A 72,089-nucleotide genomic window follows, 5' to 3' on the forward strand; every position below is an offset into this window, starting at 1 on the left:
CTTATTAAGCTTTTCTGGAGTCACATACGTCCTCATTAGCCAATTATATTGCAATACTTTGAGACGAGTACTGGTAGTTTGTGTTTGTGCTTCAGCACATGCCTCCTCCCAGTCTTCGGAGGATAAGTCCTCCTGTAAATCTTCCCTCCAGGCATTAAGTTTTCCTAAAGAAGATTCAGGGGAACCCTCTACTAACATATTATATAATTTGGAGATTATTCCCTTTCCAAAGCAATCTCTTTTCATTTCTGTTTCCAAAGTGGAAAACGGAGGGATTGACAAACACTGATTTTGAGATGATCTAATAAAGTTTCTCACTTGTAGATATTTAAATCGATGTTTGCATGGGATATCATACTTGGAAATCAACTCCTCAAATGACATCAAAATCTCACCCTCTGATCCCACGAGATCCCCTATTGTCTTTAAGCCTTTGTCAGCCCACTTCCTAAAACCAGGGTCTGCTCTGCCTGGAGGGAAAAATTGATTACCCCATATTGGGCTAAAGCGTGCGAAAGAGGTGGGTTCACCCAGGTATTTTTTAACCTGATACCAGATCATAATCATATTTCTGACTATAGGATTTTTTGTCTTTTTTTTTCAACATTTTGACTTTTGCTGAGTATAGGTACTGGGGAAGGGGAAGAGGTACTGAACTGTTTTCCATATTTGTCCAAGGCGGGGGGGATTTATCTGTAAAATAATACATCATAGTCCTCAATTGGGCTGCCCAATAGTACCAAAGTGGATTGGGACATTTGAGGCCTCCTCTTTCATACGGTAAGTACAAGAGTGATAAACGGAGCCTTGGTCGTCTATCATTCCACAAAAAACGTACAAAAATTGTCTTCAGGTGTGAAAATAAGTGTGAATTTATTTAATATTAATTTCTAATATCAGCTGAAGTTTGCTGGAGCCACAGCTGTAAAGCTGCTGGTCACGATATCGGTTTGGTTATCTGGTGAGACGGAAACATGAAGATGAAACCAGGAGATGTCCTTACTAAATCATCAGAGCTGAACAGGTGATGGAGAAACAGGTTTACCTTTTAGGTGACATGAATGAGTTGAAGGGAAGTTATGAACTGTTTCTGAGAGACAAATAACACCAGGATCCTTTTCTAAATAGCTGACAGCTGGTAACTGTGCAGGGGCGGGTCTAGGAAAGTTTTGCCAGGGGGCCAGGTAGGGCATTAACAGGGAAAGGTGGGGCACAAAGAAATACTTTTCTTTCTTATTCTCATTTAAAATATCTAGCTTTTATTAAATAATTATCTAAATCTTACAACCAAAGTTTTTATCTGATGTAAAATGTATAGAAATCATACATATACCAACAAGACAGTGTACATCACTGTCACAACAGCATTTGTTTTCATTCAAAGGCTTTATGGCTTTAATACCTGGTGGGCCGGTCTCTAGTCAAAATGCCCGATTTTCTGTCCCAGTCCAGCCCTGCAGGTTAATACTGGCAGTGTCACCATGCCAGCTGACTGTATTTCATCATCAGCCAGTGTTGTTCTTTATCAATATTACCAAAGTTTACCATAAGGCAGCATAGAAAGTATTTACTTGCTTTCAGGTTTTATTCAAATGTTAGTCTTTTCAGTTGTTTCCCCACTTTTTTCGTGTTTCAAAATCAAACACCAGTTTGTGAGAAGATTATCTTCTTTTTTTAATAGGCAGATAAAGTTTTACATTGGAATTGGCTAATTTGTCAATTGTTTGTTACAAATGTTCGTATTTTAATATTCAAAAATGTTTTTGCCCAAAACATATGTGCACTATATGTCAGTAAAAATACTATGCAAATATTGCTGTCCTTGAATGCTGAGTAAACACTGACAAAGCACTGATTGTATCTCTTGTACTTTATCAACACAGTATCTAAAAACTTTGCACCGTAGTGGTTAAAATCTCATTCTAATAAGAGTTAAAAGCGCATTCGGTTATTAGGTTTATAGGGTTATTGAATTATGGTTAACGGTTGGTAGAATTTTTTTTAAACATTATCTGCCAATTACATCTGCCACCCTTCTCCAAATCTGTGCCCCTACCTGGCCCCCCCAACAAAAATTTTCTAGACACGCCACTGCAAATATCTGTCCGCGTCAGGTCCCAAACGAACACTGTGTAAATTCTTTCACCTTTTTTTTTTTTTTTTTGCTTGTCCCATTTGGTTCTTTAGCCGTCAGAATTGTTGTCTGAAGGCCAACAAGGATACCCAATGGATTTACCTTACCAAGTGGATCATCACGGCCTTGCCGTATTGGTCCATTTGATCGACCTTTGTTGTTATTATTTATTTTATTTTGTTTTCAGTTGTTACAGACGGGACAGAGGGGGAAGAGGGACAATGAGAAAAGAAGCAAAGTCTGGAACCATTTCAATCTTATTGACAAAACAAAGGCAGAGTGTAAGAAAAGGATATCATATAGGGCTCCACAAACAACATGCACAGGCACCTGAGAACTGTCCACCCATCAGTGCAATGGGAAGATAAAACGCAGTCAGTTGAGTGTGATATTAACATTTCTAGATGCCAACTTTTCCCTTAATTAAAGATCTGGGCGCCCCCCCCCCCATATTTTAATTTATATTTTATTGTGTTGTGGTTTGCAGTGTTTTGTGTTGTTTCACTTTAATTTGTTTAAAAGGAAAAAGCTGAAAATTTAAGTACTTAAAAGTTGAAATGTAAATAGTTGGTTTTTGTATTTTATAATTTATTTATTACATTTTATGTGGAGTGAATAAACAAAAGTATATTTACATGTTTTGTTTTTGGTTACTGATTAAAGGTGTTGGCCTCCAAATCTGCTGCTTACCAATTTAAATGCGATGATGATAACAGCATTTTTTTTCTCATTAAATTCCTTGAATTTCCTCTAATAGTGACTGACCTTTTTTTTTTCTAGCTCAAGTGCTGAAATAACTGGCCTTTTGTGAATCCTTCAATTTAAAAAATTGCTTTGTTGTTTTAGTGCTTTTGAGCCACTCCTGTGTCCTGTTAAAGTTACCTCAATACACTGCAAACTCAGTGTGGTGAGAAGAACAACACACAAGGGTGGTGATAGAGAGCTGAAATGAGTACCAATCAGCAAAATGGCATTCAGGTTGGTTATACTTAATAGACTGAAATGTGGTTCAAATCATTAAAAAGCTGGTTTATTAATATGTATTAACCCAAGAAGTTGCCACAGAACATCATCTGCCTCCATTTCACCCACCTCCTTCTTCCACATTAACCTTCTGCATGTCCTCCTTCACTACATCGATGAATCTTCTCTGTGGTCTTTCCATTTTCATCCCACCTGGGAGCTCCAATTTTAACATCTTTTGTTCAGTGCATCATCTGTCCTTTGTCTGTACAGGTCCTGATCATTACACTCGAGCTGTACTGAGCTGATGTACTAATTTCTAGTTGTGTCTCTCCAGGCCACTCCCAGCAAACTTGTTAACATCTTCAATTCTGCCACCTCCAAAGCAACCTCCTGTCGTGACATTCAACAAACATGATTTCCTGCACGATCTGGGTGTCTTTTAATACCTGACAGTGAGAGCACAGGGAAAAATGTAACTTACATCTGAAAACTGCCAGGCCATACTTGTCCTCAAGAAACCTCAAGGGTTCAGTTATAGCTACCTGGAGCTTTAATTTAACATATTCAATTCATAATTTTTATTCTGTTTCTGCATACGTCACTTTTTGTCATAGGCTTTCTTTGTTACAGGAAAGATGTTAGCAAACAGTGAATTCAATATAGTTTTAGTCTGCTGAAATTACAATTTAAACTTTGGAGCTAATAAGCAGACACACACAGGCTCTAATCATTCATTTGTCTCACTACATCTCCCAAGTGAATACGACATCGATAGAGACCCTCCATTGCTGCATGTGCTATGTGCAAATGCATTTGTGTATGTGGACGCACGTGCTGTATGTGTGTGCTTATGCATTCCCAGTGTCACATCTATGTTAACAACACATTTATTCTGACTGTACACAATAATGACTGATTAATTATTCCCATCTCCAATTACCATTCCATTACTGCCACACATGCACACACACAAATGTAGAAAACACTTTCATGTCATGATGACTAAGTGCCAGCAGTGGTTCTATGCCACTTTCTGGGGCTAATTGAGGTTAATGAATGTAAATGGTAAGTAAAAACACATTAACTAGAATAATTAAGAGTACCATAAGTTTGCTGGAAACACCACAGGAAATTACACAACCTATCAAACATGATTTCCTCCCGCTCTGTCAGAGACTGAAATATGTGTCTTGATTGAAAATTTATTTTGGCCATAAAAATGTAGTGCCGCTGAATTTGTTTCCTTGTTTTTACACCTCACAGATAACCCTGGAAGAGATGAACAGACTGTATGAGAGTGAGAGATAAAGAGATGTATGAAGAAAGTATCACAAAATGGGGGGGGGGGGATCAAGACAGAGAAAGAGCCTGTAAGTTAGGTAAACAGACAGGAGGTGAAAGGAGGCAGGGGAGACACATGTTAGTCAGGGGGAATCCTGCACATCACCCTGCATAAGGAGTGCAAACCTGACACTCACAAGCTGCACACCAGGCCTGGAGACAGCCTGAGAAAAAAAGATAGAAGAGGCCGAGATCACAATCATTCAGATGCTCGGGGAGACAATCAGGCAAGCCAACTGGACTACTCAGGTGAACCACTGAAAAGAGAACTGGAGAGAGGATTGTAATTTTCTATTAATGTGTGAATGTCACCAATTAAGCTTGATTTGATGTAATCTAAAATAGCGTGACTCCTGGAGAGATTGTATTTGAAAGTATCAAAACAGCAAAAAAGGTAAAATAGTAAACAAAAGATGGAGTAGTTGTAGTTTCCTATGGAATGCAATTAACAACAAAAAAGCAGTCTTTCTATCAAAAAGACATATACATTGCAAGTTATAAGAATGAGCATTGCACAATATGTAAGCTTACTTCATTTGGTACAGTGAAACTAAATTTTGGCTGCACAGATCCCTTTTTTACAGCTCTGTTTTTCTGTGCCAAAAGACTTACAGTGGGGCAAAAAAGTATTTAGTCAGCCACCGATTGTGCAAGTTCCCCCACCTAAAATGATGACAGAGGTCAGTAATTTGCACCAGAGGTACACTTCAACTGTGAGAGACAGAATGTGAAAAAAAATCCATGAATCCACATGGTAGGATTTGTAAAGAATTTATACGTAAATTAGGGTGGAAAATAAGTATTTGGTCACCTCAAACAAGGAAAATCTCTGGCTCTCACAGACCTGTAACGTCTTCTGTAAGAAGCTTTTCTGTCCCCCACTCGTTACCTGTATGAATGGCACCTGTTTGAACTCATCATCTGTATAAAAGACACCTGTCCACAGCCTCAAACAGTCAGACTCCAAACTCCGCCATGGCCAAGACCAAAGAGCTTTCGAAGGACACCAGGAAAAGTATTGTAGACCTGCACCAGACTGGGAAGAGTGAATCTACAATAGGCAAGCAGCTTGGTGTGAAAAAATCAACTGTGGGAGCAATCATCAGAAAATGGAAGACATACAAGACCACTGATAATCTCCCTCGATCTGGGGCTCCACGCAAGATCTCATCCCGTGGGGTCAAAATGATCATGAGAACGGTGAGCAAAGATCCCAGAACCACACGGGGGGACCTGGTGAATGACCTGCAGGGAGCTGGGACCAAAGTAACAAAGGTCACCATCAGTAACACACTACAACGGCAGGAAATCAAATCCCGCAGTGCCAGACGTGTTCCGCTGCTGAAGCCAGTGCATGTCCAGGCCCGTCTGAAGTTTGCCAGAGAGCACATGGATGATACAGCAGAGGATTGGGAGAATGTCATGTGGTCAGATGAAACCAAAGTAGAACTTTTTGGTATAAACTCAACTCGTCGTGTTTGGAGGAAGAAGAATACTGAGTTGCATTCCAAGAACACCATACCTACTGTGAAGCATGGGGGTGGAAACATCATGCTATGGGGCTGTTTTTCTGCCAAGGGGACAGGACGACTGATCCGTGTTAAGGACAGAATGAATGGGGCCATGTATCGTGAGATTTTGAGCCAAAACCTCCTTCCATCAGTGAGAACTTTGAAGATGAAACGAGGCTGGGTCTTCCAACATGACAATGATCCAAAACACACCGCCCGGGCAACAAAGGAGTGGCTCCGTAAGAAGCATTTGAAAGTCCTGGAGTGGCCTAGCCAGTCTCCAGACCTCAACCCCATAGAAAATCTGTGGCGGGAGTTGAAAGTCCGTGTTGCTCGGCGACAGCCCCAAAACATCACTGCTCTCGAGAAGATCTGCATGGAGGAATGGGCCAAAATACCAGCTACTGTGTGTGCAAACCTGGTAAAGACCTATAGTAAACGTTTGACCTCTGTTATTGCCAACAAAGGTTATGTTACAAAGTATTGAGTTGTATTTTTGTTATTGACCAAATACTCATTTTCCACCCTGATTTACGAATAAATTCTTTACAAATCCTACCATGTGGATTCATGGATTTTTTTTTCACATTCTGTCTCTCACAGTTGAAGTGTACCTCTGGTGCAAATTACTGACCTCTGTCATCATTTTAGGTGGGGGAACTTGCACAATCGGTGGCTGACTAAATACTTTTTTGCCCCACTGTATCTGCTTTTTCTTCCAATAGAAGCTGGATTTATGTGTAAAATGTAGGACTGAGAGAATGACCCTGAATTGGACAAGCTGTTAAGAAAATGATGTATATTTTATATATAATAACATGCTGTATACTGCTGTTTGAGCCAAGTCTTATAGATCAGCTGCTGCGACTGATTATTTATTAATATTACTGCCCCATCTATCATGGCAAAAAGGACTAAAAAGCGTTCTTAAAAACCTCTCAGCCAGGAAAATTCACAGAGTTGTCTGTCCAGCTGTCCAAAGTTCTCATGGAATCAGAGCTCTCCAAGCACAAGGTTATCAGACTTTCACAGGACAAAAACAGCGGATCCCACTGATTTATTCACGGCTTTTACTTTTGTAAATAGGCCATTATGCACTACTGTCTTCACACCTGCTCCACCACTTGTCATTACTGAGCAAGCAAAGCGACCCAAAAGCAGACTCTAAAGATTAAATAGAAAATCCCCTTTAATAGTGGGTGGTGAGCAGTTCAAAATACAAAATCTGATAAAGAGGAAACACAAACTAAACTGCCAGGTAATACAAAGGGAAGACATATATCACCAAAAGGACAAAGTAAAAAGGGAAAATACACAAACACAGAGGGTAATCAATTGGAAACAGCTGGGAAACAAGACAAAGGCAAGCATAATCAGACAATTGGCTAGAAGGGAAGTAGAACCAAAGAAAAAACAACTTTTACCAAAATAAAACAGGAACTAACAGATGCCAGCCATACCCGGATAAAAGCATACCTGAGGCAAGCTTTCCGGAGTGCACTAGTCTTTGCCTTGGTGGCACCAGCCATTTTAGCCAACCTGGTTTTCCATTTTAGGATGAAACCTCTTCTCACCCACACTCTGTTATTCATCTCTGTTTTTATGTTGCGGCCTTTGAGCCGGGTCGTAACATAAGTGGGGGCTCGTCCGGGATCTTTGGACATTTTAGTGGAGACTGAATGTCAGTTTGTTTTGCTTTTAAGTGGGTGAGTGATGGTGGTCACTGTAATTGTGCAAACTCCCTTTAGTAAGTGTGTTTCAGCTGGGTGGCTGTGCTGCCCTTCCATCGAAGCACTTGTTTGTTGTTTTGCTTTATTGTTTTAGTTTATTGTGTTTGGTGGCTATCCTGGGTGGGGGTACGCTTCAGAGTTTGGTAGGAGACTATATCTCTGGTCTGCTGCCTGCTCTCGAGTTCGCGTTTAAAGTTGCCTCGAGCCTGGTACACCACTGAAGACTAGGGTAGGAAAAGTAAGGGTTTTGTTGTTTTTAGTGTTTTAGGCTGGGAGTTGCACATAGTAAATCAGTGGCACCAAACTCGGTAGGAGGTTTGAGACCATTCATGATTATGGTCTGTAGCTGTGGCGGGTAGGCTGTTTTTAAGTTGGCATTGTGTGTACGCCATGTGTGTGCATATGTCAGTGTTGATGGATGCTAATGAGATCCTTGTGAGGTGAGTGTTTTTTTGATGTGACCTTTTAGTGTTGTGGGGAATATGGCTATTTTGTTGGATCACTTGTGAGTGTTGTTGGCCAGGTGATGGCAATAACACTGTGGGGTGCTGAGCCACCCTTGATGTGATCATTGTGTGGCCATAGCTCTCCAGTTTGTGGTTGGTCACTAGTGTGCTTGATTTACTGAACTTTTTGGATTAAAGTAACTTGTTGTGGTATAGGGCCACTTGTATGTGACTGTTTGTGTGGTGGAGACAACAGATCACTTGTGATTATTTGTTGCTACATTTGGTTTTGTGTTGTAGCAGATCAGGTAATCATTTTGGGTTTGTGACTGTTGTGCTCCTTTGTGTTGGTCACATGTTACTTTTTGTCTGTTCAGTGTGGCAACTTCAAATCCTCATGCCCATCCATGCTTAGAGATGCCAACTATAACGTGAATACTGTGCTTCTGTTAGCTTTAACTTTTATTCCAGGTTTGTGGGTCAAGGAACTGAAGGCTTCAGAGGGGCTTTTAATAAATTTAAGGGTCCTAGAGGAACCCTTTTAAGGGAGGAGGTGTTACGTCCCTCTGCAGCTTCTAATCGTCTCAGTGTTTTCAGCTGGTGCTAATTGGCCACACCTAGTCAGGTGTGGATAAAAGCATACCTGAGGCAAGCTTTCCGGAGTGCACTAGTCTTTGCCTTGGTGGCACCAGCCATTTTAGCCAACCTGGTTTTCCATTTTAGGATGAAACCTCTTCTCACCCACACTCTGTTATTCATCTCTGTTTTTATGTTGCGGCCTTTGAGCCGGGTCGTAACACCCATACACACACCAACTTTACACTAAAGGAAACACAAAGGAGGCCAGGAAATTAACACGAAACCTCTGCCTCAGGATCTCTTACCCGGACACTTATGAAAGAACATGAAACATACAACATAGTTCATACAACACCAGCTAAGTCAGCGGTTCCCAAACTTTTTTTGTTTTACAGGAAAACTGTTGCCTCCCCCCCCAAACATCCTCCAACCACACACACCCATATTTTGCTCCACTGTGGTTTATTTCACACCTCAAACATTTAGTAAACAATTAAGCAAATACAAGTAATCTGCAATAAATTACAGGTAGGAAGAAAGTAAACTACTAACTCTTTTACGCTACGTCCACACTTACGCGGGTATTTTTGAGAACGCAGCAGTTTCGTCCACACGTAAACAAGGTTTTGAATCACCGGAAACGGAGATTTTTTAAAACTCCTTTTTTGCGTTTACGTGTGGACGAGGAATACAGAGTTTGTCACGCAACGTCAAAGGTATGTGCCTTTTTTTTCACGTCATGCTGTTATTGTTATTGTTATTGTTTGCATGAGATGAATTGCAGAATAGCAGACAGACACAAAATACTGTTAATCTGACTATCTTCCGGTTTTACACGCTTACACACACACACGCCGTTACTGTCCCTCCATTTAGAAAGGCAGAGGCGTCACGGTATAATTATTTTACGTGTAGTTGTTTTTTTCCTGTGTAATAATATTCAACATTGCTATCAATACATTTTTCAAAAAAATGCCTCTCTGTGCAAAATGGGTTCAAAAACATAAACAACTGTGGGATACTGTTTGTCCGTGATTTGAACCGGGGGAACAAATCGTGGCAGGATCAGCCTGATATTATTTGTATCCCACTGTAACGTTACTGTATAAAGAGCAAACGTCTCCAGGAGCAGTTAGTCATTACAAGTGTTTGTGAACTAAAAATCAAGAATGTGGGATACTGTTTGTCCATGATTTGAAGAGCCCAGCGCGTCCTCCCGACCAGTGTTGGGACTAACGCGTTATTAAGCAGTAACTACGTTATTATTGTGGTAACGAGCACGGTAACTAGTTATTATGCCAAAATCAGGAACGCGTTAGTCGTTACTGGGATTTAGATAGGGTCGTTACTCGTTACTTCGTGTGGTGGCTATCACGGAGCTTCCACAGATTCAGTAACATTAGCAAGGGGTGGAGGCCATCAGGTGGATGAGAGAAAGGGGAGGCAGAAGGAAGAGAGGCCCGAGGCGGCCGCCTGTCCCAGTGTGAACTGAAGTTCAGGTAAGAAGTTATGACCTGCAGTCTCTCTGGGTCAGATATAAACCAAGTTTAGGTGGAGTTTATTTTTGTTATTCTGACTTTTTACGTACTGCGTACTAGCTAGCATGACGGAGTTTCTATACAGCTGGGTGGGTGCAGTGTTGCCAACTTAGCGACTTTGTCGCTATATTTAGCGAGTTTTCAGACCCCTTAGCGACTTTTTTCCTAAAAAAAGTCGCTAAAAAAACGACGTGAAAGCACGTATTGCTTTTACTCTCAACAACCAGCGGGTGCTGTAACGCAGTCAGTTCTTCTTTTACTCTTTTACTCTTATGCTGTTTTGTGGATCACAAGGTTTAAAACTACTTATAAACACACACACAAAGTAACTCTACCAGAGTGCCTATTTCGGGTCACCTTTGCCGGTCCAAGCCCGGGTAAAGGAGCAGGGTTGGAATTGTGACATTAAAAAAAACAATAATTGCTAAAAGAAATTTAATTTGTAGTTCTAAATAAACTCTAAATGCATTTAGGACGTTTTTTACTCATTTTATGTCTCTTCCACGATGTTATTTCTCTCTCCAGCAACATAGGTTACAATTAGATTAGCATGACCAATTATGCAAATTAGGCAATGACGTCATTTAAATGACCTGTATTTATATAGCGCTTTACTAGTCCCTAAGGACCCCAACGCGCAGTCATCCACCCATTCACACACACATTCACACACTGGTGTCATTTAGCGACTTCTAGCGACTTTTAGGACAACCAATAGCGATTTTCCTTACTGTGGAGTTGGCAACACTGGGTGGGTGCTATGATGTTAATGATGTTGAACTTTATTTTGTTCATAAGGTTAATTATTAGTTGCCAACCGTCCCGTAAAAAACAGAATCGTCTCGTATTTAGAGAAAATATCACACGTTTCATATTGAGGTGAAAAGGAATAGTTTGTCCCGGACTTCAGCTACAATGAAAAAGACACAAAGCTGGAGTCAAAGGAGCTTGCAAAGAAAAGCGTCTGGACTTCTTTAAGTTGCTTGAAGACGTTTCACCTCTCATCCGAGAAGCTTCTTCAGTTCTAATGTCAAATGGTGGAGAGTCCCAGATATAAACCTAGTGGGAGTGACCCCCCACAGAGGGACAAAAGGACCCCCTGATGTCCAAAATTTGAACATTGGCATCCTCGAAAGAGTGTCCTTTATCCTTAAGATGCAGATGGACTGCTGAGTCTTGTCCTGTGGAGGTGGCTCTTCTGTGTTGTGCCATGCGCTTGTGAAGTGGCTGTTTGGTCTCTCCAATGTAGAGGTCTGGGCATTCCTCGCTGCACTGTACAGCATACACCACCGTCTTCAAGCAACTTAAAGAAGTCCAGACGCTTTTCTTTGCAAGCTCCTTTGACTACGATGACCTGGATGACTGAGAACCTTCACAGACACACAAAGCTGGAGTTATTCTGTGTTTGCTGCACAGCTGCCTCTTCTTCTCTCATTCTCTCCCCTTCCTCTCCTGTTTCTACTTCAATCATGAAACTGATCAATGATCAGCTGATCGGCTTTTCTTTTTCTATTTCTATTTTTTTTTCTATTGGTAGGTGGCACAGTGCACTTGTGGCAAGTAAGCAAGCTAGAAGACTGGCAAAGTTATGGAAGCAACACATTAACAAGAGAATTCTGAGTAAAACCAAAGTTACTTTCCCTAATAACTAGTTACTTTGAAAATAACTTGAAGTAACTCAGTTAGTTTTGATAGAAGTAAGTAGTAATGTAACTAAGTTACTAATTTAAGTAACTTACCCAACACTGCTCCCGACGCAGGGAAAAGCAGTAATGCAGGGGAGACCTACCTCGGCCTTGTGCAGGTGAAGCCAAAAAGAAGATATGCTTCACCATATTTTCTAGTCTTTGGCTTAGAGTGAAGTTGGTTTCGAAACATATTCAGCGATGTTTCATCTCCTGCTTTGCGTTTGTGTGGACGTCCCGTGTCCAAGCTTTTTTTTTTTCTCCCCTTTTCACACCACGCCCTCGGTGCAATGGTTCAACAAGGTTGATAACTAACTTTGCCCTTAGAATTAAAACACAGTATATTTAAACTGCTTTTCACCTGTCAGATATAAACCCTACTGTCTACTGGGTTAGCAGACTGAACAGCAACCATTACCTCTATTGATCAACATATTTGTGCCTATAGGCACGTGTGTTTTCAACTGTATTTGTGAATTTGTGTGTGTGTGCATGCAGCAATGTTTGTGAGACCTCCCGCCTGCTCTTCCATTGACTTTCACTTTGGCCGATACAGGATGTCAATTTATCAGTCGATTGAATATCTACCAGTCCTTTATTTATGACAACACTGGATGAAGTGTTGCTGCTCCTTTTTCTTCTTCTCTGAAGAGGTGTGGAGAGAGACAAGTGTGTGCATGTGTGGGGAGAAGGGGGGAGGGGAGGACAAGAGAGAAGCAAAAATCAATGTATTTTTACTGAAAGCTCTTGTGTAGCAGGAACACAGACAGGAAGGAAAGGGGCAGGACAGAGAAAGGGGAAGGGGTTCAGGGTAAGAAAAGCAGTCTGAAAGGAAAGGACAGAGGGTAGGAGCTTTTTTTATGTCTCCACTCGCTTTCGTACTACTCAGAAAAATGTCATACTGGTGTCTGCATTGGACTGGAGTATTTTTGCTGTAGTCCTACAAAGTGAAGCTTCGGCTACGTTCACACTGCAGGCAAAAGCGCATCAAATCTGACTTTTTCTGACCCTATGTGACCCATATCCAATCATGGTATGACAGTGTGAACAGCACAAATCCGATATTTTCAAATCCAATCTGGGTCACTTTCATATGTGGTACTGAATCCGATACATATCTGATGTTTTAGAAAGCAACTGCTGTTTGAACGGTCATGTTGCATTAAATCCGTCTTTACGTCACTGACACAAGACAGACGCCAATTATCAGCGCCGGAGAAGACATCGTGAACGCTTCCTGGCCATCCAGTGTAGATGTTAGTGAAAATGTTGGGAAGACAACGTTGGAGAAACGTGAACATTGTATTTGTACTGTATAATCTGCAGATTCTGACAGAAATCTGCAACTATCCTTTGAAGCACCACTCCTCTTTAAAACAGCAATAATGCAAACCTTCTGTAGATTTTCTGTATTTTTTTAGTTGTTATAAACATCTATAGATATTTTGCTTTTGTTTGTTTTTTTATTAACCATATGAATACTGATGGGGCTCATTGTACTTCAGCTTAAGAAAAACAAGTAATTAAAAAGATTTTATCATTTTAATTGCTTGCACCCTAAATGCTTACAGCATAGGAAATAGATAAACACAATGTAAATAACCAGTCCATTCATTATTAGGCATCTTTTTGTATTTGGTTTTGTTTTGTGTACTTACAGTGGTGTACAAATGGAGGAAGAGTGAAACAGCAGAAGAATTAAGAAAGGAACATAAGATGATATCTCAATTCATGTGTGTCTATTCAGAGTTGTGTGCAAGTAATCACATTTGTAAATATTTAAAAAAAAAAGTAAGGATGCATAGCTAAAAAGCAAGTTTTGTTTGAAGCACTGAAAATACACATAAGTCATCAGTCAACTCAACCAACTTTTCAATTGGCTGCCTTTTTTTGCTTTACTTCTGCCATGGCCAATATGCAAATGAGTGTGGACAATAATCCACAAGTGAGTTTGTTGGTAAATTGTGGGTTTTGTTATCTCCGAGCTGAGGCTCAAAGGTTGAGGTTATACCGTGTTACCTAGAACCAGGGTTGCAGAAGTTAGCGATATAAGCGTGATAATGGACAGCTGCTAGTGGTGGCTGGCACATGCAAGGCAGGCATATGTGGGCATACTACATCCATTTAAAGGATCTGCTATATTTATATTTTTCAGTAGTTGTCATAACCAGTGTTGGGTAAGTTACTTTAAATTAGTAACTTAGTTACATTACTAGTTACTTCAAAACAAAAACTGCAGTCGTGGTGCTTTCGATTGTACTCAGAACTCGGAAATTCTGCCTTCTGAATAGGAAGATGTAGGTAACACCAGACTGAAGATGAGCTGCATACAGAGCTGGACTGGGACAAATAAATCGCCCGGGCATTTTGACTAGAGACCGGCCCACCATTACAGGAAAAATCATAAAGCCTTTGAATGAAAATACCGTAATTGTCGGGCTATAAGCCGCTACTTTTTGCACAAGCTTTGAACCCTGCGGCTTTTAGTCAGGTGCGGCTTTTCTATGGATTGTCCATGATTTTTGTCATATCATAAGACGATTTGTTTTGTTTGTTCCGCTGTTGTACGGCACTACATTGCCTGGCGGAAGGATCGGGGTTCAAGAGTGGTATGTTAGTCACATGTCCGTCCGCCAGGCAACGTAGTGCTGTACGAAGTAGCGCGAAAAACAAACTTCAAAGTAGCGCTACGCGTTCAGCTGGAGTCGTGGATGATGAGCGGCGATAAACTTGCGAAAAGCAAGTTATGCCCAACTCCACCGGTGGATTCTGACAGCGTGGAAAAGTGTGAAAACATCCACGATCACCAACGGATTTTGAAGGGCTGGACTGCTGCATGATGGAGAGGAGGACACCGCCACGGCCCTTCTGAGGGTGTTCAACTCTGACACTGACAATGAGGATTTCTTTGGTTTTGAAAGTGACAACGAAGGAGAGAAGCGGAGAGTGGATGACGAAGCCATCCTGAGCCTGTTTGTATCCGACACTGGAGGAGAGGACTTTGGTGGTTTTAATGCGCAGGAAGAAGAGAAAGATGGTGGTGAATGACTGACTTTTCTTCTTGTTAAAGCTGTGTCACTGCACCTGAGCCTAAAAGGTAGTCCAAATCTATTTTTCTGGTGTGCTATAGGTTACTGTTATGTACTACATGTGCAAATATGTACCCATAACTTGTTTTTCAAAATATTAATAAAAGGGGTGTGTCTCCAAACAGCCATCTCTTTCCTGACAATTCCCTTTGTGCATATTCTCTTACATATGATAAGTCAACATTGAAACACCTGCGGCTTTTAGTCAGGTGCGGCTAGGATTTTCCCCTGATTTTAGCTTGTGCGGCTAATATTCAGGTGCGCTTTGTAGTCCGGGAAATACGGTAAACACTCTTGTGACAGTGATGTTCACTGTTTTGATGGTATATATGTATCAATCTATCAATTGTTTGTTGCAAGACTCAGATAATTATTTTTTTTAAAAGTGAGACATTTTAAATGAGAATAAGAAAGTATTTCCTTGTGCCCCCCTTTCCCTTTTAATGCCCTACATGGACCCCTGGCAACACTTTGCTAGACCCGCCCCTGCATAGTTACCAGCTGTCAGCTACTTAGAAAAGGATCCTGGTGTTATTTGTCTCTCAGAAACAGTTCATAACTTCCTCATAACTCATTCATATCACCTAAAAGGTAAACCTGTTTCTCCATCACAGCTCTGATGATTCAGTAAGGACATCTCCTGGTTTCATCTTCATGTTTCCCTCTCATCACATAACCAAACCGACATCATGACCAGCAGGTTTACAGCTGTGGCTCCAGCAAACATCAGCTGATATTAGAAATTAATATTAAATAAATTCTAACAACAGCTGATCAAGCTTAAAAGTGCTGCTGTTTTTTACCGCGACATCCGTTGGTTTCCTCTTTCTGGCGCAAAGTGAGCGATAAACAAACAAGAGAGAAAAGCCGATCAGCTGATCATTGATTAGTTTCATGATTGAAGTAGCAACAGGAGAGGGAGGGTGAGAGGATGAGAGAAGAAGAGGCAGCTGTGCAGCGTAAACACAGAATAACTCCAGCTTTGTGTCTTTTTCATTGTAGCTGAAGTCCGGGACAAACTGTTCCTTTTCACCTCAATACGAAACGCGCAATATTTTCTCTGAATACGAGATGATTCCGTTTTTTACGGGACGGTTGGCAACTCTAATAATTAACCTTATGAACAAAATTAAGTTCAACATCAGTAACATAGCACCCACCCAGCTGTATAGAAACCCTGTCATGCTAGCTAGCACGCAGTACGAAAAAGTCAGCATAACGAAAATAAACTCCACCTAAACTTGGTTCATATCTGACCCAGAGAGACTGCAGGTCATAATTTCCTACCTGAAGTTCAGTTCACCTGACACTCTCGGACCAGCCCATATGGAAAAGATATATATAAATCTTATAAAGTTTGTATCTGTCTTGTGTGAAACTTGTATGAAAAGCATATAAGAGTGAAAACAGATATAAGATCCCTTGAAAAATTATATAATGAAACTTGTATGTTTTGGATACTTACTAAAACAATGTATGAAAGTAATGCGAAAGTGGCCACTTTCATGAGTAAATCATGTAAGCCTTATATGATTTCCCACAGGCATTCCACAGAATGCCTGTGGGATGCAGAAACCGGCAAGAACCTTTCCATGCATCAATGTTTCTGGAAAACTTCAACAAAATTTCCAGGATTATCCGTTTTGATAACCGAGACGACAGACCAGCTCGACGGCAGAGAGACAAGCTACCTGCCATCAGGACAGTGTGGGATAAGTGTGTGCACCACCTCCCCTGTTTTACAACCCTGGGCCTAATGTCACCATTGATGAGCAGCTGATCCCATTTAGTTGTGAAACACATTGCTTCACGTGTAAATGTGTTGTGTCTTTCCACTCACTCCACTTGATTATAACTGATTTTTTTTATAACATTTTATATAAAAGAAAAACGAGAAGCACATTAATTCATAAATGTGATCTAATAAAGGTAAAGGGAAAAAATTAACCATGTTTGCTGTTCATATGGCTTGTAATTGGGATGAAGTAAACATCTGTTGAGTAATTTAACATAAAATTGTTTGATAGTGTTAATTTGGAAAGCCAAAACTCTAGCGGGTCCACCAGACCCATGAACACTGGCTGAGTAACAAAAATACGAACACCACACAAGGGTTAAAGGAAGAAAGGACTAAAGTCACACTGTGAAAGAGAGCCAGAGATCATATTTCATTTTCATTTTCAAGTTTCACAGGTGTAGTTTCATAGTAGTGAGTGAGCCTTTGCAGACAAGTCAGCATCTTCCATGCAAACTGTGAGAACTGTTAAGTTCTCTGGGTCACCATATAGTTCTTATTTTGGAAGATCAAAGCTATTACACTGACCATAATCATTTAACATTTTTAAACACCTCCATCTTTTATGATCCTGTGAAATATCCTGAGCTCACAATTTGACTTGGCTTCTGCGATATTTGCAGCCCTACATACCTAAGTAAAACCTGCCTTTTTTCCTATAGTAAATGTAATGAATAATAATTATTGTTGTTGTTATTATTATTAATAATAATAAGCAAATCATCCAATCACATGGCAGCATGTAGACATGGTCAAGACAATCTGCTGAAGTTCACTCCAAGTATCAGATTAGGGAAGAAAGGTGAATTAATTGACATGTGCCATAGCATGGCTGTTGGTGCCAGACAGTCTGACCTGAGTATTTCAAAAACTGCTGATCTATTGGGATTTTCGCACACAATCATCTCTAGGGTATGCATAAAATGTTTATTAAAAAAAAGAAGCTATGACATGAGCTATGCCATTTACAAGTAGCTCTTGTAAATGGCAGAGGTCAGACGGGAACTGCCAGAAATCAATACGCAGCCCTAGTAAATACTCTAAAATAATACAGAGAAAACCCCAATAACAAATGATTCCTTTTCAGCAAGCCCTTTGCAAAAGAAAAACTGGGAAGGAAAACCTCCCTTTTAACAGGAAGAAACCTTCAGCAGCCACCTGCCACGACCGGTTGATTTTTCTACCAATGTTCCCTCTAAGCTGTGCACGTACGCACTGATGGCACGGTCTCTGCACACAGAAAATCTGCGTTGTGCACAGAAAAAAAATCTAACCTGAATTGAAATTAAAATTAATACTTTAACAATTCTTTTTTGCAGTGTTAGTGTTAGTCGGTAAGTGACTGGCTGCTCCCATATGGGATTAGAACGATGCCACCTTATCCCATAGTCCAGCCAATAATGCGATCCACATTTGTATATACGCAGCTAATCAACGTCGTTGACAGGCTATGAAAGCGTCCTTATGTGCTGACACCAGTGTTTTAGCTAGCGAAGCAGCGTGGCTGATGTGGAGTGAAGCCACGTTAATGACAACGTGTACAACTATTGGAGATGTGAGCAGGACAGACGGAACAATTGACGGAAAAAGTGTGGACTTTATACCAGTTTTTAAATTGTGTTGATAGGCCACGTAAAACCAGAGTTATGATAAAAATATCTGCAATGTTTGGTTTTCTTCCTGAATATTATCGTTGCTTATATTTACTCATCAAATTTGATGCAGAACAGCTGATTGTTCTGTAAACAGTTTGAAATGTTTATTTTAAAAAAACGCCCTGGCTGCATTTTTAGGTAAACAGCTGCAAAAAACTTTGTTGTTTGCATAACTCAGTTACTTTTTTGAAGAAGTAACTATATAATTAATTGCCCAACATTGGTCATTATATACTGTATTTTGCAGACAGAGAGTTACGGGACTCTCTCCCAGACCACAGACTCATACTCATAATACAAGTCAGAGCTTTATTTAAAAAAAAGAAAAAAAAAGAAGAAGGAAAGTTTTGTTTTCAAAATTAGAGTTCAAGTTATTTTTATTTTTTTATTTTTACAAAATGTTAACATACTACACAGGTCAACAAGATTCTTTTTGAAATTTTCATCGTAAGTGGGCTAAAGCAGTTAATTAAAAGTAGTCTAACATAAATGTAAATGCTGTAATTTGATTATTTTAGTAAACCATGTAACTTGGATGGATTCGATGCTGCCGTGACCACAGTGCACACATCTGCTGTTGCTCACGGTGGTCCAAGGGACCGCTCAGGGAGTTTGTGTGTTCACTCAGACACATGAAAAATTAGAGGGAACATTGTTTCCTACAGTCAAAATTTAAAAGAAGAACTAAATGTGTTTTGTTACAGCAGTATCTAAAAGTAGAAAGAGTTCATGGACAAATAGTTTGTGCACTGCAGGATCTTATTCAAGTGTGAAAACTATTAGATTTCCTTGATTAAATGTTGATCACACATGTGATTTTACAACATAATGTGTGGGGTGTAGGCTTATTACTCTGAAATTAACTTATTAATCTCAGACGCAGTCATGATTTTAGCACTGTCTGTAGCACTGTTTAGCTTACGCGAGTGTTATTTAGACCCAGAGTTTCTGTGTTGATCGACAACTGCTCTCACAAACTCACGTGCACACATATACACACTGAATACTCACTTCAACTTGTGCTTCTTCCAGTAATTCACACTAAACTGCATTACTGAATTCTCTTCTATTATTGAATGAAAACATATTACTGTCATTTTTCATTTACAGGGAAATGCAGTTCACAGTAAAAAGTTCCTTTCCCATTAATTTCCTTTGCAGAATATGCTCTTCTTCCCCCCGGAGAAATGGGAAAATAAGGCTGATAAACAATTTAGACAGATGCTCGATCAGAGCATAGCTGAGGATGTCCCGCTCCTTATTCAGATCAGCTTTTTACTTGCAACGCTAAGGTGGATGTGGAGGCATTTGATGACAGCATATTGTGCAGATGGTTATAAATCCTCCAGCTTTTGTCCATGATGGTGATTCTTACCAAAGAGAGGTCTTTCAAACTAAATGAAGGTCAACTTGTGACATAAGGTTTGCTGCAAATAAGCTGCTAATGTAATTTTACATTTAATGAATATTTCCCCATGAAAGCAAATTGCAATTGCTAGAGAAGTGATGATACTGAGAATAAAGAGTGACAAGCTGTTAAATCACTAAAATAGGTTATGGAAATGTGAAAATGTACAAAGTAAATGTGTTTCACCACATTTTAAAAATTAAGAGCAAATTCCCTCTCTATTTTTAATTGAATTATATATTATCCACTTTAAATTTTACTGTGTTGTGTTGAAAATATATGAAAACAACTCAACATACCATCTAATTAAATTCTGCCCTTGGTGATGAAGGTTTTTTTATTTTATTTTATTTTTTTACTATTTTTAAAAAGCGTACACTGCCTCAGGTGTAAACAGAATTCACAATTCTATCAGTTACGTTCTGTGTACACTCTGGCTGGCAAAACAAGTGAAAGAAAAGCAACAGCATCTGTAAATATGTATGTATATTAACCATATGTATGTATGTAAAAGACAATGTTTTGTGCCATTGATCTAGAAATATTAAAAAAGGTGGCCTTTATTTTTATACAGTTTCATTCATTCTTCGAAGCAAATCACTAGTTGTCATGGTATTCAGTTTAAGTTCAGTTTCATTTCCTATTTAGCACATATTCACGATGACAATAATCTCTAGATTTCAAAGTAAAGACCCTAGAATATGAGAAAGAAAAGCAGCATCTATCACACAATAGCAAGCAAGCTATGATATGGTTTGGTCCAGGTGTCAGCTTCCACTTGGCGCTATACATCAGAACCTGTAGGAAAGAGACAGCAGTATGTATTCATTAAAAGTAAAGTTCAGGTTCCAAAAAAGAAAAGAAAGCAAAGCAGAGAAAGGACAAAGCACACAATTTATTTTGACACAATTTTTTTCAAAATGTGATGGGTCTCATTCTGGAAAGGTGAACATTAAATAAACTGCCTGACTTTTCTAGTATTAGTCAGCTAACTTCATTCCTAACAGAAAATAATGTGTTTGTGTGTCATTAACATTTGATCAGTGACTGCAGAGCCTTTATACATATTTCTGCTTAATCAATTTTTTCTGTACCTGTAAACCTGCTTCCAGGCCAAAGAGATTAGCTGTCCCACTCTCATCTCCATGTAGTCCCTCACTCCTCACACTGAATTCCCCTGCAGATCTAGGAAGAAGCTGGTGATTTCTTTTATTTCAAAAATGTGTCTAGTTGCAGGAAGCTCCTGGTAACGTTTATTTTCATTCCACACGTTATTTTGTAATAATATATTATGAACATATCCCACATAAACAAATCATTTTTGCAGAAGTGTACATCACTGCATACATTTTGTACACTGCCAGTCACTGTTCTAGGTTCTGAGAGCTTTCAGTAAGCTAAAGTGGGTTAAAAACTATTTGAAGTGCACTAGGTCTCAGGATTGAGAGATTTTTTTTAATTATTATTATTAAAATGATTATTAAAGCTATATTTTCCATTTTAAAGATAAGAATTTAAATTTACTTCCATCTAAACTGTTAATGTATATTTTGTTTGTATTTATATTTGGTGTAAGGTGTCAATCAGCATAAAAATAATTTAAAACAATACAATAATTTTATTATAAAAATAGTATTAAGATGCAAAAAATGCCCTGCACATTTGCCATCATTTGCACAAAATTGTAAATCTATCGTAACCAGAATACCAATACATGTCTGCACAGTGTTATGTTTTTGGGGTTGGCATTGCCTGTGGTGCTGAAATGGTTGAGTTCAAAGTGATATTTTTTTTTCAATATCCTCAAGTCCCTAGTGACGCTAGGTGACAGTGGGAAGGAAGAACTCACTTTTAGCAGGAAAAAACATGAAGCAGATGAAGGTTCAGTGAAGGGTAGCCATCTGCTATTACTTGCTGGGAAAGGCTGGACTGGTAACCTGGCCCACCAGTCGTTTGCACAAGATGCGCTCATGCACCTTGTACAACAGAGTTTAGTGTGGGAAAAACAGGGAAAAGGTTTAACTAAAAATCTAAGAGAGAAAAAGAAAAAAACAACTTTAAAAAAATGTGTCAAATTAAAGAACATGTTTGCTGTTGGGGCTGCTGCGGGAGCGTCAACAGTAGTACCGGCAAAAATTAATAACAAGCCTTCAAAGTCACAGTGTGCTGCTGCTGCTGCTAGCATAAGCAGGGAATAAGTGCAGGAGGAGGGATAGCAGTCCCAACAAGAGATTGAGGAAGAAAGAGGAAGGTGAAAGACAATAGACAGAAAGGCATAATTAGGAAGGGAAAGATTCAAGAATTCAGGTAAAATGATGCTGATTGAAAGTGTGGCTTTTAATTGTCACATGCTATAATACACTATTTAACACATAAAATTTATTGGCACCACTTTAACTCATGGTGCCTGGATTCGAGTCCAACCTGCATCCCTTTTCTGCTTGTTAAAATGCCATTAAGCTATTTGTTTTCAAATGAAAAATAACTTTATTTTGCTTATTCTTGATATTTCATATGGGCATATTTCACATTTGATAATATCTTCATAATATTACTGGTAATATTAGTAGCAGATAATAAGTATATTCAAGGTTAAGATTATTTTGGGGTCAGTTGAGGTCAATGTTCCCTCTAAGCTGTGCGCACTGTTGTCAGGCCTGTAGGTATCAGGCTTGTGATGTTCTCCTTTATCTCATAGTGGACAGAAATTATTTTTTGGAGTGGCACAAATAATTTGTGTGGCATCAAATTTGATGCAGAACAGCTGATTTTTTAAATGTTTATTTAAAAAATCGTCTTGGCTGCATTTTTAGGTAAACAGCTGCAAAAACTTTGTTGTTTGCATAACTCAGCTACTTTTTTGAAGAACTAACTATATAATTAATTGCCCAACATTGGTCATTATATACTGTATTTTGCAGACAGAGAGTTACGGGACTCTCTCCCAGACCACAGACTCATACTCATAATGTAAGTCAGAGCAAAATAAATAAAAAAAGAAAGTTTTGTGAAAAATTAGAGGGAACATTGGTTGGGGTGGAGTTATAGTATTAGAAATGCACAGAAACACATTATGCTGCAACTGAGAACCATTTCTTTTCAGCTTTGGCTGGCACACACACACACTTGGGAATAACAAGGATAAAGAAGGAAAAAAAATCTGTCAGGGTAAAAAACTCAGGAGACAATAACTGAAAACAGAAAGTCAACAAGAGGGAGAGGAAGAGGATAAAAGTTGAGAAAAGGAACCCTCCCTCCCTTTGAGAGTCATGTCAGCCACTACTGATGAATGTGGTCAAACATCAATACGGTGAGAATGATGACATCTGGCACACACACACACAAGGTTACAACACGCAGTTAAATGTGCTTTGGTAAAGTACCTGCTTTCTTCTTCATCCCTTTAACCTCCATTTCAATTTCCATATTAAAATGTCTCCCATTGTTTTATGTGACTTGGCACATTGCTCCTTGATCTTCAATGACATCAGGCTGATAAATAAATCGATGTACAGTAAAGGGCAAAGTTATCATATGCCACGATGGGCCCATGTGTTCGGCAGCAGCTCAATCTCTTATTCTAAATTTCAGTTTTCCTTTCTGCGAGTGTAAGGCTGGCCTAGTCCACGCCCTGCTTTGTGACATGTTGTCTGATATGAACTTTTTCAGTCTCCTCATTTTGCATTTCTCTGAACACACTTTAGGTGTCAAAATTGAAGGAAAAATTCCTTAACCCTGGAGATAAAAATGTATAATATTCAAAAACATATTAAATCAAATGCAGTTTTGCAGATAACTGAAAAGAAAATGTCCTTAGAAGCCATCATTTTGCTGTAACTTGCATCCTATATGTCTGCTACAGTTGAACTAAACTAATCATTTTTGTATTAGCCCATTTAAATGCTACATATGTGTAGAAAGAGACATTTTGAAATCCTAACAAAAAGTCATCATTTTAATTGTTATGCCATGTTTGTTTATCTTACCTTTCAGTCTCAATCATTAATGAGGAAGCATTTCTGGCTATATACCAGTGAAATTTCAAATATTTGTCTCTATGCCAATTAAAGAAAATGATTGCCATTGTGGAAGCGGACAAAGACTGTAAACCTTTCCCTTAAGGGTCTTGACTATTCCAAAATGCTGACTTTAATGCTTTTTAGCCATTCTTTACTAGAACAATGATATTGATTCCCCAACCATCCAATGTTTTTAACTGTTCATCCAGGTCAGGATCTTACAATGTACACTGGAACAACTGTTTGCTGACAATTTATGCCAGAAAACCGAAAGAACCAAAATGAATTTCATTTATTTAGCCTGATGTTCTCTACTAGTTTTGAACTGTAATTTCCCTAAATATGTACTTAAACATACTGAGAGCTATAATTTGGGTTGGTGCTTAACTAGGACCAGATCTCATCATCAGATTTCATTCATTAATAAATCACAGAAAGTCTGTTGAAATAAAGAAATATTTTCAGCGAATGAAAATTAATTTTTGTTGCAGTTTGAGAAAGACTACCTACATTATACATGCGGTGTACACTGAAAAAAGGCCATGTTGGATTTACTTGATTCAATAGTGGACATTGGTTGCACACAAATGTTTTGCTTTGGCAGAAACTTAAACAACAGAGTTAAATCAACACAACTTATTCATAGTCAATAAACCTGGGAATTTATTGTTCATAAAACGGGACTGAAACATGTTTAGATGAAGTAAGTTGAGCTCTTGGAATATTTTAATCCTTCACAATTTTGTCGTTTTATTTCAACACTATTCAATAACCTTTACCACAATACTACTTGATCACTTAAATACTACATGTTGTCTTCACATGACATAAGGTTCAACAAAGGGGGCTGGGTACACACTGGACAGCTCACCAGTCAATCACATAGAGACAAACAACCATTTGCACTCACATTCATGTGGAATTCAGAATCACCAATCGACCTAAGCTAACTCTAATAACTGCATGACTTTTAACTGTGGGAGGACGCCAGAATACTCAGAGACAAACCAGCGCAAACTAGCCAGATTGTGGATTTGAAACCAGGACCTTCTTACTGTGAGACAACAGCGCTAACCACCATGTCACCAATCCAGGCTTAACAAAAGTAGGAAAGCTATGATTTCAAGGCTTGATGCAGAATTTTCTGTACATTTCTGTCCTTGACAGGTTAAACCACAAATAAAAAGCAATAGCATACATGTTGTGTGTGTGTAGTTGTCTGCCTCTTATAACTCCAGTGATTTTCCTGCAGTTTGAAATCTCATGTGATCTCGTTAATTTCATGAGTCCAGCAACTAACCACTCTTACTAGATTGTATCATGTCATCTCAACAAGAACAAATTAAGTTGTTGAATTTCGTACAGATCCTACATGATTTATTTACGTTCAAGATAGAAACATGAAAATTTTGTGTTAAAATTACAATGTAAACTTTTTTAATGTAACAACCACCCAATTTACTTCTTTCGGTATACCAAAAAAAATAGAGGCGGCTGCTCGACTTGACTGAGATGGATGCCTTCCTGAAACCACAATCCAAAGCGTGCGAGACTGAAATTCCGTGCAGTGTCGCGAGATTTAACATTGCATTTAACATCATATCATTGACTTACTTCACTCGAACATGATATGAACAATTTAATCTACCCGCCCTGCATATTATGTCGTTTCTACACTATATACCGTGCTGCCATGTGGCACGGTGGTTAGCACTGTTGCCGCACAGCAAGAAGGTCCTGAGTTCAATTCCACCATCAGGCTGGGGTCTTTCTGTGTGGAGTTTGCATGTTCTCACCGTGTTTGCGTGGGTTCTCTCCGGGTACTCTGGCTTCCTCCCACCGTCCAAAGACATGCAGCTTGTGGGGATAGGTTAATTAGATAATCCAAATTGTCACTAGGTATGAATGTGAGTGCGAATGGTTGTCTGTCCCTGTGTGTTGGCCCTGCGACAGACTGGCGACCTGTCCAGGGTGTACCCCCGCCTCTCGCCCTATGACAGCTGGGATAGGCTCCAGCGCCCCCCGCGACCCTGAAAAGGATACGCGGAAGCGAATGGATGGATGGATACACTATATAGTTACACTTAACTTTAAACCATGAGGCAGTTGTGTTAAATACACGCAAGATGCTTACATAAATCCAAGAGCTGGCCAATCCCTTTTTTTCAGTGTAAAAGGACTTAGCCATCTGCAGTATTTTAAAGAAGGGGTGTATTTTGCTCAAGAAGCATTTTAGAGAAATTACATTGTGTTTCTGTAACGCATCCCTGGTTCGCAGGTTGAGGTATGCCACCTTGATGGATCACTCCTGCCCTTTTCTTGTTTTTCTTTTCTCTTCACTTCCTCGAAACATCGAGAAGATGTAATACCACTGACTTTCAATAATCCCACAGATTTAACGGGTTGTAAACACACTGAGGTTTAATCAAAATCGCTGTCGGTTTGTTTGTTTATTTGCGAGTTTATTTGTAACGTGTACGTTCCACTTGATTTCTCCATTTCTTCAGCAGCGCTTCCAGTCGTGACAAGCACTGTTTCATTTTAGTGTAATTGCATACACAACACTCCCTTCCCATAATTACTCACTAGCTCATCACACCCAGGACATGAAAAACTGAAAATGACCACATCTACCATTTGCAGCAGTGTGTGTCATCTTCATCGCATCCCCCTCCTCCTTCCACCTCCTCAGCCCCTGAAATGCCTCCTTTACCATTCGTTAGCATAGCATCTCCGCTCAGCCTCGGCCTACCATCTATCACAGCAGACCAAGGCAAATGGAGCTTTCAGCTGAGTGGTGATAAGGAATCGCAGCCACATTAAAACATCTGTCACACCTCCAAAGCCATACTCGGCGTGTGTGACAACGGCCAGGGAGGAGGGAGGAGAGTGAAGGGTTCAGGGAAGGAAGAAAGTAGGATGAAAGTAGGGACAAATAAGAGACGGGATAAAATGTGGATAGACAGATCATTTTAACAATACTTACATTTCTGACATCTTTGTTTGTTTTTTACTTCCATCATCATTCATATTCTACACTATAAACCTTAGTTATCTTAATCAAGTGCCCATACTGTAGGTGGAAGCCATTCAATATAAGTCTGTATTTGTTGTTGTGTTTTGACCTTGTTTTGTACTACTGATGCCACATACTGTAGTTTTTAATTGTCTTTTTTTAACACCAGCAAAACCTCAGTGAAAAGACATTGGCTTCTTTTCCAGCTCTATAAAAAATGTTTGTTTGGGTAAAACATAAAGTTAAAATGCTGTCTTTTTTAAAGCTACTGAAGTGTAGAAAAGAGCATTCCATTAAGCTGAAAAAAGAGGGTATCACATCCTTCTCAGCAGCTTTACCTTTGAACCCAGAACTGTCTTGCTGTGAGATGACATTGCTTGCCACTGCACCATTATGGTGTGTGAGGACAATAATTTGACTGTTTAGAGGCTTGTACAAATAGGCATTAGATTGTAGACATATCCAATGTCAATTATATGCACTGGGGGAAAAAAGCATGCTTTTGCTTTTTCTTTTTCTTATTATGCCCTTCCAACGCCTCCACTAAAAATCTGCCTTTTGTGTTTATGGCAGTTTATGTTCAATCTTGTTGGAAAACAGAAAAAAACAGTAGTGACCACCAGGTGTAAATAATGGAAACCAAGCATGCGGTTTGTCTGAATCCAAAATACACTGACTCTCATTCAGTCACAAGGGTTTATTTTACTTCAGCTAAATTTTGATCTGTCCTATACCCAAATTGGCAAAAAATACCTACAATTTGGTATAATTCTTCTTTTAATTTCTATACATATATTTTATATATAATTTTATTATATAATTTTTATACTTTAGCTTTGATTATCCAAACCAGTATCATAGCAAAGAAGCTATAGACACATGCATTTCACACTTTGGCGATGCTTGCAGAAGTTGCAGTACATTGCACTACCAGCAGAGGGAGGTATTTTATTTTTCAACCAATCATTGGAAGGTGTTTAAACAGATATTGCTAACACATTTAAATGAAAATACACATCAGCCACCTAGGTTAATCCTTTCTGGCATAGTACCCTGGAATTTAATTCATAGCTTCTTTGGTCACTAGCAATTTCTTAGACTTATTGGAAATATATCTTCTCCCCAATGCTGGTACTGCAACTTCTGCATGAGTGTTCATTTCACGCTTTGGAGAGACAGAGTGAAATGGACATAATGGACTGACGTGTCTTTTGTGATTAAATCGTGATTAAAGGTTGTTACAAGATCAAGGACTCAACGTAATTAATATTAACTTAATATTAACTTGACGTATAAGCACGTCCAGGTGCATCACTTCCTATATTGTTATTTATTATTATTCTTGCTATACAGAAAATGTAATCTTTGGTGTGTGAAAAAAATTTTTTGAGGTGCTTTTTTTTCTAAATGTCATCTTAAATGTTATCTTTCTCCAAAGCATGGGGTCAAGGTTTTTGTATAGGTCTAACTTTAACCTTATTCTGTTTGGGATCTATTTTGGATCAGGTCTAATCACTGGAGTTCTTCAAAAAACATAGTTTTCCTTTGAGTGCTGCTCAGATGGGACATCCAACCCAATCAGACCAGGTAAGATGACATTCAGCATATAAAGCCCACACTAACATTTGATAACTGGTACTAAGCAGTTATACCAATACTGTGTCAGTGTTATTCTGACCCAAATTTTTTAGCCCAGTGTATTTGTGTGTATATATATATTTTATATAGTTTAGTTCCAGCCTTAGCACAACACATTTTACTTCTCTCCCTGGTAAGTCCACACGTTGAAAGAAGAGACCAATTTGGCATTTCACATAAACACTAGGATTAGGCTTTATTGATTAGACATTTGCTTTGGTGTCATTGACACATCTGTACATGCATGTATTTCCACCAGTACTTTTCGTACACAGCATCTTTTCTCAAAGTTTTCAGCAATGCCACCCTTTAGAAGAAGCACACGTTTTGACAAATCTGGAAAGAACAATAAAGTAAGTCTCCAAAGGACAACGCAATTACAGCAGCGCACATCAAAAAGCACAAATTTGACAAGATGTAGTATCTATAATTACTTACCTGCCTTGTTTTACTCAGATTAAGCAAATTACTTGAGTGTCTTTTGGGCAAACTGAATGATTGAGATAAATCCAAGCAGTAACTGGTGCATCATGTGTATTATCCATGAATGGCTTTGTATCTTAGTCCAATAAAGAAGCCAATCTAACCTCAGTTTTAGATTTAAAGCTGTTTTCTGATTAATTAACTCCAGTCTTTCAGGGGTGTTTTTTTCTTGTCACTCTGAATGTGGATTGGGGTGATCAATGCACAGCTACAGCTGGTTGAAGGGGACCAAATCCATTGAACAGTTGATTTGGTTCCATTTTACCAGCTTTAGCAAAGCATTTTAGGGTAGAATCTGGTCCAGAAGAGGTGACAGGAAGAAGTGAAGATGCCTGAAAGAGACAAAGCCAGAGAAAGGAAATGATAAGAAATGACGCTGTTCACACCCACGTGTCGTCAATAAGCAGTAATAAAACATTTGTACAAGCTGCAACAAACCAAACAGCACAATGCATCAGCAAACAGGCATTGATTGCTAGAAAAAAATGTTGCCCTTAAAAGAGTGCATGTTACTGCTTAGAAGAAGCCAGATGATACAAAAAAGGTATGGGTTGCAAAAGACCAAGGGAAAACGATGAAGAACAGAAGAGAGTGAGTGAGCCAGAAGGTAAGACAGAGAAAGGGGAATAGCAGGTAGGACGGGTGATGAAAAAGAGATGAGAAAAACAGAAAGTGGGGCCCTGAGAGATAAGAGAGGAGCACATATAAACAATGGTTGCAGACAAACTTGAAAAAACAATGAATTCATAACCTAACTGCCAATACTGCTAATGAAGCCAGTGGATAGGACAGCAGGAAAATTAACTCACATTGACCTCTAGCCTTACACGTGGAACATCTCCTCCTCTCTCCATTTCACCCAGTCTCTCCTCACCAGCCGTTACTGTTCTCACGTCTATGCACTAAGTTCTGGCCCATAGTTGGGCCTGTTCAGTGTGGTGGCACAAAGATGATGTACTCAGCAGTCTTGCTGCATGGCTCTGCTCGTCTTTGGAACAACTCACTCATTTCCTGGTTCAATTAGCCTAGCTAATCATTTAATCATTAGAAAATAAACTTTTTAAGCAGACTCATGGCCCTAGAAACGTATTGATATATGTTGTGTTTGGACTGTACTTTTTCATAATTGACTGATCTTATATGATAATCAATGGCTTAACTGAAATGACAAACCTGCTAAAGACTGTTTTTATATTAACAAAGGAGCCGATACATAAGTGGACATGGGAAAGGATGGCTCGTACTGAAAATTATTAAACTAAAGTTTTGTTTTGGACTCTAATGTGAAAAGATGCGTACCATAATGTGCATTGGTAGCATCAGATACAAACTAGCTGGAACAGACCACACTAATCTGCAAATGGAGCTTTCTAACAGAACGGCCACAAGTAACTCATCGGGTATCCTTCCACACTAAGCTTATATAGGCTGAGATTTTTAAGTGCCTTAAGCCTGCCCACGGTTTCTCTGTACTGAACACGGTCCCACCCCTTTCTCATTCAAATCCCAGAACACAGACATGTGGTCCTATATAAACTAATTCAGATAAATTCAGATATTTTTATATTTTCAAAAGCATTTTTTTCTTCAAGCTTTCGCCCTGAGCCATCATTTGTGAGGTGTTCACCGGAGTCTTTTGTGGCAGGACTGGGTTTGTTGGTGAAGGTCATTTTGAACTGTGGGGGAAACTCAACTGGTGAGTACGCTAACGCTGACTAAACTTTTAACAGTTTTCCTAGTTGTCAACAAATCTCAATTGTCATCTTTCCTATTCCACTGGTGACAATGAAAACACACACAGTTTATTCTAACTCAGTCCCACCAACGCCATACTGGAACAATAAATATGGGTAAATCCACAGCTGAAGAAATTCACTGTTTGTGCCAAATTGAATAAAAAAAAATGTTGTCCAGCAGTCACAGCCTGCTCTGTGTAGCTCTACTAGGATTTAGCACTTAAAAATGACACGTGTAATTGTGAACTTTCAGTTCTGTATTAAATCTGTCAAGATAAGAAATACAACAACCTAACACAAATTGCATTAAAAAAAGTGTAAATACTAGCTGCGGATGTAAAGACAGGGTCCGTCCAGTATTTCTTTCTCTCTCTTTCCATCTATTTAATAAACTTGCAACCTATGAGACCGGCAAATTGATGAGGAGGACACATCCTTGAGTGAGGAGGAAAAAAGAGGGGGAAGAGAGAAGGGAGAATGACAGGAGGAAGAAAGCTGGAAGTAGCACACAGAGGAGAGGACAAGCCTGCATGGCCTGAATTCTCTACCTGTCCTCGAGCTGCAGTTGCTCTACCTCTGCAACATGCAGCACTGCAGTGTGCACGTGTGTGCGTACTCTGTGCTTCCAACAGAGTATCCTGTGTTGATTCTCATGTCTATATTTGATCCTGGTGTTGCAAGTGTGAACTGTGCCTGTGTAGAATGTTCACACAGGATGGATGGTGAGGCCAAGTACTACCCGGCAAGCTTCTCTGTGTGGTCAAGCACAACTATCAACTTCAGAGGAGAAAGCGCTGCACGCTGAATCCTTTTCATAGCAGGATTTTCAGTAGATTGAGGAGAGAATTCCTGCCTGTGCTTTATTCTTGCAATCTGTGGCCCACACACTCATCAAACAGGCAACCCTCCTTCACCCCACACACCTCCACTCAGATCTGACATCAAACAGAATCATTATAAACAGAGCGTTTTATCATTAACCTCGCTCAGATGCCTGCTGAAGGCTTCACCGGTGAGTGCTCTTTCAACATTAAACTGTAAGACAGCTCTGTCAAGATCACAACTACAATAAGTAAAGGTGTTAAGCATTCATAAGTTTAGCAGTTCAGGAGCTCAGCGAAGTGGACTTTATATATGTGGGTCGGTCGGAGTGCTTAGTGTGTGTGTGTGTGTGTGTGTGTGTGTGTGTGTGGGCCCTCTTGCTTGCTGCTACTGTAGGTGCCCTCTATGAGGCTGACTGCATGGTTGGAGATAGGCTGGCTATTTTTCTATTCTGGGACCGTGCTGTCCGCTGCATTCCTGCCCTTATATTGGAGACAGAGGGGAGGAGGAGTTGAGGGTTAGGGACAGCTGGACGCCTGCAGAGGAGCGAGGGAGAGACGGAGCGGTAAAGACAGTTAGGGAGTCATAGTGGGAAGGTCAGTGGGGGTGCACGGCGTCCCTGGGGAGGCTCACACAGTACAGGTAGTGTTACGTAGCAGCTGCCTGCCCACAGCTAAGTAAGGCCCCAGCAGGAGGAGTGACACTTTGAAACCAGTCCCGCTGTGGACTCTGTCACTCTTGCTCACCATGATATTTTCATTTCAGATGTATGGCCTGACACTGGGGGCTGCACTAATACAACCTGCCATACGCAGCCACTCCCCTCACTCTATCAGTCTCTTCTCTCGCTGACCATGTCATGCGTTCTGCCTATCAGTGTCCTACTGCTTTTTCGGTGTCTAGCTGACTGACTGCCAGACCTTGGTTCTCCATCAAGCGCCAATACTGTGGGAGGGCGAGGCCAGGAAACCTGTCAGACCATCACTTCCTGTCACATCAGTGTGAAACCCCTGATGGTTCTGAGGGCCACTGTTGCAAAATAGCCATTAAAATCCACTTAAAACCACAATAATCTTCTGTAATGCGGCATTTAAATGAAGCAGATTTATACAAAGCATCCTAATGAAGGTCTGTGTGCATGTCTGATGAAGATGTTTGCCAGCTGGTAATTAGCTTAATGCAAGGCGCACCATAGTAATGAAACAAGTTGACCTGTGGTCAGGCTGTAAACTTTATCTTCTGTGGCTGGCTGTATTAATTCCCTCTAATTACCTAGTGACTAGAGGCAGAGGGAAAAGTGGGACGTATATCATCAAACTAAGCTTAGACATTTCAATTAAACCTAATTTCTATGGGAGATGTGATGTAAAATAAAAGTCCATAAGCAGAGACCAGCCCTTAAAGACTTGGGGGCTGGTGGGTCAGCACCTCTCAAAATGAAAGGACCTGTGCCACGAGGTTAGCAGTGCTAATGCTGCTGCAGTCCACTGCAGACACCGCCTGGCTGCCTGGCTGGCTCTTCTTCTACCACCGACCCCTCCTCCGCAGCATTCGGACGTGAGCAGCGCCCAGCGGTTGACTCAGCATTTTTCTCACGCCTGATTGGTTGATCAGAAGGGGAGGCAGTAGTGTAACAGGGCCCGTTATCCTCTGCTCAGCTGGTTCCTCGCTCTCTCCCTGAAGATAAAACACGTCTATTGGATTTAAAAAAAGAAAGTTTCCTGACCTTGTGGCGACTGCTTGCCTCAGGTGCCGCACCGCGACTCTTTCTTTATCAACCGTCTCAGGGTTGCTACGGCCTTTGATGATTCTATCTCAATACTGTAGTTCAAATTGTGGAGCAACGTTGACATAAACAGTGAGGGCAATTGGTAGACCTTTGTGTCTTCCAAACTCACCTCTCTTTGCAGTGGATAAAATACCATGATCGGGTTTGCTTGTGGCCAATAAATGCATCTTAGCTTGGGATCTTTAATGTCTCTTTCATTAAGCGTGTATGCAGCACTCATACTTTGTAATTATTGCAGCGTTTATCTTCTGCTGCTTTTGATTTTACCTCACAATGATTTAATCCTCAAAGTCGCTTTATTCCTTAACCTTTTAATCTAACGGCAACACCCTTAAGACGATCAATACCTATTTAGATGATATATTTAATTATATCCTCACGCTTTGGCCCTCCCACCACCACAACATTTAAACAGGATTTGACTGTTTTCAGCACTTTAATTTCCTTTTTTACAAATAGGACTAAAGCCTGTTTCCTTAATAAACCCTCTCTTCGAGGACTTTGTGAGTTTTCACACTTGGCAGGAGTGAAATACTTTTCATTTAAGGAGCTCTACACAAACTTTTGCCATCATGCACTTTGGATGCAGACTGCATGGGCTAGCCATGAGCTAGCCAAGGTTAAAACAGTGATGAGACAAGCATTAGACTGTCCTGCACTTTTATACTGCTATGTTATATGTCAAAGATATATTATGTATATATAATGAACATTAGCATAATGACAACAAACACACTTAGACATGACACTAGCTATTCTGCCCTCTGCTCTCATACTGGATATTACTGTAGAAAACAAATGTTAGTTATGCATTTGTTTGGCTTTGTGCCATTGCATGTTTAAGACAAAATTCATACAGTTTGACCCTGCATATAAGTTAGCATTGTGACTAATATTTTCTGGTGTAGTAGCATTTCTTCTCAAGTATGACTTTGCTAGTGACAATGTTAGCAGGTGAGATATGGTTAGTCAGTTGGCTGTAAATAATCGGGCCATGGTTTAAAAAAAATGGTAATATTAACTCCTCGCTCTTAAAGGCAAGAACGTATATTTTTAAAGTTACATTATAGTCGATTTACAAGGACAAGACTTTGATAAATGAAAAAAGTTATATAATGCAAATTTAAGAGCAAAGGGTGAGACAGTAAGTGTCCTTAATGAGCCATTTTATTTGGTAATTTCACCAAATATATATTCTGAAAGTTGGAGCCCTATTTGGATCTCCTCACATAGCACACATGTGAGTCTACTACAGTTTTACTGCCCTTTGGACCTATCCACACTATAGCAGCACACCATCAATAACTGTAATGAGATTAAAACACACACACATTAAAAAAAAGCACAGGAAAGCTCTTATTCCTGCCAATGTAGCTGTGTGTGATTTTATGCGATAGAAAATGCTGAGCTGTAGCTTCAAAACTTAAATGGAATTGGTGTCTAAATATGCTGGAGACAGCCAATATCTGTAATTACACGCTCATAAACTAATGTAAAGATATAAAGAATTCCTGCATACTGGGCTGTCAGTAAACTTCTTGGGAAAGCAGAGGAGATAAATGGCTCCGATAGACAGTAATGAAGAGAAAAGCCCCTGTTTCTCAAGGAAAAGGAGATCAGATAAGGAGAATGAGGAGTGCTCCAGAAGTTAAATTAAAACAATTTAATGAGCAGGTTTTTGATTTTTAAAAGAACTCTTTGAACGATATTAAGGGGGAGAAGACGTCATCCGGTTCGGAGAATGATGTCATGATCCATATGCAGTGGCTGCCAAACCGCAGCAGACCTGCCTTCTGTCTTCACCTTTCTTTCTCCCCTTCTCTTCTCTCTCTCTCTCTCTCTACCTATGCAGGCTGATTGTCACTCTGAGCACGCTCCCCCTGCCCCTCCCCACCCCCACTCCCCCTCACCCCACCCCACCCCCTTTCTTAACGAACCACCGCTGCCACTTAGGTGTTTTAGTCATGCATTACAGGCTGCGGCAGGGCCACAAAGGCGTGCTTGATATACACTCTGTTGTGAAACAAAAAATCCAATGCAGTTAAAGTCAGAATGGGCGCTCGGGTGTAAAGATAGCCCCGGCTGACGTGTTCTTTTCTATCGCCAGACAGTGGGACACCCACTCTTTTAAAGCTTGAAAAGCTCACAGAGACGGAGAGGCTTCATAACAGTGTCCTTGTTTTAACGTGGGACAAAAAGGAACTAAAAGAGGGCCTGAGCTAGTTAGAGCCATCTAGATTACAATCAGCAGCAGATGAGTGTCTTGGTTGTTTCTGTGAAGACGTGTGTCGGGATGGATAGGTGTAACTAAAGTGATAAGGTTTTCACTTACAGGCAACATAGTGGGAATAAAGAAAGTTACAGTGTATCATTCTATTGATACATTTTATTGGTCTTCTAATCATTGGTTGGTCATAGATGAATAATTTGGCTATCATGTTAAATTATGAACATAAGTAAACTACAAGTTTGAGCCTTCTGCATCATTTAAAGCAGGGCTAATCAGTGTCAGTATATGAATAAGGACTACTCAGGTATGTGAAAAGGGGCTGCTCATATTGAGCGACTCAACAAGGTTGACTCTTCAACTGTACAGTTCCTTTTAGCTAAAAGATCTTCTTTGACATTTGATTTTGCAGTTTCCAGTTTTACTGCTTAGGTTTATTCTTACTATCATCATTCATTCTTTCCACTTAACAGTAAAAACGATAAAGAAAAAATGAAAAGCAACCTGTTCAGCAACGATACAGTGCACAAACTACAGATAGGTTCTCATTATAGGGCGTCAAACTACGGTGTTAATCACAAGTCTCTGGTGTCACAGAAAAACATAAATGCATAAATGATGTCCTTCACATACTTTATTGCAATGGCCAATACGTCACGGCACTGACGCCACAGAGCAACAAAGTGCACTGAAGGAGTCAATGGTATGGATCACAATCATGTGGAAGAAAACAGGACTCTAAATAAATGTCAATGTCGGTCCGACTCTAATAGAGACTGTAAGAAAGTTTAAGGGAACAAATCTGTGCTGCTTTAATCTCCACTACGTTTATATAAAACAACTGTGCTCTTTACTCCACCTTCAAGTCATTTTTGACCAGGATATGTCCTTCAACGCACATATTAAACAAAGATGTAAGACTGCTTTCTTCCATTTGCGCAACATCTCTAAAATTACAAATATCCTGTCTCAGAGTGACGCTGAAAAACTAGTTCATGCATTCATTACTTCCAGGCTGGACTACTGTAATTCATTATTATCAGGAAGTCCTAAAAACCCACTGAAAAGTCTTCAGCTAATCCAAAATCCTGCAGCAAGAGTACTGACAGGGACTAGAAAGAGAGAGCATCTGTTTAAATCCAGAATTGAAGTCAAAATCCTGCTCCTCACATACAAGGTCTTAAATAATCAGCTGATAAAGACTTGCTGATTAGAGGGCTAGTCTGGTCTTGTTTTTCCTTTACTGGCCAAGCAGGCATGATAGATAGCTGCTCCTTCCTGATCTTGGTTCTGCAGGAGGTCTCTGCCTGTTAAAAGGCCCACGTAAGGCCTCGAGCAAAAACAGTTGGACTCGATGACTATCTGTTCTGATTTTAGAAACAATATCACTTCAATCACCAGGATCATTTTAGAGAGTCACTCAACTTGTTCTTTTCAAATTCACAATGAGATCTCATCCCATTGAGGTGCCGTGCTGATGCCCCCAGATCCGACAGGAAAAAAATGTTTTCACTCTACGAAGTGGAATTCGTTGAAAAGAAACCATAACTGCTACAATAGCCCCAGGCTAATACACAACCCACTCATGATGTTCACTAAACCTATAGTTTCTACTGTAGCCCTGCTGCTGATACAGCACTACTTCTGGTGTGTGAAGCCCACTGTTACAGATGGTAATCCAGCTATCATATACTGTAATAGTCTCTGTGCAACAAAATGGAAGCAATTATCTCAAAGCACACAACGATCGTTGGAACAGATCACAACGCATAACTCTTTATTGGTTTGGGAGATTTACTTTCTGCGACTGGCTCTCTCTCTTTGTAATTCATGTTCTTTACAATTCTTCTCTTCTTTTGTTTCTTCTCTTCCTTTGTTTATTGATCATTTGTTCCTCGGCTTTCTCGTTAGGCTTGAACCCCTTCCTGGGGCTCTAACGTAGCCTTCGTGCCACCACAACTGCCTTCTTCCTTTCTCTTTTCTGTCCCCTACCTTGCTCTTTTTTCCTTCCTCTTCAATAACAGAAGTTCTGAGCAGTGAGGTGATGACAGGGGAATGCTAAGTAGCCTTGTCCCGACGCCGCACTCTCCTCCTTTTAGATGTATGTGTACTTACAGGAGGGAAGAGAGGCCAGACTCTGCGCTCTGCTTGCTTGACTGACGGACTCCCTGACTGACATGGTCATTTTACCAGCGGACAGTCCACAGCTGACTCACTGCTTTTGCTGCCTTGCAGGCTGCTCCACTAATCTTCCTCTTCTATCGTCCTGTATCACCGGCTGTGGCAGGCTGGCTTGCTGACTCCCTGACACTCTGCACTCCAGCACACTGCTCCCAATTACACTCCTCCTCTGGTAGACTGAAGGGAGAAGGATGCATGAGACCCCACTGAGACAGAAGACGTGCTGTATGCACATAGAAATCGCATGGGTAACTACTGCACTTAATGTAGATCATTGACGCTAAGACACCAGACACGCAGGCGCCAATTTATTCAATAAGTAATGTATTTTCTCCTAAATTTGGTCAAAATTACGATTTCAATTACTGCCTGTTTCAAACATCTACAAACCACCAATATCAAAACTCATAGTTGCACTAGAGGATATGTGCAGACTAGACAAGATTCAGTCTCTGGAGACAATGAAGGTCTATGCAAAATGTTTGTGCTCTTGACTAGATAAGAGCCACAGGGTTAAATCTATTGTATTCTTTCATGTCTTCTCTTTTCACTCACCCTGAGATCAGTTGTATTTGAGGGCTGCCCCTGCATGAACCTGGTTCAAGAAAGGTCTTCCTGTTAGAAGGCCGTTTTTCTGCCCCACCGTTACCAAGTGATTGTTTGTAGGAGATATACAAAGAAGAAGGCGGGATCTCTAATACTGATTTAAGCTTACTCATAATGTGCCCTGACATTGACAATATTGCTAACTATCAATATAACTGAAAAGAATTCATGTTCTTGACAATATGATTAAAACATTAAAATGTTAACTAGACTTCATGATGGAAGTCTACACCACATTACCAGCACAAACTACAGCAGTCTCTGTTTTTTTTTTTTTTTACTTTAGCTTAATTAGCTTTAAATTCAATTCAGTTTTACTTTAAATTGTACAGCACATAGCACCAAAATCACAACAACTGTTGCCCCAAGGAGCTTTAATAGATTGATACATATTCATAAATATTTTATACAGGTTTTAAGAACTATAACAGTTCCTCCTGTCCTTCTTCATGAGAATTCCTCTAAAAATGAATCTAGAGTACATGAAACCATTCTTTCCCACAGTCTTCCTTCACTATTCTCATAACCAGTAATCAAAATAACAATGTGCCCAGGAATGCATTATATTCTGAGATATACCTTATGAGATACATCAGTGAAACTCTACTTTATATTCCCTGAGATGCCTCTCCAGGCAATATATTTTTTGAAATACTGCGGGACATGGATGGTAGTGCTCTCAGGCAGGAGTTGCATTACAAAAGACACTGGAGCTGTTCGTTCAATAACCCAAATGTATTTTGAAATAATTAAAGGGAAAAAAAAGTGCTTATTCTGGGACAAGTGATAGCCACAAAAGAAACAATTAAAGTGAGAAATGCCTTTTTCTAATTTTTTGGTCAACGGACAACTATTGTGTCGTAAAATTGTAAATGTTATGACCTTATAAACGCAGACAGAGTGTAATTAGAATATCAGGATAACTGTAAACCCTAGCGGTAATCATGGGGAGGAGGGGTGTCAATATAAGGGGACCTCGCATGTGAAAATATGTGTGTAATCTCCAGCGAGCAGAGAGAAACAGTAGCAGAGGGGACGCAGAGGAGGGGGATGTGGTCCACCACCAGCACCACCACAGTGCCCTTGTTCCTTTAATTACTTCCTCTGCTTCACAGCTTCACTGCATAACAATTATCCTGCGTGTTCATTTGAAGGGAGCAGACCCCCTCTCCTCATATCGTGCAGTAACGGACATCAGACAGGCTGTGATGTCAGCAGCATCGCTTGATGTAAAGAGAATACTAGTGGGAGCCATTAAATTAGACTCGGGTTAATGCAATTGTCTTTTACAAACACCCCTACCCACCCATCTCTACCTCCTGCACAATAAACATGAGCAAAAGTTGCCCGTAGCATTGCTCAGTCCACATGTAAAGTTTTGCCTTTTCCTCTCTGCATTGCATCTTAAGAGCATTCAGCAGATACTAGAAGAAAGGCACTACAGATTATAAACCCCGCTTATGTCCCATAACTGCTACCATCAATTATGCACTGCTGGAATGTTAGATTCTTCAGCTTTTAGTGCTTTAATGTGAACTTACTATTTTTGCAGTGCAGCACACTCACAAGGATAGGAAGGGGTTGGGTCTTTTGCAGTCTATTGGAGTCTAATTCAAGCAGATGTCTGTTTAATTGATCGAAACAAATTACCTCAACATTGATCTCTGTCCCGGCCTAAGCGACTGATCTGCTTTTTGGAGCCACACTGTGTGTGTGTGTGTGTGTGTGTGTGTGTGTGTGTGTGTGTGTGTGTGTGTGTGTGTGTGTGTGTGTGTGTGTGTGTGCACGCTCGGGGCAGGGTGAATCTTTTTTGGCTCTGACACACTCAAAGAGAACGTATGGCTTAATCGCTAAATGATAAATAGTAATTTGCTTTCTGATTGTGCTGTGTTTTCTTCATTGATTGTGAGGTTTCCTTTGAACTAATGCACCATCATTCTAACATTAAACTGCTGGGCCAATTAACTAATTGACTTTTAAGGCCCATAATTATGAGAAATTCATTAGATGAAGCCGTTTATTATCAAGGCCTTATCTTCTTTCTTTCATTGGTTGTAAATTGTCTCTTATAATTCCAGAGGCATATGTACTGTACGACACATGTTCCATCACCAAAAAGCTCTTTCTGCGTCTGTACAAGACTCCGTTAATGTCTAAGACCAAAAGAACTTTTATAGGCCAAAAAGAGACATCACTACTCATATAGGTACACGTATTTGAGTTTTTATATTTTTTTTAAAGCTCTGCATACTTAAACCAAATATTATACATATAAACTTTTTTTTAAAAAACTTTTGGTTTTGGATTCAATATTTTTTAAGCCTCAGCATCAGTATTTTGTTTACAACATGCTAGGTTTAGGACCTAGAAGCATGAGCACTAAGTTATGCACTAATGCTAACTTGTTTGGTTAGCAAACTATAACTATAAATTGCATGGAGTCAAAGCAAAGAAATCCATATCTACTAATTAGTGCTAAGTAAAAAAGTGATAAAATACCACAATTTCATTCATCAAAACTGAAGTACAAACTTTCAGATTACCTGAACCACAAAGTAAGCTATACTAGTTGTCAAATAATACTTAGCCTAGCCTAGCAAAATATAGATTGGTTACAGCTGCTTGTAGTGGCACAAATCTCAAACAATCTACCATCCAGACAAGTGGAATATTAAGTTAAAAATAAATAAATAAATAAGCGTAAAGAAAAAAAACCACACCCTCCAATTAGCATATTTATCCTTCAGTCATTTTTCATTCATTCAATGAATATAAGTCACACACACGTATGTGTTTATATATACTGGAAAACTGCAAACTTTGGCTGAAGCCTATTGCTGATGCTACAGATAAAAAAGCTTCTACAGCTAAAGAAACAAATCACTGAGCTACCGCCCTCAGAAAAGGTGCATTACAACCATGTAATGTGAACATTAAAAAAAACAGAACATAAACAGCCAGATGAATCAATACTGTGGCTGGGTCTGTTGGTGTTACATATACATTCTAGAGCTACTTTCTGAGTGTTTATGTGGCCATACCCACATTTCATTTAGACCGGTATGTGTGACGGTATCTATGTGTGTGTTTTATATATGTGCCCATTGTGTGAGCAATGACTTTGCAGGGGGTTTCAGATGTACATTTCCCCTGAGATTAGCTTTTGAGACATAAACATAGAATGGGATATAATAGGCTATGTGTGTGTCCTTGTATCAGGGCGAAACGACACATACATTACCACTCCACCGCATCTGTTTCAACTTCCATTACTCTTTACCGCTATTATATTCCGTAGATTGCTGCCGAAGCACACTTACTATAAACATGATTAAAAGAGAAAAAAGTCCCGGCAATAAACTCTGACACTTAATATCAAACGGCTGACTTTACAATCTTCTCTCCTACAGTCTTGTCTTCTACTTCCTTCTGTCTTCTGAGATACACAGAAATGCAGTGCAAGGAGGCATATTAACAATTTAAGAAACTAAACTCACCTATCTAGGGCACCATTAAAAATATAAAGGCCTCATTTGGAGCCATTTGTTCTTCTATCACTACACACCTCATGATGCCACATAAAGTCACCCCTGATTAAAATTCGAGTTATATTCAGGGTTGCGGGTATCTTGTGTACTGCAGAACCCTGCAACCATGTTTTCACCTTTTTTAGAATAAAAATGAAAAAGGAACTTCACAAATGTATCATTTTTCCAAATTTTGAAGTAAGCCATCAGCACTATAACTAGCTTCTGCAAGTGTTTCTTGTTGGTAATTGCTTAAAACATGTTTCCTTATCGTAATGCACATAGGGGCACTGACAAAATAAAAACACACATGGTGTGTTTTTGTTTAAGTAGACAGCAGCACATTAACAAGATTTTACATTCTGAAATACAATAATGTACCCTGTGTGGTGTGCACTGTGTAAAGTCACAGGATATACACCAAACAGACCCTCCTGATTTGGTTACGCTATAAGCTGCAAAAAATTCCCATCAGTTGCCATTGCTGCCTTCTATCACTAGTTGCTGTTTCAATCGTTACCTATCACTTTTCAATGCATATGTTAGTATGTTCTTTGCAGAGCTGACAAGCTTGGTGAAAAGCTTTAAAATATATTCTGCTTCTGTAGGAAATTATTTCAAATGCCTTGTAGTGATACTAAAGATAAGCTATATATGAGAAGAACAGGTAATTAATTTATGGTATGGGTGGTATAAATAAGGCTACTGTGGTGTCAGAAGACACACCTACTAGTTGGTAGAAATATCACTTAATCTCTAACATTCTTTACACTAACAGAATCAGAATCAATTAGTGGTGGACAGAAACATAAGTATATTAATACATTTTTTTAAATCCCAAAAATTTGGTGGCATTGTCCAACAAATCATCAACCTAACAGTACGAATAGCTGTTTCAGAGAGGGTGAACATCTAGTGAGGCACAGTCAGCAGATTAACAGCGAGTGTTGCTTTATCAGTCTGAAGAAAGAAAAAAAAACACATGAATCTGGTCTCTAGCTGTTTCTTAAGGAGAAATACTGCTCATAATTAAATCAAAGTCTTTGTCTTCATTTTGATTGTGAATCACTTTGTATATTCTGAGTTAAGTTGGTCAATTTGAATTGAATTTAAATTAAATGTGTTTAATTAGTTTGTGAGAAATTTGAGCAGGAAGGGTCATTAATTAATCCTCTGAGCTCTAATCCTTCAACAGACACTCTTGTCTGCGTGGTTGGTGAAACATCAATTTACAATCCATTGATGATTAAAGCTAGGGTTGGGGTTCAGTTAATGTTGACTCCTTTTTATAGAATTTAAAGAGAAATGTAAAGAGATTTCACTTAAAATGTAAAACATTCTTGTTTCTGTTTAATATATCTGGCAAAAACCCAATGCTACCCCTAATCTCCAATGACCTTGTGAGTCTTTAGTGTTAAGATGCAACTGCATCACTTTATGCCTAGGGCATAAAATCATAAACATCTAAAAGCTTTTGGACAAATGCCTGTATAAACTCAGAAAAAAAGCAGGTTTGGCCTCTAACATAATCTTGCCCTGGTTGATTGACTGGTTTGCTTCAGCTGACAGAGAGTGGTGAATCAAGCACTTCTTTACACATGCGTATAGTCAGCTGGATTGTAGGCTCTGCATTAAATTCCATATTCACAGAGGCAATTTTTTTGTAAGTTGCTACAGTCAATGTTCCACATGACTGATCTGTATGTAACTACCACTAATCCCTCACTGGGCCTGTGGATTACAAGCTTTGCCTTTGCCCTTGTGTGGACTCCAAATGGGGAAACAAGTCAGCCAGCCAGCCAGCCGGTAAGCTGGCAAGTCAGCCAGCTTTGGCATTGGACTAAACAGCCAGCAAAGAAAAGCTGGAAGAGAGGGTCGGGGAAGCCCTGAGAAGAAGCTGGAGTTCTCAAGGTGTGTGCATGCCTGTATGTGTTTATGTATGCGTGAGTATGTGTGTGTGGATGGATGGATAACTGTCTAGCGCAGAGCGAGTCAAAGCGGTGGCATTGGTTTACTTTTAGCGGGGCCCCCCAGTCGTCCAGCTTTGGCTGTCTCAGCACGGTGCCGCAGTCAGCATTGTTGCATATTTAATGTCCTGATGAGAGCTTCCACCTGCTGACACAGGCAAAGTGACAGAACAATACCCGCCCAGCCCCACCTCATACCCCCCCCCCCCCCCCCCCCACACACACACACATACACACAGGAGGCCCTGAACACCATCATCAATCCAGCCTTCGCCTCGCCTCATCTCACACGCTCACTCGCCACAACTCCCTCCGCTACGATCCTACTTCAGTCTACGCTGCTCTCTCGTTTCCCTTTTTTTCCTTTACCACCCCCCACCCCATCCGCATCTCCTCTATCACACACTTACTACTGTGCCCTTCTATCTTTGAATTCTCCCACAGTACAACGACCTTTCCCGCTGCTTCTTAAAAATCACTGCAATAAATCCCTCCAACATAAAAACACACTCACACACTTGTACTTACTCACAGGCACACATACTTTACGTTTCTTTGTGTGTGTGTGTGTGTGTGTGTTGGGGGCGCTGGGCAGGGGGTCTTTATGAATATGTTCTCCAGTGATGTGTGGAGCCTCTTCATTTGCGCCTGCTAAGATTAGAACTGTCTCTCATATTGAAGCTTAATTAGCTTTGAAACAAACACACGACTGCGTGTATTGTAATGTTAAACAATTCTTCCTGGCACGAAGCTGTTCTTCGCGTTTATTACCCACCCCTTTTTTTCTCTCCTTGAAAAATCACATTGGCAGGAAGTGTAATCCGACTGCATATCCCTGTCAGACCAGTCGCTCCCACACAGGCACAGCACCCCGGGGTGTACACCTGACCAGGGCCAAATTACCGCACTGAAACTGGCCCAAATAATACCTGAACAGGGACAGGTAAACCTTAAGTAGGCCACATACAGTATTTATATACAAAGTAGGCCAAAATCCATACACTAAAACCTGACATGATTGTTATACCTGCTCCCAAACCACACCCGGATTAGTCACTGTTCCAGCACACATAGACATACTGTGCCTCCCATACATACTTAATCAGAGCTAAAAAATGATTACACAAAGACCTGCATGTCCTGCTGGCTCAGCATCCTGAGACAGATATCATACAGGCTCACACTGTGGGTTTGCCTCATCGTAAGTCTTTTTCGTTCACTTTTCCTGTCACTTTTCTCTCTCTTAGCTGTCTTGTAAATGCCATAAGACATAAACTTCCCCCACTGCAAAGAAGTTGACAGAACAATCAGACCAAGTAACTTGAACGAGAAGTGAAAAATTTAGACTTCTGATTTCAGATGTCTACAAGTAGGCCAACAAGTCGAAGCCAGATCCAGACAGCGTGACTGCACGCAGGCGTCTGAGCGCAGTAATCTGTTAGAGAGGCCTGCAGCCAGTCTCTTCTTCTTCCTCTTTCTGACCGTCCTCTCAGGCCCATGCTATCCATTAGCAAGCATTTAATCACTGCACCATTTACTGGAAACCGCTGTCTGTCTGTAGTGTGGGTATGTCTACTTGTGTGTCATTTTGTAGCATTAGCAAATTCACACAATGTATTCTTAAAGTAAACAAAATGGACTTCTTAAAAACTAATCACCATCACAGGGTGTAGGGAAAAAAAATCCACTTTTGGCCAAATGAACTAAGAATGAAAGACAAATCTGAAAATCTATGACAGCCATGTGGAAAATGTCGACCAGAGTTTAGCTGCATCTACACTTTACTGATGTATGTATCTCATTGAGAAGCTGACTGGACTCAATTGGGCCACATCAGGGCAGAAAAAAAATTTCACATACCTTGCCTGTGATCATGTAGCATGCAGATAGATTATCTACAGCTAGGATGTGGAACTAAAGTAAAATCTTCTTCATCATGGTGGATTTGCTTTGCAGTTAAGTTTAAAGTTCCTTTCAGGTTGCTGCGCTGCAATTTCTCCCGACCTGGGATACATACTTCTTTACATTCCATAGTTGCTCTTGTTCATATGGGCATATAAAGAAGTATGTCCCCCAAGCAGGCCACTGTCCTTGGTGGCGCATCAGGCCTCACACCTCCTCCTCGCTGCCAGCCCAAAACGCTCGTCAATGGGGAGGGGAAAAAAAGTGTCGAATCAGGAACTGCGCTGACCACTGAATGCATTTATGACACTCACCAGTAGCACAGGCTTCAGGGTTCACTCCTCCCATCCCAACAGAGAGAGTTCTTTTGATGCTAACATGCCAAACTTTTCTGCCTATTAGAATAAGGACCCAGCTTTTTGTTCTGACCCGTGGACCAAAAAAGAGCCGAGATGATTTAAAACTTTAATTAAAGGAGAAATCCATGCAGCTAGTTTACACTTTTTTTCATTGAAAAGAAAACACCTACAGCTACCACCAACAAGTCACTATCAACGCTTAAAACACTATGAGTAGACACTTGTAATAAGCCACTATGTCTGCCCACTATGTGACCGCTGAGCTTTGAAATATTGTACATTATGAAGTGATTTTTCTCAAACACACACACACATGCACACACAGCACGCAATTCACCTTGAGTGTCATACTTAGAGGTTCAGCTGCTGTGGGGTGAAGGAGGTGTGGGAGTTAGAGAATGATGGGAAATAAGGGAGATGTTGCACTTACCTACAGGCAGATGTTGGCTAGAAGCCCCCCAGCACGTACACACACACACACACGCACACACACACACAGGCACACAGATACAAGCCCCCCCCACCCCCCATCCCCCCACCTCCTCCTCCCCTCGTCTCTCGCTTCAGCTGGGACGATGCACCAAAGAGAAGAAGCAATAAAGCGAAAGCACAGAAGAAAAGGAGAGTAGAAGAAGAAGTGCTTCGCTCTCTCTTCCCTCAGTCTGTGTCCCAGGTGCTGCCTCTGCAGTCTGTGTGTGTGTGTTTCGCCACACACTCACTCTCTCTCTCTCTAACATCCTCACTCTGATTCTCTCTTTCTCTCTCACCCTATCCTCTCTTTATAATCTCTCCCTCTTCCTCATACTGAAAACTTTTAGTCCGGTGAACAGCTGCTCGTCCCACCGGTCCTCCACCACTGACAGCAATTCCCCCCCTTTTTTTCCCTCACCTCCCATTCATCTACCCTCTCTCTCACTCTCGTTCTCTCTGTCTCACACACACACATAAACATTGTCCCATGTAGTCTATAGGCTGCCATGCTATGCAGTCACCCCCTGACTGCCCACTCCCCCTCATGTAGCATGTGCTCTCATTCCCTCTCTTTTTTTCTCTCCTGCTCCCATGCGCTCTCTCTCTCAGCCTTCTACCTCTTTCCCAGTCAAACTATAGCGGTGTTACACTTCCATGCTGAGCAGACGGTGGTGGTGATGATGAGGTTTGAATGGCACATGTGGTGCTGCACATGGTCAAAGTGGGGGAAAAGCAAGGGGGAGAAGGCCGAGCGAATTAAATTAATCTCTGTATATGTCGTGTGTTAATTTGTAAATGTATATCAGTGTGCATAGATTGTGTGTGTGTGTATGCGTGTGTGTTCAACTGCCCTTGTTGCTCCAGTGAATCCTATTCACCTGAAGTCCCTTCCCACAAACACAATCACAGACACACAAACACATACACCCTACCTGCTGGCACACACTATCTGCCCTCTCCTATTAGCCTCAGCCCCGAACTCCAACCAACCAACCAACCAGCCAACCAACCAACCACCCGATCTCCCTCTGGTACACACATATAAATACACACATCCCCCATCTCCTTCCCTTCCCCCTTCCTCCCCCCTCCCCATCCTCTCAGAGATCAATACCAATTTATAGGCAAATGCACAAAGGCTGAGTCGCGCTTTTAATGAATTGAACCATTGCTAACGTCAGACATCTAATGAAGGCTCTGAGAGAGGCGTTAAGAAAACCTATGGCGGGAGCTGCAGAAAGCGTGTAAGGGTTATTGGGAGTGTGTGTGTGTGTTTGTTTGCAGAACTGTAGGTTTTTGGATCACAGGTTTTACTCTAATTTCCAGTCAAGATCCCCATTAAGGTATTTAACTAATATAAGACAAGTTCAAGGATAAAATGCGCATGTTCTCCATCCACAAAACACTAATGCAAAAAAACCCCCTAAACTATTAGTAATAGAAAAGAAAGAAAAATGGGGCATGCACTGCTTCTGCTAATCTGCAATGTCAGGAAGTCTCTCTTTGTCTTTGTTCTGTCAAACTTTCAGCTTGAAGGACAATTAAAGCTAATAAAATCTCCATGAAAGCGTGCATTAAAGCATACTGTTGACACAGCACAAAGTTCTCCCCAATATTCTATTTGCTAACATACAAGGAACAAAAGACACATTCCCCTATATAAGAGTCCTTCCACAGTGAAGTGGAAAATGGATATTTTGTAAAAGCTTCTACGTGCATACATTTTCCACTTGTGTTTGTGCCTAACCACTCACATATTGTATATTGCTTTTCCATGCTACATAATCTGACTCTCATGTCTTGTCCTGCACTTTGAACACACAAAATGCCTGAGTGTATCAACTGCAAATGCAGAAGCTAGTATGTCATCTTCTCTATAGCCGCCCCAATAGCCCTTTTGTGTGTTCCTACCACTGTGTAACCAGTGCCATGGGGGCTGCACACATCAGCCCTGCCCGCCCAGTAATTAAACTAAAAGTCTCTTCCATAAATCACAGTCGTCTTCTTCTTTTCTCCTCTCTCGTTCCTATCCTATTTTCTCTCCCAGGGATGGAACGAAAGTTTTGTAAATTACCAGCTATGGCTGGTAAATGAGAGGGGCTATGCACACTACAAATCCAGCTCTAGACACAGACACATTAAGAAGAATTAAGCCACCTATCTAGCTTCTTTGCCATCATAGTCACAATATTCCTGGCGGGAATTACAATTCTCCGGGGAGAAGTAGCCAGTTCCTGCAGATTGCAAGAGCTGCTCAGCATGTAATGTGCACCCTTGCTCCACTACAATACATAGTTGGGAATGTACCATCAGACAGGACTTCTTTAGAACAAGGTGAAGTACTAAAATGTTTTCTCATACATGCAAATGAAATTGAAACAAATATAAACCTCTTCATTCTTGTACCCTCTCAACATTTAGAGTCCCTATGGTTAAGCTAACACAGTTTCACACAGGCTTCTTTTCATACCAAGTGGAGGATAGACACATTCCCTTCAGTCAGCTGTGTCTGCTAAAGCATGTAAAGCTATGGAAGTGCTCTCTTACAGGGATGGGCAAAGATACCCGACACTTTGCCACCTCCTGTCAGTGCTCTGCATGCTTGACAGACAGCTGACTACTGCTGATCTCCCTGGTATCTGCTAACTGGGTAAAATTAGCCTGGACAACGGCAACACAGAGAGAGAGAGAGAAGGAGAGACACTGGAAGAGAAGTAGGGGGAATGATAGAGAAGGATGGGAGCATATGCGGGACACTTTTAGAACCTTGCTCTTACTTTAAACTTCTCTCGCTCCTTCTCTCTGGAGAGTGACACATGTGTGTGCCCCGTCTATAGATAGAGCCGAGGCCCCGTTTGGACGGCCGTCCCAACACAATGATGCAACTGATAGAACTCACCTGTGCTGCACCATGTTCAACACCATGCATTATGTTCTGCTGCTGCCATATGGAAATATAGTGGCTCACATGCTGCATAAAATGCAGTGGAAAGTTTTATAAAAACTGGCAAAAAAAAAATGTGAGGCGATGTGATAATTTCACATGTGTATCATGTACATGTTCACAATCTGAGCAAACAGACAAAGGCAATAGCACAATAAATAAAAATTTTTAAAAAGTACTTTAAACTTGATGTACATTGTGTAAATTCATATTCCATAAAGAGAGACTGAGTCATTTCCACCATTTCCAGTTTTCATTCTAAGGAGTTTTCACTGAGTGTGAAATACTTGCTTCATCTGTCCAGAATGTTGAGTCTCAGAGATAACCCTTGACCTTTCAACCCTGTCCAACATGCAGCATGTTGTAACACTTTCCCTGCTACCACCAATCAAAAAAACAGCGGCGCAACAAATAAATAAGAAGACTGTTTCCAGCTCGCTCACTCACATTTGGAATTTTTTCTTTCAAACCAGCAGCTAAAAAACAAAACTAAAATAACAAAACTAAATACTTTACTCTGTGAGAAGGCGGACAAAACAATGGTACACATACAGAAACACACAATATATGCAGTGTGTAAGCACTATGAAAACAAAGAAAGCAAAATTTTAAAAACACTTATTCTACAAATCTCTAAACACACACTGAGGCACTTCAACACCTACCGTAGTAAAGGTGATCCAGATGGGGATGGTGGCCCATGCGGAGTGAAGCAGTCGCTGCAGGCGGAGTCTCGCCTCCCTGGGAGCTGAATCAGCGATGGAGAGTTTAAGGATGCGGAGAGGAAAAGGGGAGGAGGAGGAGGAGGAGGAGAAGGAAAGAAGGAGTGAAAGGAGAGGAGAGAAAAGAAGAAGGGGGTCATGGGACTTGTGACTATCTCTCTCTCTCTCTCATTGCTGGATGCAAAAGGAGGAGGGGAAAAACAGGCAGACCAAGAATAAAAAAAAAGACATGCATGTAGAATTGAGAGTAAAAATAGTGGCCATAAAAGAAAACCATAGAGGTTTGTGTAAGAGGATTCGATTTTGAAGTGATGACTGGGCAGTGAAATGCGTCAGCCGGCAGCTGCCCGTCCTTGCGCACCACACCAGGCCATGTAAAGTTAGAAGGAAGACAGCTGATCAGACTACCAGAGAAGGAGATGGAGAGAGATAGTGAGTGCTGACAGAGCTGAAGGACAAATCGGGAAGAGGGACAGGGAGAGGGAGGGGTTGGGAGAGCGAAAGAGCGGGAGTAAAGAGAGGCAGTGCGCAAGGAATTGAGGGAAAATAACGTAAAGAGTAAAATGAAATAGAGAAGAATGAAGGAAGGATTTGGAAGGTAGAAAGGAAAAGGCAGGAAAATGAAAGACAGGAAGGTAAAGTAAAAGGAAATGGGAAAACAAAAAAGAAGGGAAAAAGAACTGAAAGAAGGAAATGCAGAAACGCAGAGGTGCAATGTTTGGAAGAGGAAAAAAACAGAAAAATAAAAAAGAGCAGTTGAAGGGGGAGCTTTTAAAAAGTAAACTTAATTATTTCTTACTCTTTTCTGTCTTTCTTGTCCTTTTGCTCCCATATTCCACTCAGTCACTTTCCAGATATGTCGTCCAGAGGTTGGTAAAGGCAATTCCTCCGCAGAAAAAAAAAGATGAGGGAATGACTACAAAAAAGAAACAATAACAACCCCCCCCCCCAAAAAAACAACAACTTAGATATCAAATTCTTAAAGTAAAGTAAAAAAGGGGTTTTAATGATAAAAGGTCATCTGATACCGCTTATGAGCAGTGATTTGTACGTTGATTTTTTTTTCAATATGGGTGTCAAAAATAGTCGAAAGAACATTAGAATGAGAACACTGTGAGTGAGGGAAAAGCAGCGTAATCAGAGGAAACCCCCACTGTCCCACGATTTTTATACCAAGGTAAGAACCAGAGACACACACCCCTCTGTCAGCCCACCCATGTAGGCAAGATCCACGGCCTTATTTAGAGAAGCATGGCAAAAAATAGCCTCCCAAGTGTTGCTTTGAGGTGTCAGGGGTGGGGTGGGAGTGTCTGTGTACAGAGGGTGGGTGGGAGAATAGGAGTGACAAGATGGGAAAGACTTGGAGATGAGAAAGGTTGGGTCAGTGGAGGTGGTGATGTAGCCGCTTTTAATCATTCTATCTGCTATTTGACTAGTGTGGCCTGAGCTTGAATTACTCAACAATCTTCTCTTGTTTTCACCGGTGTCATGTGACCATCCTATAGCTTCCTCTGCTCAGAATGCATCATCTGCTGTACTTACAGATTACCATCCCTCTCCAGTGTTTCCTCTGTAAGTGATCATTACATTACCACCAGCATTGGTGGTAATATAATGTTGTAATGGATTTTTTTGGTATTTGCTCCATGTTATATCTATTTGGTGCTAAAAATCTGCACTCCACTATTTGCATATATGAAGTAAATGCAGTGAAATCTGTAAGTATTTGGACAGTTTCTCAGTTTTTATGAGTTTTCCTCTGTACGATAGAACAATGCACTTTGATCCAAACAGTCAAGACATGATTGAAGTGCAAACTTTCAGCTTTATTTATTCAGTCATAATTGGTGAGAGCCTCAACTTTGACTTTATAACACCAACCTTAACTCTTCTGAAGAGGCTCAAAAATGACTTTTAAAAATGTGTTATATTTAGCTTTCCACATGTTATAAAAATGTGGAAAGTTAAAAATTTTCTTTATTTATCTAACCAAACCTCAGAGAACAATTTTAAAAAGTAGCACAGAGTTGGGGTTAAGGTCATCACCAATTATGACTTAGGCCTGATTTAGACTTCAGTGGGAAACTTTTGTAGAGCCTATGACAGAACAGTTAAATCCTTCCCAAATCAAAAACCCTGGATTAACGGAGATGTTCGCGCGGCACGGAACACCGCCTTTGCCTCCGCGAACACATCGGACTACAAACACGCACATTACCAACTCCGGAAGACGATCAAAGCAGCCAAACGTGAGTACAGGGACAGGGTGGAGCAACAGTTTGACAACCCTCGGAGTATGTGGCAGGGACTAAACACGATCACAGACTTTAGAGGGAAAACCAGCACACCGCAGACCACGGCCTCTCTGTGTGAGGATCTAAACGTATTCTACGCTAGATTCGACGCAGCGAACACCATGAGACCGGACAGTGTGCGCACCGCGGATGACGTCAGTGCGCACACTGTGTCTGAGGAGGATGTGCGGAAGTGCTTCAGGAAGGTGAACGCGCGCAAAGCTACTGGTCCGGACGGGATTCCCGGCCGCGTCCTCAAGTCATGCGCGGCTCAGCTGGCTGGAGTGTTCACGCACATCTTCAACCTTTCCCTCTCTCTGTCTGTAGTCCCAGCCTGCTTCAAAATGGCCACCATCGTCCCTGTACCCAAATCCTCCACCATCTCCTCATTGAACGACTGGCGACCTGTAGCCCTGACCCCCATCGTAAGCAAATGCTTCGAGAAGCTGGTCAGGGACTTCATCTGCTCTGCACTACCCGACTCACTGGACCCTCTACAGTTTGCATACCGCCACAACAGGTCCACTGATGATGCCATAGCCCTGACACTACACACTGCCCTGTCACACCTGGAGAAGAGAGACACGTATGTGAGAATGCTGTTTGTAGATTACAGCTCAGCATTCAATACCATCGTTCCCTCGAAGCTGGACAGGAAACTGCAGGATCTAGGACTGAGCAGCTCCCTCTGCAGCTGGATCCTTAGCTTCCTGTCTGACAGACGCCAGGTGGTCAGACTGGGCAGCATCACCTCATCCCCCATCACACTGAACACTGGTGCTCCACAGGGGTGTGTACTGAGCCCTCTCCTGTACTCACTCTACACCTACGACTGCACAGCCACTAACAGCTCCAACATCATTGTGAAGTTTGCGGACGACACTACAGTGGTGGGTCTTATCACCAAAGGTGATGAGACGGCTTACAGGGAGGAGGTCAGCGCCCTGACCCACTGGTGTCAAGACAACCATCTCACCCTCAACGTCGCAAAGACAAAGGAGTTGATAGTGGACTTCCGGAGGTGCAGAGAAGTACACACCCCCATCACCATCAACGGCGCTGCTGTGGAGAGAGTGAGCAGCTTCCGGTTCCTTGGAGTACATCTGGCTGAGGATCTTACGTGGTCAGTACACACAAACAAAACAGTGAAGAAGGCGCAGCAGCGCCTCTTCTTTCTCAGGAGACTGAAAAGATTCGGCATGAGCCCCCGCATCCTCAGGACCTTCTATCACTGTGCCATTGAGAGCATCCTCACTGGATGCATCACCACCTGGTATGGCAACAGCACCGCCTACAACTGCAAAGCTCTCCAGCGAGTAGTGCGGTGCTCTGAACGGATAATTGGAGGTGAGCTTCCCTCCCTCCAAGACATCTACAGGAAGCGCTGCCTGAGGAAAGCGGGGAGGATCATCAAGGACTCCAGTCACCCCAGCCATAAACTGTTCAGACTGCTTCCATCAGGAAGGAGGTTCTGCAGCATCCGGTCCCGTACCAGCAGACTGAGAGACAGCTTCTTCCATCAGGCCATCAGACTGCTGAACACGTCATAGACACCTCAGCTTCACTACTGGAACTTCAACATTATGCACTCCACACTGTATATAAATGCCACTTGTTTTGCACATATTCAACTCTGTATATTTTATATATTTTATTATTATTATTATTTTTTATTTTTTTTATTTATTTATTTTTTTTTACTATTTAATTTGTAAAAATGTGTATACACACACACACACACACACACACACACACACACACACACACACACACACACACACACACGTAGGAAAATATTTAGTATACACATCCAGAAATGCATACACTATTATATATTGTACATATATTTATTAGTTTCAGGTTGGCCATTCTTGTATTTTGCTCGTTTGTGTTGTTGTGTTTGCACATCTCTGTTGCTTGTGGGGCTCGCACACAAGAATTTCACTCGCATGTGCTGTGCCAGTGTGCCTGCACATGTGATGTGACAATAAAAGTGATTTGATTTGATTTGACGTAACCTAGTGGTCAATGTCATTTTCCACAATTATGCTTGTGTATGGTTACATGTTAATTACCACGTGGTCATGTCCTGCGGTTACAGACAGTGTCAGCCGGAAAAAAAATTCAGTGCCGGGACTTTTTTCTCTCTTTGGTCCGGCTCCTATTTTTTTTTATTTTTTGGAGGCAAACATTTGCTTAGGTTTCCATTCCTTTGTTCTTCATGTCCATTCTGGCAGTTTCCGTAATGTCCCTGTAGTTATATTGATGATTGTTATTCTGTCAATGATAAATTCAAAAACTGCAGTGAAAACGTAGCCGGAAGTGCACAGGAGGAATCAAGGGTGCTGAACAAGGCCAATCACAATATTTGAGGGATGCGTCCCGACGTGCAGTTACATTTCTTGGGAGGTGCACGTCTGGACTGAAAGCTTGAAGAGCATCTCAGCAGGCAAATTGCAGTATTTGGTAATGTCTATGAGGAGACAAGGGGCTTACATGCAAGTATAAAAAATAATTATGCAAAATTTATAATTTTGTAAACTGGACAATTACTTTTGAGTCTCTGAAAATAGGGGACTATGTATAAAAATGGCTGTAATTCCTAAAGAGTTAATGTCAGTACATGCACTGTCTTTATAGGCTTGCCCTTTAAAGTTGACAAGCTTTAATACTGGCACAATAGAAAAAACCTTCTTAAGCCTGAGATCCCCTATCTTCATCCCCTTGTCACCACCGCCCTGCTGAATCTCCCTGCTGTATTTTTAGAGCTGCCAAATAAAGATGCACGGGGCCCTCCACTGACAAACCGGAAACCAACTATCACACACACACGCATCCCCTCCCCGAATTACAAAGCTGTAGTCACAGCACCCAACCCCAGTCCTGCATCACATTTGGCGACACCATGGGGTGGTGCTATATATGTATGGACCCTAAAAAATTAAGAGAGAAGGGACCCACATATAGACAAGCAGGGTTAGAGGTGTTCACTCTGTGAGTCTCTGATCCAACAAAGAGTCTCACAGGAGACAAATGTATCTGTGAAGGAAGCAGCCAGGAGACATGGCAAGATGGAGAGAGAGAAAGAGAGCGAATGAGGGGGCCTGGGAATTGAGAGGACAGGAGAAAGGGAGGAGAGATGGGGAAAGAAAGGATATTGATTTCCACCTTAAAGAGGCAATCTCCGCTTCTCAGGAGCTCCAGGGAGTAAGCGTGTATCTGTGCCTGTATGTGTGTGTGCGTGTGCGTATGTGTATGATCTGTCCTGGGATCGCAGACTGAAGACACGGGTGCACACAAGCGTGCACGCACGCACACACACACACACACACACACACACACACACACACACACACACACACACACACACACACATAAATACACAATTTGGAATGTTAACAATGTTTAGAAAAAATGAAACAAAGCGCAGAGCAAAAGAGAAAATAACACCTTTAAACTAGTCATTTTATGCCCTGCCTCCTTCAAAGGCATCCCACTGCTCTAATTAGTTTTATTAGCTGCAATCTTTTTCCTCTTTTGAGTTTTATGTTCTCTTTTTATTTCACACCTTCTTCTCAACAGTTTTTATTTTTTTAAACTTTCATCAAAAACATTAAGTAAAGGATTTTTCAATGACTGCTTACTGAATGCTGAAGATTCAAACTACACTAAGACTACATCAGAGTAAACAAGCTTTTTCCCCCTCAGAAATAGTTATATAATAAAATATAATAGCACATTTGTACATTCTTTGAACTACAATATATAAAATGAGTGGCAGCTTTTCATCTTTCAGACATTGTTGGTTTTTATATTAATGACCCTTATATCTTTGGGCAGACACCAGAGACTACAGACTTTAGAGAAAGACCAACATTACACACAACTCATAACTAATATGTTATGCCGTTATTTTTGTGCCATTATTCTGAGCGCACGTAAAAAAAAATTGCAGGTGCAAGTGTTGCATTTTGGGGAGAAATTTATTTTGAGCGAAGAAAAGCTAAATTTGAGTGAACAAAATTCATTGCTGCGTGCAACAAATGTATTTCAGTGTTTGCTATTATCCATATACACACACAATAGCAGCCCCTCTCGCTCAGTTTTTGCATTTACGCTCGCTCGCAATGTGTTGCTTGCGCTCTCAACATTTCTGCCCATGCGCATTCAACTCTTTCTCTACACCGTTATATTTGTGCCACAAAACCAGCCAATCACAGACTTGGATGCAAAAAAATCTGATTGGCTGTTTTGGTCTCCAATCAGCTCGAAATGTCGAAATGCAATATCCCAGAATCCATTTCATCCAAAACTCAAACGAGGCAGTGGCGGAGGAACACAGAGTGGCAGAGTTTGAAATATTACTCTTTCTGGGTGACAAAATAAACTTTTAAGATATTTTCATGCGAGAATGGTGCTGTGTGAACTTCAAATGTCTGCTCGATTTATCAAGACATCACATATTTGCAAAAGTGCTCTAACGTTTTCGGAGATGCCTGTTAACCACCAGCTGACCACATAGCTGGACTGGCCATTGGGCATAGCTGGACTGGCCACTGGCCGGTATTGCTCAAAAAAAATTTCTCCTCAAAATGCAACACTTGCACCTGCAAATTATTTTTTACGTGCGCTCAGAACAGTGGCACAAAAATAACGCCATAATATTTGAGACCAGTTAGTATAGAAGATTGTAATTTATGAAACATTTACAGCCCTATTAAACTCTCAGGACATCTTGTCAACTGCAAGAAGAGAGAGTGCCTCTCTTATCTCTGGATTAGAAAAGTATCCATTTTTGAAAATATTACCACTTTTTAAATGTCACGTCTTTGGCTATTTAACTTTGGTAATTTAACCCCAGCTCATGTGCCTCAAGGTCATCTCCTTGGGCAGTGCTGCACCACTTTCAGCACAGCTATTTTTATATTGCCCTGCTGTATTTACCCTCACACAAGTGTGACACACACTGAAGCTTTTTCTGTTTGTTAAAACTGACTTCTTAGTCTTTAAGTTTACTCTGGGAAAGAGGATGAAGTGACAGGGAGTAAAATTCAAGTGGGTTGTTATGCACAGATTATGTTGATGAGCCCAAAAAAACTTCCCAGTGTGCTGTGCTGAGCAGGCACACTTGGACCTCAATGAAGATGAAGAAGGATACCCAGCTCTCACAACACAACACTTATGATCATCTCAGGGACACAGCTCCAGCTGCGAGCACAGAAGCCCATCCACCTGCTGTTCACACACACACACAACCAATCAGAAGAAAGCCAACTCAAAGGGAGGGTGGCCTGAAAGGTAAAGAAATAAACTGCTATTTTCAAACCTCAGATAAAGGCAAACATAAAAGGGATACATTTATTATTTTGAAGTGTGATTATGCAAAGCTGCTCTAATAGTCTAATAGTCCAAGAATTAAAATAGAACTTGTGTAAGTACAGCTAATACAGCTGGTGGCCTTCTGAGGCTTTCCTGTGATAACTATGTTAAAAAACAAATACACACCATAACGTATTCACAAATCTACAGGGTGGGCCATTTATATGGATACACCGTAATAACATAGGAATGGTTGTTGATATTAAAGTCCTGTTTGTGGCACATTAGTATATGTGAGGGGGCAAACTCCTCAAGATGGGTGGTGACCATGGTGGCCATTTAGAAGTCGGCCATCTTGGATACAACATTTGTTTTTTCAATGGGAAGAGGGCCATGTGACACATCAAACTTATTGGTAATGTCACAAGAAAAACAATGGTGTGCTTGGTTTCAACGTAACTTTATTCTTTCATGAGTTATTTACAAGTTTCTCTTTGTTCACAGCCATTGACATATCGAAGAGGTTAACACATGGGGAGCGGATCGAAATTGTGTTGATATCTGGTGAATGCAGTAACTGGGTCATTGCAGCAGATTTCAATGCAAGACACTTTACGAGACCACTCATCTCCCATGCTACAGTTAGCAAACTGCTTGCTTTCGTGGAACTGGTTCAGTGTTGGATTTGCCAAAATGTGGACGCAAGAAAACTGTCACTAATGAAGAAACATCAGTGGCTGTCCTAGCTTCATTCAGCAAGAGTCCACAACGTAGCACATGCCGCATGTCACTGGAGAGTGGCATTAGTCGATATTAGCTACTCACAAATGGCACCCTTACAAACTCCAGCTACTGCAGCATCTCAACGAGGATGACCCAGATTGGCGCCCAGAATTTGCAGAATGGGCAAAACAAAAATTGGAACAGGACCCTCAGTTTACGCAGAAGATTTTGTTCAGTGATGAGGCAAACTTTTATGTGAATGGTGAAGTTAACAAACAAAACCACCGCTATTGGTCTGACACTAACCCACATTGGATGGATCCCTCCAAGACTGTTGGAACAACAAAAGTGATGGTATATGGAGTGGGGCATAACAGGTAACATAACAGGTAGTGGGTCCATTCTTCATCAATGGAAACCTCAAGGCTGCTGGATATTTGAAATTGCTACATGATGATGTGTTTCCCTCTTTATGCACTTAAGCTGGCACGTTCCCTGAGTTTTTCCAGCAAGATGGTGCACTACCACATTATGGGGGCCAGGTCTGAGCATTTCTAGATGAACTGGAAAGTGGATTGGTCGTCGTGGGCCAGTTGAATGGCCCCCATGGTCTCCCGATCTGACCCCCTTAGACTTTTATCTTTGGGGTCATCTGAAAGCAATTGTCTATGGTGTGAAGATACGAGATGTGCAGCACCTGAAACTACAGATACTGGATGCATGTGCTGGCATTTCTCCTGCGGTTTTGCTATCAGTGTGTGAAGAGTTGGAGAAGAGGGTTGCATTGACAATCCAACACAATGGGCAGCACATTGAACACATTTTATAAGTGGTCAGAAACTTGTAAATAACTCATGAAAGAATAAAGTTACGTTGAAACCAAGCACACCATTGTTTTTCTTGTGACATTACCAATAAGTTTGATGCGTCACATGGCCCTCTTCCTATTGAAAAAAACAAAAGTTGTATCCAAGATGGCCGACTTCTGAATGCCCACCATGCTCACCACCCATCTTGAGGAGTTTGCCCCCTCACATATACTAATGTGCCACAAACAGGACTTTAATATCACCAACCATTCCTATGTTATTACGGTGTATCCATATAAATGGCCCACCCTGTATATTCAGTTTTGTATTTGAAAAAACAATCGAATCTTGTAGCTTTAATTTCTCTTTTTAAAGAATGATGTATCTGAGCAAAAAACGATGACTATATTATAAAATCTCTTCATATGTAGGGGGTTTTCTTGTAGCAGTGCTTCTTTCCTGTAAAGTATTTGTCTTTGTGATTGGGTCAGCATGTGTTGAATTAGATTACACTGTTAATTTCTGAATGCACAGTCATGCGTGCTCACTGAGTGAAGAGTTTGCCTGTTGTGTGTGCTTTTAATTTATGCTTAAATGTGTGTGTATTCAAGCATGTCTTTCTATGCCGGCCACTTACCAGCCATACCTGCAGTGCTGCATGTGTGTGTGTGCTGATCTGCGTTTTGGTGAGTCCCAGAGTGTCAACGGGCACTTTAGAGTCTGTACACTCATCTGATTTGGCTTGGTGAGCCAGCAGAATAATAAGGTTGTGTGGTAGGACAAAAAAACCCAATAAGCTCCTTCAAACTCCTTCTGTCTGTGATGGGGCTGTCCCATCAGAGACAAACTGAAACCACCAAGACAAAACACCTAAATATTTCCTTGATTTTTTTTTTTTTTTTGGGTGGGGTGTATCCTTATTTCCTCTCCCTCCTCCTCTCTGTATGATGCAGTTAAAGTTCCCAGGGGACTATTACTTTAGCTGGCATGTGGAATGGCCGAGGAGATGAATGCTTTTTCTGCATTACCTGGTGGCGGGGGAGAAGCAATGGATACAGTGCACAGATCCTGCAGACACTTTTTAATCTGGGAGAGAGAACTCTCTGATCCAAGCTACTGACAGAACTGAAAAAAGGGAAATGTAAAAAGAGACGGCCAGAAGGCGAAAAAAGAAAAAGAAAGAAAGAAAGAAAGAAGGAAGGATAACGGAGTACGATGTGTGATTGTATTTTTAATTAGTACAACTAGAGAGGAAAGTTAAACTCCTGACTTTGGATAATTCTTCACCACAGGGAAGGTTTTCAATCTAATGAAAAGACTTTGACTTTCAATTTGGCTCTAACGCTAATTGTGGTGGACTGAATGGAGCCATTTGTCCCAAGCAGGGGGACTAAACCATATTTAGGGGGCTACTGCCCATAAACAACAATTAGCTCATAGTCCACAGTGTCCACACTGAGGAGCCAGAGCCAGAGGAAGCAGATGCTCTCAGAGGTCAATGAGCAATTCAATCGGTAAAGTTGCAAAATGCAAATAAAATACAACATAGATTAATGGATCCAGCCCATATTGTCTTTTGATGCCACAGTAGAACAGCCAGTGACCTTGTGCTTTTTAAAGTTCAAAATAAATTAAAATCATTTATTGAAGTAAAAAAATACCCCTTCAAAGGAGCTGTCCCTTTAGCTTTCAAGCCAATGACTGTTTAGGCCACTAACTAATTAATATTCAATGCTAGGAGGTGCAGCATCAGCAAATGGGCTCCTATTGTAACTGGAGTGTCCACTCAAAGACAATCCTTCAACTATCTGTTCATAATATCAGACTTTTTTCATGCTGGGCCTTCAAAATTTATTGGTGTAGTTACATTTTGGTAAAACCAAGTTAACAGAGAACAATGGCTGCCAAAAGACAATTGTAGCTATTACTCTCTACAAACAATTACCTTAATATACCTTCAGGGATATTGCTGAATTTATGCTACACTCGTGAGAAGGGCTACTTATTTCTGCGTTTGTGGTTTGTGTCCCTTTGGAGACCAGTGAGATGACTTTTTTTTTTTATCTTAACCCTCTCTGTGAGGTGTTGTTCTTTATTGGTGACGACCTTAACACTATGGCATTTGAGGTTTTTCTTTGATGATCCTTAAAAATGCTAACTCTTTTAACCTTAGTGACAAAAAAATTGCAACCTGCTGTAAAAATATGACTATATACTATTTGCTTTCTAAACTATTATCTTTTAAAACTACTTAAGCCTGAAATATACATATAAAAAATAATTACAATTCATTTTATTTTAACCCTTTGAAGTTCAGTTTGTTTACATAGCTTATTTTTATTAGAAGCTGAGATGGGTTAGTGATTTCAGCCACACTGATTTTTGTGCATTATTTTTCTCTACAGTGTCAGATTCTTTTTTTTTCATACTAATGAAAAACATGCCACCTTCCCACAAATGGCTTTTTTGCCTTTAAATGACATAGTCTTTTGAAAGTACTTCAGATGAGCATCCCTACATAAGTCTGCAGTTCCTCTGTATCTACATAAGCAACTGAATGTTTCTCATGCTGATTTATCATGGCTACAACTTGCTTCTGGATGTCATCCATCAGCAGCAGTGCATAGCTGGTGGCATGGTGTGTAGGTCCCAGGATCAAACCTCTGACTGATGGGACATAGCATTGCAGTTATTGTGGAAGACCAAAGTATGGAAATGACAGGGCCGTGCAGAGATGTTTGAAGGGACAGGTGCTCAAAGTTAAAAAGGAGCACATAAAACCAGGCTAAATAACAACAACCCACATTCATCAAGAATCTAATATGGAATCATACTATATCACTATGGTCACAAGTATGCATCATGGTGCTGATCCAGAATCCTTCCCTTATTATTTATTCTTAGTTATACAGGGTGGGCCATTTATATGGATACACTGTAATAACATGGGAATGGTTGGTGATATTAAAGTCCTGTTTGTGGCACATTAGTATATGTGAGGGGGCAAACTCCTCAAGATGGGTGGTGACCATGGTGGCCATTTAGAAGTCGGCCATCTTGGATACAACTTTTGTTTTTTCAATAGGAAGAGGGCCATGTGACGCATCAAACTTATTGGTAATGTCACAAGAAAAACAATGGTGTGCTTGGTTTCAACATAACCTTATTCTTTCATTAGTTATTTACAAGTTTCTCTTTGTTCACAGCCTGTTGGGACCAGGAAGCAGAGTTGCAGTCTTACACGCCTCTCTGCAGCTTCTCTCCTCCTGCTACCCCCCCCAAAAATCCATCTCCATAGAGACTGTGTCAGCTTCCAAAAAGACAAAAAACAAACTAAAAACCAGCAACAAACAACTTAAACATAAACAGTCACAAAGAAAGAACAATACAGTATCCACATCTGAACCAAAGAGTAAAACAGTGAAATGTGGATTATTAAATATTAGGTCTCTCTCCTCCAAGTCTCTGTTACTACATGACTTAATAATTGATCAACAAATTGATTTACTCTGCCTTACAGAAACCTGGTTGCAGCAGGATGATTATGTTAGTTTAAATGAATCAACACGCCCGAGTCATTCTAACTACCAGAAATCTCGAAGCACAGGCCGAGGGGGCAGTGTGGCAGCAATTTTTCACACCAGCCTATTAATTAATGAAAGACCAAGACAGACTTTTAATTCATTTGAAAGCCTGATGCTTAACATTGTCCACCCCAGCTGTAAAACTCAGAAACCAGTCTTACTTGTTATCATCTATCGTCCACCTGGGCCTTACACAGAGTTTCTGTCTGATTTCTCAGTTTTTTTGTTTTTTTTTTTGTTTTTTTTTTCAGAATCAGAAACTTTATTGTCATTGTCATGAGAACAACGAAATTAAGAATGGTCCCCGATCATTGCATCATCCCTAGCAATATCAAAATATAAATAAAACAATAAAATTCAATAAATAAAATAGATAGAATACTTAAAATACTAATAAGATATAACAGTAAAACATTCACATACATTCCCACACACATGCTTCAGACCGTGCATAGATTAACACAAGAGTGGCGTGATGGACATTTTTTTGTAGTATTCAGATGTGTTATTGCAGTTGGATAACAGCTGTGTTTGAGTCTATTAGTCCTTGCTCTGATTGCCCTGTACCGTCTGCCTGAGGGCAACAGTTCGAACAGGGAGTGGCCAGGATGTGAGGTGTCTTTTATGATGTTTTGGGCCTTTTTAAAACAGTGGGCGTTGTGTAGAACTTCCAGTGTGGGGAGAGGGCAGCCAGTGATCTTTTGGGCGGTGTTTATATCTAATTTAGTTCTGAGCTCAGATAAAATAATTATTGTGGGTGATTTTAACATCCATGTAGATGCTAAAAATGACAGCCTCAACATGGCATTTAATCTGTTATTAGACTCAATTGGTTTCTCTCAAAATGTAAAAGAACCCACCCACCACGTTAATCACACTCTAGATCTTGTTTTAACATATGGCATAGAAACTGAACATTTAATAGTGTTTCCTGAAAACCCTCTCCTGTCTGATCATTTCCTGATAACATTTACATTTACAATAATTGATTACACAGCGGTGAAGAGTAGACTTTATCAAAGTAGATGTCTTTCTGAAAGCGCTGTAACTAAGTTTAAGAATATAATCCACCCACTGTTATCATCTTCAATGCCCTGTACCAACACAGAGCAGAGCAGCTATCTGAACGCTACCCCAACAGAGGTCGATTATCTTGTTAATAATTTCACCTCCTCACTACGTACGACTCTGGATACTCTAGCTCCTGTGAAAACTAAGGTCTCTAATCAGAAGTACCTGACTCCATGGTATAATTCTCAAACACGTACCCTAAAGCAGATGACTCGTAATCTGGAGAGGAAATGGCGTGTCACAAATCTAGAGGATCATCATTTAGCCTGGAGAAATAGTTGGCTGCTTTATAAGAAAGCCCTCCGCAAAGCCAGAACATCTTACTATTCATCACTGATTGAAGAAAATAAGAACAACCCCAGGTTTCTCTTCAGCACTGTAGCCAGGCTGACAAAAAGTCAGAGCTCTTTTGAGCCAACCATCCCTTTAACGTTAACTAGTAATGACTTCATGAACTTCTTCACAAATAAAATTTTTATCATTAGAGAAAAAATTACCAATAATCATCCCACAGATGTAATATTATCTACAGCTACTCTTAGTACCATTGATGTTAAGTTAGACTCTTTTTCTCCAATTGATCTTTCTGAGTTAACTTCAATAATTACTTCCTCCAAACCATCAACGTGTCTTTTAGACCCCATTCCTACAAAACTGCTCAAAGAAGTCCTGCCATTAATTAATTCTTCGATCTTAAATATGATCAACCTATCTCTAATAATCGGCTATGTACCACAGGCCTTCAAGCTGGCTGTAGTTAAACCTTTACTCAAAAAGCCATCTCTAGACCCAGCAGTCTTAGCTAATTATAGGCCAATCTCCAACCTTCCTTTCATATCAAAAATCCTTGAAAGAGTAGTTGTCAAACAGCTAACAGATCATCTGCAGAGGAATGGTTTATTTGAAGAGTTTCAGTCAGGTTTCAGAGCTCATCACAGCACAGAAACAGCTTTAGTGAAGGTTACAAATGATCTTCTTATGGCCTCTGACAGTGGACTCATCTCTGTGCATGTCCTGCTAGACCTTAGCGCAGCATTCGATACTGTTGACCATAATATCCTATTAGAGCGATTAGAACATGCTGTAGGTATTACAGGTACTGCGCTGCAGTGGTTTGTATCATATCTATCTAATAGACTCCAATTTGTGCATGTAAATGGAGAGTCCTCTTCACACATTGAGGTTAATTATGGAGTTCCACAGGGTTCAGTGCTAGGACCAATTCTGTTTACATTATACATGCTTCCCTTAGGCAGTATCATTAGAAGACATCACTGCTATGCAGATGACACCCAGCTCTATCTGTCCATGAAGCCAGATAACACACACCAATTAGTTAAACTGCAGGAATGTCTTAAAGACATAAAGACCTGGATGGCCGCTAACTTTCTGCTTCTTAATTCAGATAAAACTGAGGTTATTGTACTCGGCCCTGAAAAGCTTAGAAATATGGTATCTAACCAGATTCTTACCCTGGATGGCATTACCTTGGCCTCCAGTAACGCTGTGAGGAACCTTGGAGTCATTTTTGACCAGGACATGTCCTTCAACGCACATATTAAACAAATATGTAAGACTGCTTTCTTCCATTTGCGCAACATCTCTAAAATTAGAAATATCCTGTCTCAGAGTGACGCTGAAAAACTAGTTCATGCATTTATTACTTCCAGGCTGGACTACTGTAATTCATTATTATCAGGATGTCCAAAAAACTCGCTGAAAAGCCTTCAGCTAATCCAAAATGCTGCAGCAAGAGTCCTGACAGGGACTAGAAAGAGAGAGCATATTTCTCCTGTTTTGGCTTCCCTTCATTGGCTTCCTGTTAAGTCCAGAATTGAATTCAAAATCCTGCTCCTCACATACAAGGTCTTAAATAATCAGGCCCCATCTTATCTTAATGACCTTGTAGTACCATATCACCCTATTAGAGCACTTCGCTCTCGCTCTGCAGGCCTACTTGTTGTTCCTAGAGTATTTAAAAGTAGAATGGGAGAGAGAGCCTTCAGTTTTCAGGCCCCTCTTCTGTGGAACCAGCTTCCAGTTTGGATTCGGGAGACAGACACTATCTCTACTTTTAAGATTAGGCTTAAAACTTTCCTTTTTGCTAAAGCATATAGTTAGGGCTGGACCAGGTGACCCTGAATCCTCCCTTAGTTATGCTGCAATAGATGTAGGCTGCCGGGGGATTCCCATGATGCATTGAGTCTGTGAAGGTTCTCAGTCATCCAGGTCATCGTAGTCAAAGGAGCTTGCAAAGAAAAGCGTCTGGACTTCTTTAAGTTGCTTGAAGACGTTTCACCTCTCATCCGAGAAGCTTCTTCAGTTCTAAGGTCAAATGGTGGAGAGTCCCAGATATAAACCTAGTGGGAGTTTCCCCCCACGGAGGGACAAAAGGACCCCCTGATGATCCTCTAATCGCCTGAGCCAAGGTGTGAAACTGGGCGTGGGTCCCAATCAGCCAGAGTTTCAGGTGAGTTCATTGTGAAACCTGGCCCCACCTTATCATGCGAATTCCTGAGGTCAGATGGCCCAGGATGTGAGTGGGCGTTAAGGCGTCTGGGAAGGGATCTCAAAACTGGATTATAGATGGCAGAGAGTTGGTGTCGTAAACCCCCGCCTCTGTTCAAAGATGGTCGCTTTCCAGTCTTTCCAGTCACCTTTCTCACTCACTATGTGTTGATAGACCTCTCTGCATTGAATCATATCTGTTATTAACCTCTGTCTCTCTTCCACAGCATGTCTTTATCCTGTCTTCCTTCTCTCACCCCAACCGGTCGCAGCAGATGGCCGCCCCTCTCTGAGCCTGGTTCTGCCGGAGGTTTCTTCCTGTTAAAAGGGAGTTTTTCCTTCCCACTGTCGCCAAAGGGCTTGTTCATAGGGGGTCATATGATTGTTGGGTTTTTCTCTGTATCTATGAAGCGCCTTGAGGCGACTTTTGTTGTGATTTGGCGCTATATAAATAAAATTGAATTGAATTGAATTGAATTGACATATCGAAGAGGCTAACACATGAGAAGCGGATCGAAATTGTGTTGATATCTGGTGAACGCAGTAACCGGGTCATTGCAGCAGATTTCAATGCAAGACACCCTACAAGACCACAAATCTCCCATGCTACAGTTAGCAAACTGCTTGCTAAGTTTCGTGAAACTGGTTCAGTGTTGGATTTGCCAAAATGTGGACGCAAGAAAACTGTCACTAATGAAGAAACATCAGTGGCTGTCCTAGCTTCATTCAGCAAGAGCCCACAGCGTAGCACTTGCTGCATGTCACTGGAGAGTGGCATTAGTCGAACATCCCTTCGGTAGATATTAGCTACTCACAAATGGCACCCTTACAAACTCCAGCTACTGCAGCATCTCAACGAGGATGACCCAGATTGGCGCCCAGAATTTGCAGAATGGGCAAAACAAAAATTGGAACAGGACCCTCAGTTCACGCAGAAGATTTTGTTCAGTGATGAGGCAAACTTTTATGTGAATGGTGAAGTTAACAAACAAAACCACCGCTATTGGTCTGACACTAACCCACATTGGATGGATCCCTCCAAGACTGTTGGAACAACAAAAGTGATGGTTTGGTGTGGTATATGGGATACAACGATAGTGGGTCCATTCTTCATCAATGGAAACCTCAAGGCTGCTGGATATTTGAAATTGCTACATGATGATGTGTTTCCCTCTTTATGCACTTAAGCTGGCACGTTCCCTGAGTTTTTCCAGCAAGATGGTGCACTACCACATTATGGGGGCCAGGTCTGAGCATTTCTAGATGAACTGGAAAGTGGATTGGTCGTCGTGGGCCAGTTGAATGGCCCACATGGTCTCCCGATCTGACCCCCTTAGACTTTTATCTTTGGGGTCATCTGAAGGCAATTGTCTATGGTGTGAAGAGACGAGATATGCAGCACCTGAAACTACGGATACTGGATGCATGTGCTGGCATTTCTCCTGCGGTTTTGCTATCAGTGTGGGAAGAGTTGGAGAAGAGGGTTGCATTGACAATCCAACACAATGGGCAGCACATTGAACACATTTTATAAGAGGACACTGGAGTATATTCTCCAGCATCTCACACTTCTGATAATCAGTTGACTGCTTGACGTTTATTCAGTGGTGTAAAACCTATAACTTTAATCTTACCCGACCCATCCTTCAAATCTGGGGAAATGAAGGGCGCAATTGTCGGCCGCATTTGTCGGAGTCTTCGAATTTGGACAGTCTTGGTCGTGTCGCTGTAACGTAATTGGCCTACTAATGCAAGCATAGGAGGATGTGATTGCTGAATTTTGACACAGCTACGATACCGGACACTGCTTCTTCTTCTTCGAGGTTTAACAGCAGCTAGCATCTTTATACATACCAACTTCTGTTTCAGTCCGCTATTACATTCTTAAATCCTAATACTTATCCCTGCTTCTTTTGGGATCTTACAAAGCTTCAAACGACGCGTCAACTATTAAAATAGTCGTCGACAATTTTAATAGTCGACGTAATCGTGACTAGTCGACTAATTGTGGCAGCCCTACTGTCAAGCACTCCACCAGTAGATTACACCGTCCACCTCATAGGTCCCTATCCGCTTATTACATCAGTCTTTCAATCCATATAACAGCTCTTGCAAATAAAATGTCCTCTCTATTTGTTGTCAGCTTTGGAGTATATTGAGATTGTAGAGCTAATTCATTACTTACAAGTACAAATTAGTCTTCAATTTTCAATCTCATAATAAACTTATAAAAACACAGCTCCAGCAATTCATTCATTTTTACAAATGCATTGTCGAAATATTAAACTTCAGTATCTCATTTGTATGGAGTGGTGAAACTACATATATTGAATAATGTTACAACTAAGTACCGTAATTGTCGGGCTATAAGCCGCTACTTTTTGCACAAGCTTTGAACCCTGCGGCTTTTAGTCAGGTGCGGCTTTTCTATGGATTGTCCATGATTTTTGTCATATCGTAAGACGATTTGTTTTGTTTGTTCCGGTGTTGTGCGGCACTACGTTGAATGGCGGAAGGGCATGTGATCAGACACACAGTATCGGGTTCAAGAGTGGTATGTTGGTCACATGTCCATCCACCAGGCAACATAGTGCCGTACAAGTAGCGCGAAAAACAAACTTCAAAGTACCACTATGCGACACTGGAGAAGAGGACTTTGGTGGTTTTAGTGCGCAGGAAGATGGTGGTGAATGACTGACTTTTCTTCTTGTTAAAGCCGTGTCACTGCACCTGAGCCTAAAAGGTAGTCCAATCTATTTTTCTGGTGTGCTGTAGATTATTGTTATGTACTACATTTGTTACTCATTCATGAAGCACAGTACATGTTTCGTACTTGTAATTACCGCTACTTGTACATATACCTAAAAAGTTATGTAAATATGTACCCATAACTTGTTTTTCAAAATATTAATAAAAGGGATGTGTCTCCAAACAGCCATCTCTTTCCTGACAATTCGCTTTTTGCATATTCTCTCACATATGATAAGTCAACATTGAAACACCTGCGGCTTTTAGTCAGGTGCGGCTAATGTATGTACAAAACAGGATTTTCCCCTGATTTTAGCTTGTGCGGCTAATATTCAGGTGCGCTTTGTAGTCCGGGAAATACGGTATTAAAATTTGCGTAAAATGACTTACTTTTATTTAAAACCTTCCAAAAATATGGATTTCAACACAGGAAAAGAACAGTCTCCAAGGCAGAACGCCTTGGGAGGCTTAAACATCATCTCTATAATCAAATAGAAAAACATACGGTGGCTGGGAAGTGCAAAGCGCTACAAATTAAAAAACGGCAACAAATTAAAAATCCACAACAAATTAAAAAATCCACAACAAATTAAAAATCCACAACAAATTAAAAAACCGCAACAAATTAAAAATCCACAACAAATTAAAAAACCGCAACAAATTAAAAAACCACAACAAATTAAAAATCCTTGACAGATCGTCTGAAATACCGGAAGTGGAGAGTGATGTCACGAGAGGGGGGCGTGGCCAGGATTTTTGGTTGAGGCGCCATGTTTCTGGGCCGAACAAAGCGCTAGCGAAAGAGGAGCAAAAGTACACAGATAACACCAGCTATGGTTCGTACTTGCTGTGCGGTCGGTTGTAAAGTTAGATCGCACGACCGGCAAGGGAATAAGGTTGAAAATGGTTTATCTTTTCATTCTTTCCCCACCTGGAAGCAACATGAGGCAGCTCATGTATCGGATGTTACCAAAAGAAGGCGTCTAGTCTGGATAGCAGCTGTGAGACCAGCTGATATCCAGTTGTCTTCCATCTCCAAATATCTGTTGGTGTGCTCCAGACATTTTCATTCCGGTAAGTTATAGATATGTTCATATAACTCTTTATCGGTCTTTGTCTGACATCACTAGCCGTGTCTTGGCTCAAACTCCCAAGAGCACCTGCAGGTCCATAAATCACACGATCACTGTGTCATCACTGAGTGTTGAAAAACTATCTAAAGTCTTTCATCTGTAATAAAATGATCAGCGTTCTGCTCTACCATGTGTAACAATTGAGTTTATCATCCAGGCATCCATGAAAACGAAATTAGCAGGAAGTTAGCTCGCTAGATTCCATCTAAATACAATATAGCATGTCCTAACTGAGGGATTTTGGAAACAAAGTCAAACGTACAGCTCTGCTATCACTTCCAACATAAATGAAGACAGAAAACTAAACAGCAGTGACGTTTGTAGGGTACTGTGAGTAAAATGCGTTTGATTTTCCCCCGAACATTCAAATTAGTGCAATCATAAATTCATTCATGAGGGACAAATTACAGTGAGAGCATGTGGAGGCTCTGGCTATGTTCACACTGCATGCGAAAGCGCATCAAATCGGACTTTTTTGACCGTATGCGACCCATATCCAATCATGGTACGACAGTGTAAAAACAGCACAAATGCAATATTTTCAAATCAGATCTGGGTCACTTTCGTATGTGGTACTGAATCCGATACATATCTGATGTTTTAGAAAGCAACTGCTGTTTGAACGGTCATGTCGCATTAAATCCGTCTTTTATGTCACTGACACGAAACATATGCCAATTATCAGCGCTGGAGAAGCGTCCGAGAAGACATTGAGAACACATGAGCGCTTCGTGTCAATCCCGTGTAGATGTTAGTGAAACTGTTGGGAAGACAACATGAACATTTTATTTATACTGTATAATCTGCAGATTCTGACAAAAATCTGCATATCCTTTGAAGCACCGCTCCTCTCTAAAATGGCAATAAGGATAATTATTAGGCCATATGTAAATAACAAAATAACTTAAAGCAAAGTCTGAAGCAAGTCTTTATATTAAGGGCCATCAGTCAAACAATACTGTTTGGTCTGGGTCTAAACAGAGCGTGTTGGGTGTGACATCTGCTTTTGCACATGTGGGCCACTTTGAGGGTTCACAAAGGAGCGCGTTTGCTGTCACATTTTATTTGTAGTGTGAACAAGCAGACAAAAAATCGGAATTGAGCATTAAGACCTGCAGTGTGAACGTAGCCATAGTGAGTTCAGTGCATTGATGTGACATTGTCCTGAAGGATTTAGTTATTCTCAGTGGTTAAAGAAATTGCAATTATTTATTCATATTTATTAGAAATAATCCTAATTACATATCTTGCTTCCGTGTTTGTGTCCTGTGTCACAAAAATACATTTTTTACTATAATACATTGATTAATGACCTGCAGAATCTCCTTATCATATTACGTGTCCATAATTGTCACCTAAAGTCAAACTTTATGCTTTCTCCATAAAGTGATTACATACTTTAGTTTCATTTTCTGAAGTCAGGTTTCTAAAAGAGAACAGGCAGATTTGGAATATAACATGCAGCGTTCTATAGATGGATACATAAAAAAAAAAAGGAAAATTACATGTATGTGCTAACTTTCTAAACACTTTGTTACATTTATGATAAATGGATTTGAAAGTAGATAAAACACATTTATGTTGGCCTTGGCTCATTAGAGTCTTTGTCTTTAA

General features: G+C 40.6%; 1 long non-coding RNA gene across 2 annotated transcripts; it reads right to left on the reverse strand.

Annotated features, from left to right (window-relative positions):
• Positions 1 to 25,392: 25,392 nt before the first annotated feature.
• LOC146610774 (uncharacterized) lies at positions 25,393 to 51,406 on the reverse strand. 2 transcript variants are annotated; one of them, XR_014905001.1, is made up of 3 exons: positions 51,086 to 51,406; positions 50,230 to 50,312; positions 25,393 to 29,365 (listed from the first exon to the last, which is right to left on the reverse strand). It is a non-coding gene; the product is annotated as an uncharacterized LOC146610774 (long non-coding RNA). The 2 variants fall into 2 exon arrangements; XR_014905002.1 differs by having other exon boundaries at positions 50,230 to 50,734.
• Between the last annotated feature and the right edge of the window lie 20,683 nt (positions 51,407 to 72,089).

The sequence above is a fragment of the Diplotaxodon limnothrissa genome, linkage group LG20 (genome assembly GCF_057381915.1).
Source record: "Diplotaxodon limnothrissa isolate DT_005_m linkage group LG20, D_limnothrissa_male_GT1.1, whole genome shotgun sequence".
Taxonomy (NCBI): Eukaryota; Metazoa; Chordata; class Actinopteri; order Cichliformes; family Cichlidae; genus Diplotaxodon; species Diplotaxodon limnothrissa.